This window comes from Malurus melanocephalus, unplaced genomic scaffold, assembly GCF_030028575.1.
Source record: "Malurus melanocephalus ecotype Western Australia unplaced genomic scaffold, MMel_1.1 scaffold_255, whole genome shotgun sequence".
Classification (NCBI taxonomy): Eukaryota; Metazoa; Chordata; class Aves; order Passeriformes; family Maluridae; genus Malurus; species Malurus melanocephalus.
In genome coordinates, this window is record NW_026623487.1 from 90,020 (window position 1) to 162,108 (window position 72,089).

Sequence of the window (72,089 nt, forward strand, 5' to 3'; positions counted from 1 at the left end):
ATAACATTTCCAGTGCAAAAACATGCTGGTGGCTTTTTTTGGAGACTAATGGAGAGAAAGGAAAATAATAGATCAATAAATGTTGTATAGGCCAGCACAGTGAAAACATAGTATATCTGAAAATATTTGGTGCATGCAGAGTAATTATTTCATATTTAGGACCATCCAAAGAAWGCAAAGTGCTTTTGGCCTTTCCTTGAAATCATCTGACTGATYTGCATTGATGTCATGATAATGTGCTGCAAAGGTTGATGCTGTGGAAATTCCAAGGACACACACCTTGTGACTCTACTGAGTGTTGCTGGAGGCCATTTCAGTTGTTCCCATTGTGATGTGGGGAGTCTTCTACTTAATTTAGTTTTAACTGTTGATCTCCAAAGGCTGTTGTTTGCATCTGTTTATTAAATTGCAAACTCAGCTGTGAAAATGGTTTTTATGGTGTCATTTTATTACAGWCCCATTTACAATTGGAGCTGAGCACAAACATGATAAATATTTTTCTTTGTGGAGGCACACATTGTTGGGGGGCCATTGAAATAACATGAAACTGGAATTGTTTGTTTATGAGATCAGATTCATTCATTACTTTGGTGAGGAGCTGTGAAATGTAAATCTCACATTCCACTGGACAATAATAGCACCAGCTTGAACTCATTTAGAGGTGTGATATTGCATTCAAAGGACGGCTGTTAATTTTATTGACCAAATTTTGGAATTGGGGTAGCACTGATATTCAGGAATGCTTCTGAATTGCTTTACTTCTATCTTTCTTATTTTTAGGAAGGAGAAGAGRTTCAAACTTCATGAAAAATTATTTCTAATTTGAAAAAACGTGGTCTTGTTATTCTTTCTGAGAAAATGTGTGTGTGTGCAGGGATATAAAATATTGATATAACCACATTCTTTAGAACTGGTCTGCATTTTTTTATTGTAGGTTTGTTCTTGTGTACATTTTAGGCTGGTGGAATTCAATTACTTTATCAAGGTTCCGATCAATCACAGGCAAAAAGTTTAGTACCAGTGCATAAATTTTCTGAAATAAGAGTTGAAGCCATTTGAAGCCACATTTATACATTTTTTTTTACTTAGTGACTGAAACTTCAGTGTTTTAAGAACTCTTATGGCATTGAGTCAGTTCTTTATACAAGATTATTTAGGCCAAATTTACAATATGAATAAGATGAAAATGAACCAAAAATTGGAGACTGACCTTTTAAATTTTTGCATGAATTTCAACTACGATCACTCAATGCAACTAATGACTCGGTATGAAACATTTTAAGTGTATGGTTTCTTTAACAAGGGTTAGGGTTCAGCACTTTTCTAGAATCACCTGGCTTATTCCTGGTTTTGATTTGGCACCTAAAACACAGGTACCCAAAACCCCTGCCTGGATAAACCAGGATCTGTCTCTGTATGTGTTGCCACTTCCAAGTATTTTGTTTTATGAGGAGACAGAATAAACTTCACTTTATCCCCAGAGCTGRCTTGTTAGATCTCAAATAGGAAACCCATCAGACTAATTTTGCAGCTGCTRAATTTCCTTTCCTCTGTTTTGTTCCTCTTCCTGACATGCTGCTGTTCGGGTGTGATATTGATACAAGCAAAGGAAATCAAAAACTGTCAACTGCTGCTGCCCAAGTAGCAGCTTGAGTTTAWCAGGGGTTTTGGCACAGTGCTAACCTTGATGTATTCCAGATATTAGTAATCTGCATCCTTGATTATTTAGAGAGAAGGACAGAATTATTCAGAGAGAAGGTTGCAGCTGGATCTACCTTGTGTGTGGATCTTTTTTCCCACCCCTTTTTCCTTGAGAAAGAAATATTTACTGAGGTGTTCTTAGGGAAAAGAATGAGAGTTTGAAGTATTGAACAGTGGCATATAAAAATATCAATGATGTCACAAAAGCTCTGTCAAGAAGACATTTTATTGTTGATGAATTGTAAGAACCATCTGGGTACTATTCTAATGATTCAGAGGCCTCTGTATGGATGGTACAGATGCTTCTTTTGTTATTGATGTGATCTTGTAAATRGTTAAAATATTTACCAAGGCACCTCTGAGACGAAGCTATACCATTTTATTATTTATACCTTTTCAGAGGGACAAAAATGGAGGTGTCCACTAAATGTGATGGATTAGGCTTATAAACAGCCATTATTGCCATCAAACCTCACATGTCAGCTCCCCCTTTTGTGTCTGTGCATTTCTAAGCTAACCAGTGATCCATGCATAAGATAGAAGGTTAAGAATGTGCAGAGAGAAAGGGGGTTGACTCCAAGCAAGATGTATCTTCTGCTGATTAGAAATACAGCTGTAGAAAGGGGAGAGAAAAGAGTTTTTGCAACATGACACTCCCCTTTTCATTTCACACAACTCACTGTTTAGAACCTGCAAATCACTAACTAGCACAGTCACTTTGCTGTTTCATGTAACTTAGTGCAGCTGCCTTTTGTTTTCCCAAGATAAAAATCAGGAAATGCAAAAATTAAACAGGTCCAGAGAAGAGGAATAGCAGAGGGAATGAAAGGAAAAAGGTTGAGCAAGTGACTTCACAACTTGTTGACAGAGCAAAGTACCATTTTGTTATAATTGAGTATGCTCTAAAGGCTTCACAGAAGGGAAAGCTAACAGAGCTTATTCAGTGTGATTCCTGTCAGTACCTTCAAGCTGAAAAAGTTATTCCTACTCCTCATGCACATGCAGAAAGAGAAATTACTTCAAAACTACTAATATATCTTTTTTAASTGTTCCTCTTTTCTCTGAAAATGTAGATCTCATCATGGCAGCTTTTCCAAATGTCCGCATCTTGTTGTTTTTCTTAACAAAAAATTATTTTCTGCTAAAAGATTCATKAATATGAAAATACTTTTTGAACTTCAAATAAAAGCTGAATACAGTGGGTTTGTTAACTTTTGATATGATACTGGAATGTAATGTGCTGTAGTCCAATTGTTGGTGATTTATTTTCTATTATGGTTAAAATTGTTTAATATGTCAGTTGTTACTCCTGAAAGAGGACAAYTGACTAAAAATCACATTTGATGTCCTGGATGAACAGTAAAAAGTGCAATGATGATTTATTTAGGCTTGTTTTATGCTATTACACAGCTAATTTCTCTTCTCTTCTAAACAGAAACTGATCGTAACAAACTTAGATAATTCTTATGTACAACTAAGAATCAGAGTAGTATATTCACAGGCTTCAGAGGAAAAAAAAGAGGAGAAAAAGGATAGAGAATATTTGTTTTCTCTATAATAGATTTGAAAACTTCAGTATCACTGATGAAAACTTTAACAGTGATTTTAGGAAACTGTCWCTTAGAAAGAGGTGGTGAGACCAGAAGTTGTGTTCCACTTCTAGAATTACGTGGAATGGTSTGACATTAAACTGTGGTTTTACTTTAATTTATAAAATCCTAACAATGGCCAGTCTGGCAGTCAGCTGCATTAGTATGCTGGTGCACTGACCATCCCGTCTCTATAAGTGCTGTGATCTGAATTGCACAACCAACGTGGCAAAGGTCCAGGTTTCAGTTGCCACTCCCACTGGGAAAAAAAAAAAAAAAAAAAAAAAAAAAAAAACCAAGCTTGTACACAATTTATGTCTGCAGTTGCTTCACTGTATACATTGAAAAAAACCTCGTCAGGAGAATGGCATTCAACCTTATTAGGGTCAAATGTAATCTCTATAACAGCATTCAAAAATGCTTAAAGAGATAGAAAATCTTATTTTTTCTAAAACTTACCATTGCAGCAAAGTGGATGCAGAAATGTGGATGYTTTTGCATGCAGTAATCCAGGGCTACTCTTCACACTTGTTGTTATCTGGCATTTCCCACAAGAGGAAAATAACAGTAAAATGACAAATGCCCAGTAAACTTGCATCTAAAGTAAAGGAATATTCTCATCTCTGACCTCACAGTTTACATAAATTTCTGCAGGCTTTGGTGTAGCTCTCTGGAATTAGCACTTGGGAATGTGCAATGAAATTACTCAAAGCAGTGAGTATGGGAAGAATTTCAAGTCCAGTTAGTCTTAATTAATGTTTTTATTTTTCTGGGAGTTCTGCTTGGTAGCCTGAATGCATTTAACTACTTTGCTTATTTAGCTATGCCCCTTTGAATCAGATTTTAATTTAGGATGCAGTCAGATTGCTRGAGTCACAACTAAGCTGTTTAATAATGTATTGCTAGTAAAGCTTTAACTTYACCCTGTACTCCTTCTGTTTATGTAAAACATGTGAAGCTACTCTTGAATACCCTTCAGAAGGTCTTGTGATGAATACCTGCAGGTAGTTCTGAGACAGAGAAATTCTGCCAGCATGTATTTTTAGGTTATGAGAAACTATTGGATTTTTAGTCATTTTAGTTTCAAGAAACTGAGGTATTCACTTAGGTTCTGTGTGTTATAAGTGTTTTTATTAACGACTCCTAGTGTTGAGACTGTTCAATTATAAATGAAAAGGGTAGGGCAAACCAAAGATCTAGGAATGTGCATTGTCATTGCATTTTCATTTTTGACTGTCTCGTGAATAAAGTAGGGGATTGTTTGGGAGTTTTTTCTTCAGGCAGAAGGCATACATCRCTGCACTGATTTGTAGCTCAGCTCTCTTTGAGAGCTTGAAAAATGTTAAAACAAATCCTTCACCATTGTCTCTTTATGGCCTACAGAGCAAATGTTGGGGTTTTCAGTGTCTTAGACCTCCCATTTGCTGGGCAGAATCTGGAATTCTTCTTGGTTATGATTCAGTGATCATACAGACCAAGTGTAGGTTTAATTGAAAAGAGCATTTTATATACTTCTCAGCCTTTATGCTGTTACTAATGAATTCTGAATATATGAAGGGAAAGAGGAAAGAGGTTTTTAGAAAAAGAAGCCCAAATCCAGACTTTCTTGTAATCTTGTAGGTACCAGTGACTAATATCTCATGCAGACAAAAGCTAGTTAAAACTGACTTGAGATAAGCATTCTTCTGCAATGACTCATCTTCCCTAACAAGAATGGAAATGTAGCCCCTGTTTATGAGATAACTGAAGTGCAAATAGTAGTGTCCATGAGGCTGAGGTTAATTACAGGAAGGACTTTCATGATAATTGCTAATAAACAACACTTGTCCCCCTTTGAGTCTGCATTATTCTCTGCAGAGGAAGTAGGCTTCTGCAATTTGAATAGAATTTTGAACATTTGCTCAGGAGGTGTAGGCAGTAAGGGGCAGGAGTGAATAATAAAAGTCAGCCATAAAAGGGTAGGAGGCTGACCACATCTGACATTTTCTCTCGTATAAAATGTAGAATTCCGAGCGGGTTAGTGAATTCCCACAGATCGTCACTGTCTCAGCATGTAATGTGGTATGACCAAAAAGAAACAAGCCCCTGCATCCATTCCGAGCCTGAGTCTGAAAACTAGGCASTCTGGGAGTGATTGTGCCTGCAAAGGGACAGTAAAATATTCTTTTAAAGGCYTCTGGTTCTCTGGGGTGTCTAGAAAGCTGATTTCTGCTTTAAAGGGTGTGCTCTGTGAGAGATTAAAATGGATTATAAATCCCCATAGAAGTGAAATCATAGTAATTAGGCTTGGAAACATACCATTAGTATTATTTTAAACTGTAAAGAAAGCAATTATGGAATTATTTTGAGAGTTTTAAGTTTGTGATGCTAATTTTATGGAGCAGCTAAAACTGAAACTCTCTCTCCCRTGTGCCATCCTTAAATTCCTGCATGTGTGCTGTGAAGTCGGCTCCTTTCACAAGAAATGCCCACAAAGGCGGTGTGGGGAAGGCGCAGAAGGTGACCAGGTCTTAGTCTGTGCTCTTTACAATGCCACATAAGTATCTTTATCTTATCTATATTTGTTAAATCAATTAAAAGAACATATGGAAGTTAATCCGCGGCTGACTTACTTCTGCAGTGTGACACGGTACGAACACATGGGATTTCTTGTCACTGCACAAACCACAGAGTGGCTGCTTGGTAAACGTCAGCAAGGTCATATTTGTGGTTGTGCAGAAAACTCCATTGTCTTTGATAAAATTATTCAACGTTTATTTTGGGTGGTTAATGATTTAAATTCTTTTTTGCCACGAGTATTGCAACAGTAAAATCATAATGCTGCGCAGCCTTTTGAAAAGATGCAGAGTTCAACTGGCTTAGTGAGAGTTGTTAGAAGTGTTTCCAATGTTATATTAATTGAAAAATATAGATTTGGTCATCCAAAATTAATATTCAATAATTCTTATTACTTATCAGTCTGTGTGTGTTGCATTACCTTAAAAAAAATTGAGCATTCAAATTATTTCTGTTGAACTTGCACTTTTACCTCCAAGGAGTTGTCTTGGGCTAGAAATATGGGACCCTCTTCTATTTAATCAAAATAAACATTTACTGGAGCAGGCACTAAAATCTGCAAGAGGTGGAGCTGTAATTAATGCAGATAATTAGGGCATTTCCAACACCTGGGGATTTAGGCATGTGTTCTCCAAGGAAGAAGGGAAAAAGAAATGAGGAAAGATGACAACTTCCTTTTTGCCATCTTTGTGGATGCAGTTTGTCTTGTTCTTGTTAATCCTAGATATTTTCAAAATGAAATGCTTTGCTAGATTTTGAATATAGAATTTAATAAGAAATATTATCTTCTCCTGTCATTGTGAAAATTTAGTTCAATATTTCTGTGTGAGTTCAGTGAGTTCAGTGTATCTTCTAAATATTTCATGGCTTGATTTTCATAGTGATGGTAAAGTAATAAATGAACTTTTATGAAAATATCAGTYAATGCAGGCTCCTCTCTCAGGAGGCAACAAGATTGAGGTGTACTCTGAGGTGCAGAACCCTCCTAAAATCCATCTGCAGCCAGAGGTTTTGCTGCATGCTGTAGATCTAGCAGCATAAAGATCATGAACATAAATCACAGGTTTGTTTGTGAAGGAGGGTGATAACTGGTAGGGAAAACCAGGGCTGTATATGCAATAAGGTACACAGCACCTGTATTCTTTAGGATCCTCTRTGTGGATGGATGTTCTGCTGATGGAGAAAAAGGAGCCTGACTTTATTATCTACAAAAACTTCAAAAACTGGCTGAAGTTCTGGAATTTGTCCTCTAGGTTTCCACAGAGATGCTTTCCTGGGAGGGCAGATATTGAATGAAAGAGTCAGAGAGGAACACGGTTTCTGCCTGTGCTCTGCCTGTCCCTCCYCTGGCAGTGTCCTGGGGGTGTCACACACCCCACTTTTGTGCACAGGGGACACACACAGGCAGAGAGAATCTCCATGTATTGCATCAGTGTAATTACCTCTGTAATTGTAAATTACCCTCCAACAACCTTCCAATTTTCAGATGGTAGATAAATCTTATAAATTAGTGAAGGTATCACTCATATGCTAAGGATTAACACAGTGTAGCCCTGACTTTCAGATTTTGTAATAATATTTAGGGGTTCAGGAGTGATCACATAATTAGCCTGTAATATGCAACATTTTGGCTTCCGAAGACATCAAGAAGTTTCAGTGTGTTCTGCCTAAATACATATTAAAAGCAATTTGCAAAATCAGAACTATGCAAATTAAAGAAAAACCAAAAAAAACTCTATGCCCAGAAGATCATGAATGATGCATAAATAGTCATTTTTATGGTAGCCTCCTTAAAACTGTCCCATTTCTAATATTTTCTCAAGTTTTTAAAAGGAAAACTGTCTTTTTGTGAAATATCCTTTAAATTGATATTTGAATGAAATTATTCCTATTTCATAGAAATAAAATGAACTGCACACAGTTTTATAAGAGAGACAATTGGAGGCTTCAGCACAAAGTTTGGAAAAGCAGATGTTTGTGAAGCTGCTGCTCACAACTCACTGATTGAACCTGCAGAGTCCTGAGCAGGCAGCTCTAAAGGAGCTTCAAACAATAAATATTTTTATTCCTTTAAAGAGGTGCATAATCATCTTGTTAACATGGTTTTACTTAAGATAAATGGGGAGTGGGCAGGACAGAAGGTAATTAATAGTGACCTTGGAGAAAAAGCTTCAGTGTGTCTTTGCCCAGTCACTCACTGCACTTGTCTCACTCAGCCAGGCCACAGCTCCAGGCAGCAGAACACTGGTTTCATAAAAGTTATGTGCCTGAAACATTCACACACTGTTTTTTTTTTTTTTTTTTCCTAAATCACATTTCTCAGAGCGTAAATCTGGGCAGAACCTGAATGTAAAATTTSGTGGTATGTTTTATGGTGCAAACACAGAATTGTCTGCTCCAATAATACAACCCCCAATTTTTTTTATCTCTTTTGAATGGAGTGAATTGTTTGGTACCTGAATAATGCAGCAGCAGGGCCAAACTTAACTCCTCTCTCACCAGAAAACTCATTGCTAGGAAATTGTCATATTGGATTTGACTGTTAAATTATTTGTTTGGGGAACTCCAACTCCAACTGGGGAGCTCCTTTTATATTGATAAAATACATTAATATATAAAGGAAAAGGTTCTGTTAGACACACAGGCTTGAGAAAGCCCAGTTCTCACCAGTTCCACAGTAACTGGATGCCATTATCACTGCTTTCAATTTCATTTCATTTTATCAGTAGTTTTACTAAAATTGTTATATTGATGAATTCTGTGATATTTTTAGTAATTATAGCAGAGAACAGAATTATCAGGCCAGCTTGCATCTTTGTGTCTGATATTGCTTTGAATCTCTTTTTCGCCTTTTTGTGTCTGAGTTCCTACATTTACCAAGAGTTTGGGCAATACAGAAGAACCCAGTTGGTCCCATCCAGGTTTTGGGCAGAGGGTCTTATTAGGAGAAGTTCTAGTTGGCTATGAATTTATTAGCATATTGTAAGTGCTTAGTAATCCTGTTCCTGCATACAGATGTCCTAAATGAGTTTTATTATTTAACTAATGAATCTATTTATTAGAAAGATTCTGAAACAACTAGAAACCTAAGTACAAAATGGCATGATTAAATAATCCATCTATTTTTTTTCTCAGTGGTGATACAGCCTAGCAATGCTGCTTCTCCCACTGCCACTGTGCTGATAAAATATAACTTTCTGTATRCAATAGCTGAAGCTGAGCAGAAAGYGAATAAAATTTGMAAGTGTTTTCTGCACMTACCTAAGCACAATGTGCTGTGTCCAGTAGAACAAAGCCTTATGCAATGCCTTTAATGCAAGTTTTTACTCTGCTATTTCTTCTGTTTAAATTAACCATTTTTAAATTAGCTGTAAAAACTAGTTCTAATGTCAAGAAAAGCTATTAACTATTAGAAAAGCTATTAACTATTAGTTGGGAGCTTTTCTAAATTTAAAGGTGGACGTGAGATCTGAATAAAGATCTGTGCTTGGGTTTCCCTCCCTGCTGTGTCATCTGTGTGGTCTTCAGGCCAAAGAGCACTTTGTTCAATCCGTGCCTGAAAGTGGTGGGATGTTGCTTATTTACTGAAATGCAAACAACAAAAATAACATAAACCATCAAAAGATCAAAATAGATCTGTTTAGTTCCGCATGTTAATGGAATTTGAGGACAGCAGAACGTGGAATGGGGATTTCCTGAGTTGCAGCCCTGRTCTGTCACTGCTTTGGCTGATGCCCCAAATGCCATCAGGAACCAACCTGAACGAGCCCCCAGGGCAGGAGGGAGCTGGGCAGGAGTTCCACGTGCAGAGCTGTCTGGAACTCACACTTTGGCCTTTTTCCACATATTTGTGACAGACACTAATCAAATACAATTTTTCCCTGTTTTCCCMCAAGGCTTTGCAACCTTTGGCAYTGTTAAAAAGGATTAATGAGAATTTTCCKTAGCAAGTCATGAGATTGTTTTATTTGCATTATAAGATTTTAAAGAATTAATATGTTAAGCCTAAAAAATACAGTTTTCCTTCATAATCTGGGATGTTCATGTCAGACATTTGATGATGCTTTGTAAACAACTGCCTTTGTTTGCTTAGAGGTTAGTGRTAATTCTTGAGAGACGCAAGGGCACATCTAAACTTTCTCATGGGTGGCTGAAAGTTTTTTTAAAGACCAGTCTTTTCTGATCTCTTCAGTGCTATTTCTTTAGCCTTAGACTGACTCAATCTTCAGGTGCAGCTTTTTTGTTCTTCTTTAAAATAAAGCCAATTTTAAAAGAAAATAATTAAAAAGTTTGATCCATATTATTGGTTTTGTTGGYCTCTTTCTGAGCTGTTTAATGGCCAACTGGTTTGTTTTATTTATCTGACAGGGTTTCTTCATATTGTTTCAGGTTATCAGCACTCTTGCAGATCATATTACAGCTTGTGCTCGGATTTGACCCTCACTAGGGTTCACTTTAAATCAGATCCTTATCATTAATGCAGTGATAAATAGAGATGCTTTGGAAGCAGTATACAGATTATTTATTTAGTGCCTCTCTGTATCATGTTTTATACAACCAGGGATCAGTGTCAGGCCTTTATGGATATATCTTAGGTTGCATTCAGTAACTACAAACTAAAACCCTTTAAATAATGTTAACTTAATAGCTGACATTTTTATGAAATAAGTCTGCAAGAGRGGAAATGTAATATTGCTCTACAGCAAGGAAGATTTTGATTTTTAGTTTCATCCCAAACCTAAAGGGATGTTTTTAGTTTAACAACTGCCTCTGRAGACCCCATTAAAAAAATAAATAAATAAGAAAGAAGACAAATGCTTTTAAGGGAATAAAACCCAAAAAACCCGAGTGCTCTACCACAGGTGTGACCTGGGGTTATTGCTTTTGTAATGATAGTTTTTGTGAGGCTCTAAATAATTTTTCCCTTTGTAACTCTTGCTGGTCCTTCTATGTCATAACTGATTTTCTTTTTTGCCTGATAAATTTAGGTTGAATTAAAACATGTTTTCCTACTTTCAGCCATAGTCTTATAACTTTCTRTACTATTTCTTCCTAAGTGTCATTCTCACTTTGGAAAATGGCAGATTTGTAGTCTGTGTTTTTCCTATCTTGGTTGCATTTGTACTGGTTTTAAAGTCTCCTTCTAAAGCAGATAATATGCAAATYCTGAAAGTTTTAGAAAGTTAATAGAAAAAGAAGTTTTTCTATTAGAATTTCTATGTAACAAGCAAATTAAACTGTAGCTAGGTAAACTAAATAATTAATTTAAGCTTTTATATTGTTGCTGGTTTTTTAACAAAAGGCTTTTCTAAGCAATTTAAGAGGCACATAAATAGAAGAGAGGTGCCCAGTGAAAAGGTGTTTTAAGTTTAAAACAAATTTTAAGTTTAGGAAAAATCAGGTGTTTAGATTTGAAGATATATCATGGGTAAAACAGGATTTAAGTTTGTGTTTAAATACAAAAATCTCAGGAGTTATTCTGATAAAATTTAAGCCCAACAGTAAAATTTCCACATATTCAAGTGCATTCTTGAATATTTTCTTCCTGTTCTTGCCATATTTGTTTCTCACTTGGAAATAAAATCTGCACSGGTGGGTTATTGGATTCAGTTAAAAATCACTCCTGAAAGAAAGAACAAATATAAAAATTTTYCAGAACTGTGGAATTGTTTTGAAATCTGCAACTGTTGTATTTCATCCCTCACAAGGTCTGTTACTGTAGAAATGTGCACTATAAAGTATTAAGCATTTGAAGTCCAGCACATTCAGGGAGAGCAGYTACAGGGATTTTGTTACCTTTTCTCTTTCTTGTAATTGTAGTCCAAGCTTGGATGGCCAAGATGGAAAGAAAAACAAAACTGAAACAAAATGCAAATCCTTCAGAGATTTCATTGATCTATAACGCCTTCCATCTTACTTACCTTTATCTTGGAAAGGATAAAACRGTATTTTTCAAATGGATCCGAGTAAGTGTAGGAATATATTACAATATAATTTTTTTTAAWTGCTGAAATACATTTTTTATCAATGAAAAAGTTGTTCTGATAATTTAGAAATTCAGGATTTAGCTGATACACTCTATTCCTCGTGAATGAGAAAAATGGAGGTACATGCTTGATATGAGGTGTTTAAAGAACATTAAATAGAAGGCATTCCTACTAAGCAAAGTATTAACTCATTTAGCCGAAAGTCACAGAAAAGAAGCAGCTGTCATCTCAGTTAAGTTTGTTCCCATACTGGAAACTGTATTGTTGCATGTTTGTGCRTGATCTTAGTGGCTTACTGAGCTGAATTTAAAAATATTATCGATATTATTGCTTTTTTCATTTGCTTGTGATATGAAATTTCCCAGTCTTGTAAAGTGGGGAACTTGGGGGGTAGTTTGCTGATTGGGGGGTGTTTTGTTGTTTGTTGATGGTTTTAGGTCTTTTTTTTTAATAATTTCAGTTTCCAGAGGTACTCTCTTGCTTCTTCCCATCTATACTGACCACTCTAATAAAAGGTGTTAATTAATTCAGTTTCATCTATTTACATCCTYTGATATTATGGTTGAACCAACACCGAAGCACTTATTTCTTGTCATCCAAGGTTTTATATTATGTCGTTTGTCTTCATAAGTATCCACATAAGCTAAGATTTGCTCCAGTGATTGATAATCCAAATTTCAARCAGTGTCTTGTACAAATGTCACTCCCAGGTCAGCAGCAGCAAAGCAGGTATCTGTGTGGAGGAACACATGCCTGTGTCTGCTGCTGCCTTCAGCACATGCTCCAGAACAGTGTATGAAAGGGCTTTAGATGGATATTTAACTGTATTATCTGTACTTGTTGACGTGCTAATTGGCCTTAATGGATCCTGACAAACACTAAGTTAATGATAACTGAGAGCAACAGATGGATAATAATGGAGTCTAAAAACTGAAACCCAGATTTGCTCAGGAAGGCTGAATTTACTGTGCAGTAGCTGTTTCTGTTAYAGCTCATTATCAGATGAAATCTACTGTTTGCAAAACTGCATTGTTCATTTATTTCTTCTATGTTATTTTCCCCATTTGGAGGTGAAAAGGATCATAAGCATTGAATAARGCGAGATATTTCAAAATGAATGGGAGGCATAAAATCCGAAAAGGATTTGTGAACATTTTGGGTTTGGGTATATTTCTTGGAATATTTGTAAAAGACGAGTTTGCACAAAGAGCTTTTTATGCTGTTTTAATTCAATTCTTGCACAGTGAAATCCTTAAACTTCATTGGTGCCAATCACCAGGAGTTGTGAAACTTCTGCAATATGAAGTTGTGGGAGATACAGTGCCACCATGCAGCACAGGCCTGTCTTTAGGATGAAAGATGTATTGATGGGCTTTAAATCTCTCTTTAAAGAGGATGATGTATTTAAATCTGGATGCAAGGGGGAAGGGCAAGAATTTTCCTGAATGACAGTTACTGATATTCTCTCAGYGTTATTAGTGATTACTTTTRCTCACACATCCCTTTGAGAATGTTAATATTGAACTCCTGGCTTGGAGCTGAAATACCCATAAATCCCAATTTAAATGAAAATTTCTAAACAGCAAAATCCRGAAACACAAACATTTTTATTCATATCAAACATGCTATGCAGCAAGTTGTTTACAATGCCATGTTAAGTGCTGAAACACTTTACAAATTCATCTCATGGGCTCCTATTATTTTGGGATTGAAATTAAGTGCCAAAACTTCATGTTTACATAGAATTAGATATTTGACAGTATTGACAACAGCCAGGCAATTCCACATTCCCCTGCATGCTGGCCCATAGCCTTCCCATCAGACTGTATAAGGCTTGAGCACTCAGTAGCTGTTTGAAGAGCTTTCACTTWGTTCTGCAGCTGTCTGTGTAAGGAGAATGTGTCCTGCTAAAGGAATGTGCCACCTTTTCAGATATGCTTGTTGGATTACATTTCGATACATCATTCAGATTCAATCAGCAGGTAGGARGAGAGGCTGGCACTGTGAGCCCTGGAAGGAGTGGAGGATGGACATTAACTGTGCCCTGGAGGCTCTGCTTGGGGCACAAACCAACAGATGTGGTCTGCAACCCATGAGGGGCTCCAGTTTGATTAAAGCCCTTGAAGCTGTTCTCGTTTCTGCTGGCATTGGTACTTGAAGTGTCAATAGAAAAGGTTGGTGCTGATTAAAGATAACAGAGTATAACATCTGTGGAGGGTGTCTGCTGACAAGTCTACAGAAATGTTAGAGCACTTATCCCGTGTGCTAAATTAACCCCGGTGCATTTCTGATCCATTATCTTCTGTCTGACCAGAGGCTTCAGAAGTAGGTGAATGAAATACACAAGCCCTCTTACATCATGACAGTGCCATAATCTCCATATGGAAAAAAAGCAAAATCTTTCCTAAACCCTGAAAGCCAGTTAGATTCTACCTTGATGATTATCTGATGACCCAGATCTTAAATTCTCAGCTTACACCATATGAATTCCAAGCAGGTCTTTCAGCTTTAGGTTACCCTTGGGCATACTAACAGCATTGTGTCTGGGGCTTTTCAGCATCTCTGATACATCTTCTGTTTCTTAGGCTCTAATGTGATCTCTTCTGGAAATGGGATCTGCAATTTCAGCTTCCCAAGGCAGCCAGAATTTGGTCGTGTGTGTGACATTCCTGTACAACTCACACCTGCTCTGTGTGTTTGGCTGTGATCACTCTGATTTACAGCTCCTGCACTGCAAGAGTGGTTGAGAAATAGACTCARCCTTGGCAAATGCATTCCTAAGAGCAGTTACCTGATCACTGGGCCACAAAAAGGATCTTTCAGGTGATTGATTCTGAGGAGAACGTTGTTGAAATTTAGAGATTTTTTAATTGAATGACCTTAAGAAATACTACAGTAATGTTAAGTAAAAATGATGGCAGATAAAGASMMCCCMMMMMMAAAAAAAWWWYASAKAWWWTYTTTTTTWRKWRRWWARSMRRWTTTTTTWWWAAAMCYWWWMMWKGRWTTWKWMMAWKKYMWWAWRSCMRSMAWWWYTYYTTWWKKTWARKTWKRRAAAAAAAAAAWCYKKKGRAAWTTYCYTTYYTTTTTTTTCTGYAGCTGTGACACTTYAAGGAATTTTTTTTCTACACKAWCTGCTGAAAGAAACCAATGAAAATGAATAAATGTCAGTCTGGGTTTTGAGTTTTTCTGGCTTTGTCTTTTTTTTCTGACAAGGATTTCAGAAATATTTTTCTATCCGTTTTCTTTTAAAAAAATATTAAAATTAAAACTTACACTAAAATGGGATTTTTCTGCCTATCTGATGAAATCAAAGTTTAAAAAAAAAGGCTCCTGATTTCATTGGGGTGAAATGAAACTCTTCAGTCTCGTGGATGTGTGCATGTGCATTCTGTGCTCCATCACTCACTGGATTTGCAGGGTAAACACATTTAAGTCTCTGTTCTGAATCGAGCAGGGTGATTATTCAAAGGTGTTCCTCCAAATGTGTGTAATTATCCTGGACAGTCCTCACTGGTTTGGAAGTTGTTTGCCCCTGACTAGACTTCAGGGCACAYTCACAGGTCTTCCTTGATTAAAATTTTGTTTGGTCTGAGAAGGCAAGAATCTTCACATTTTCCCTCGGGGGAAAAAAAAAAATAAAATAAAAAATAAAAAAAAAAAAAGGAGAGATTTATTAAGAATATTATTGACAAAGCTGAAACTAATTTCTCATTTTAAGGAATTAACACTTTCTCTTCCTAAGTGGCTGTTAATGAAAGGATTCATATTCCCGGTTCCATCATGTTCCCATTGTGAAACAAGTTAGGAATGTGATATTTGGGGAGTCATTTCAGTCTTTCTTTCATTAGCATATAAAACTAAGCTGGAAACCAATTAATTGTCTAAATGATTGATTTTACATTGAACCCAGTTTTTGATATGAATACTATGTTGTATCTTGTCTAGATTTTATATTCACATTGCTGTGGCAAGTTAGTGTTATATTTTTTATCTCAAGGAACAGATCAAATGGACTCATAAAAGTTAAATTTCTTGGAATAAAAATACTACATGTATTACTTTAACAGCTTTTTTCTTAATTCATTATCTCCCTTTAAACRTTTCTCAAATACAGCTGTCCTACATATATGTACTCTGTTTTACAAAGTAACCTGGGTTTATATTTTGCATTTGTAATTCTTTTGAACTGTAATTTTTCCTTCATATTATCTTCTTTCATATTCTTTCAGTTTCCCTAAATGAGGCCACCTATGAAACTGCTGGCAGGTAGTGAGAAAATAAGTGTTTAATGAGTGAGGAAACTATTAGAGCAGTCAGGAAAGGGAAATTACAGCATATRTAATAGGACAATCATTACTTTTATAAAATTCAGTATTAAATTGTTAATGTCTCTTGACAGTTCTTTAGTAATTAAGATTTCATCTTGATTGTCTTTCTCTTAACATGAAATGATATGATAGTTAATATTGTTTAAATCACAATGTTAAGTGAATGAAAAATCATAGTGTAGAATCCTCTGGATAGTATTTGTTAGAGGCTTTAATGTTATACTCAATTTAGAAAAATGTTTTTTCATTAAATTGTGAATGTAGGTTTATAAYATTTAAATTATCTCTTGGTAATATTACATTTATAAAATATATATCTGAATGCACATTCACACACTTTTCTAGCTTTTTAAAAATAAGCTGCATAAATAAAGGCTAATTATGAGGTAGGACTAAAAGCTAGACTTTAAGAGAAATTGATAATCCAGTGAAACTCAGTATATGTTTAAAACATTTGTAACAAATGTGATTGCTAAAAACAAATTTATGAGACAAGTAGACAATTATTTTCCATACTGTAGCTGAGGTAGCATTTCACATTAGATATAATCTAGGTAAGAAACATCAAGGTAATAATCAGGCTAAGCAGCTGCTTACTCAGAGGATAAAGTTTGTCATGGAAATCAACCTCCCACAGAGCCAGAGGAGAAGGTTTTACAACTATTGGGTCTTGTCATAATGATGTTTGACAGAAATACACAGCCCCCCTGGCTCGAAAATGAAGCAGAAACCTTCTACCACCCAGAGAATTATGAAGGGCACTTTAACAGAAATACCAGTAAAATATGAAACGTATAAAATCTATCTATCTACAAAATAGATAGAATTGATACACATATTTTAATAGAGAACTCGGGGTCTTTTGACAAGTACGCTATGCTTAGATTAAAGTAATCACAGCTGGGTCCTACTCTGTAACTTTAGGAAAGTCACTTGATGCCAAAATCTGCTACAATTTCCCATTGTGGTCCCAAGATCTAAAATCATTTTCTTCATTTCTGTGGTTCAGTTCCTCAAACACAAAGGAGCAGGAATAGCAATTTTCTGTCTTGAAGGCTCATCAGAAGGATGAAGTTGTTCATGTTTTARCTGGGACAACACTGCAATGACACAAGCACATCCGTCAGAGTATGATTTCAAAAAAATAAATAGCACATCATTTAAGAAATGGAGATTATAAAGTCCTCAGCACAAACTCTAATTCTGATATTTTGCAATTCATTGCATAACTTTTTTCCAAATATTCTGTTACYCAGCAGTGAACACAGTCTCAGATATAAAGTGGAAAGCAGTGAGTGCTTACAATATGGAAGGTACATATGTATGAAAATCAGGGTTACTACCAGGAACATACTGACTTTCACTATCAACCATTTAAAATCAATTTGAAGGCATTTGGAAAGCATTTTAAAGAGCAACTAGGCATCAATAAAATTTAATTAATTGGGTCTATGGATGCACATGTAAATTGAGTGCTAATTGTGCTAGCAATGCTTTTCCATTAAAAATTAAACTCATGATTAGTAACTAAGAAAAAAACAAGCCAATATTGCTCCATAAACAAATCTCATTTTCTTTAATTGTGCCCCTACTTTAGATAACAATCATAATTCTCCATTTGCTCTGTTAAATATGAGCATCTCCTAAGCATGGGAAAGACAGAACCATTGCCAGTTGCTTTAAGATATCAAATAAATACAATTCAAAACTTCTGACACAATGTTTCTGTTTAAATTGCTTTTTCCCTCCTTTGAACAACAATGTAAAGTTCTTTTCTCTTAGTATCTGGCAGACTACTTAATTAAGGAGAAAAATAAGTCTGTCTACCATATTCTCATAAAGAAAGATTTAATAGTAATGTGGGGATTAGTGGCATAATCTACTTTATTTACCTATAGGTCTGAGAATACAGAGACGAGATGTAATGAGGTTCAGTTCAGGATGCAGACATTTGAAGCTTCCGTTCTCTTCCACAAACTCTGTTACTGTAGYTATGCTTTCAGAATAAACACAAATTGAGGGGGGAAGGGGTGTGTGCTCAGTCTTAGTAGAAAATTCCTAGATTTCAGGAATGGAAGATAGGATCTAGTGCTTGTCAAACAGGAACACATCCAAAAAATGTTGAGCTGAGTTTTTTTCTGAAAGCAGATCCTCCCCTGGTACAGGGCTGAAGTACCTCCACGGTTCTGGATTCTGTTCCCAGGCAGAAGCTGCGAGTTAGGAACTAGAGAGCCTAAATTTTATTAGCTAGATCCTCTGAATGATTTAAGCATTCATTCAGTTTCTGCACCAGCAAAATGACTGTGTCACTTCATTATCTCACTGTTGTAAAGATATAAGCACCTTAAAAATAAAATAAAGGATAAAGTGAGCTACTTGAAATCCTGGCCATCAAGACTGCACTGATCATTCATCTGATCCCACAAATGTTTGTCCACTAAAAGATTTTCAGTGCACATAGATGTTCAGCTGGGGCTGGGCTGGGTGTTTGTTTTACCTGCTTGGGTAGAAGGAAAGTAAAAGCTCTTCAGAGTGTGCACTGCCTTGCACCTGAGGCACAGAGCAGATTCTGCTCATTTCCCACTTTTCTGGGACTGTGATTTAAAGCTAAGATCTGCCATTAGGAGGACAGAGAGGTTGGAGAAACTTGGGGTTAGTTTTCCTCTTGCAAACCAAGAAAAGAAAGTGTCTTTTGGAAGGCACTCGTTACGTGGCGTTGTTAGAGCAGGAGGGCAGTAATGAAGGTATTTCAGACCAGGCTGAAGAATACTGGTACCCTCTAAAGAATCCTGCTTCTAACTGCCCCCTCCTCCCATGTCAGATAAAGTTCGCAAGCATGCTTTCAAGCAGCTTAAATCTCGTCCTAATCTTATAAGAGAAATGGAACTATTTGCTGTTCCTATATCTACAGTGGTTTCTATCTCTTCTGTCTGTCAGGTGACCCAGATCCTAAACCTCTTTGTAAACTTCAATTAAATGTTTAGTCACGGATGGGGGATGTGTTTCATACAGCCTTGGTCAGGGTACTAAGATGCCTTGAAGAACAGTAAATTGAGATGATAACGAAAGTTGATGGAGATTTTCTGTTGATCCTTCATCTGATGAATTCCTGTTTTYGCACACCAGTTGTATTTTTACGGGAGCCAACAGTTAAACATTCAGAACTGATGACACAAATTTAAGTCTCCTCTTTAAAGCTTGTATTCGTTAGCATTCAATCAGAATGGATTAAAAGGAGGGAGACACAATTGTGCTGAGTACAAACAGCGAGATAAATACAGTTTCTGCTTTGAGGTTTGAAGTTTTGGAGATTTGGGTAGATTTTTTTGGTGGTTTTGTCATTGTTCCTCCCCCCAATCTGTTCAGTACCTTTGAGTTGCAGAATCATTCCCCTGGACCTGTCTGTCCTCCTGACATTTGTTCATGTGGGGCAGATTTGGAAAAGTTGTTAAGGTAGTTCGGACCAGAGCTAAATATTTAAATATTCAAACTAGATTAAATCTAAAAAATTGTAATCTATTTATTGTCATGTTGTAGCATTTCACAGGCAGTAGAATTATGACAGACTAATATTACATAATGTCACACATTTCRATGTATGTCAAATGACATATTCAGCAATAATGTGCCAATGGAGGTATTTTATCATACACATTATTCCTACCAGATATGTAAGATTAAAGTAATGATAAATACATAGAATGAAAGTATGTGTTAGTGCTCTCTGAAAGAAAACTGGGACCTGATTGATTATAAGCCAGATATTTTTGAAAAATTAATTTAATGGGATTTTTTTAAAATACTATTTTTATTTGGAATACATTTTTTCCCGTGGCATCAATACATTTCAATGAATGCAATGTTCAGTTTAAAAAAGAAATTTGAAGACTGGAAGTGGCTATTCTAGGAACTAGGATAGGAATTTCATATTTCTATTAGATTAAAGAAAGACCAACCATGGCAGAMAGTTGCCACAGTCTCCCTTCAAATCCAGCTGTGTTTGTTCAAGATGTCAAGCAAAATCTCACTTTGATATCAACTGGACATACAGTAACCAGGTGCTGGCTGCTGCTGTCTAAAAATGCATGAAGGAATGACCAGGGAAGAGTTGAAAATGTTGAACAGCTCTCCTAGACAGCAAAGTGGCCAAATGAAAACTCTACTTATTCTCAGGATAATATTCTATGATATGAGGCTGTTTCCAGTTTATTTTTGCCAATATCACTATTTTTATTTACTCTGTAACAGACAAGATAAAAAGCCCCATAATGAGAAATGCATTTTTTCCTCTTATCAACTAATTCACAAGCTGACCAAAYKTCACCACTYCSAATCATTTCCTTGATAACTGCACTRCATTGATGGCTGGTTGATGTTATTCTGTCAGTTGTATCCATGCTGGTGACTCCTCTCYGGTCAGTTGTTTCTGAGTTCTGTATGGAACTGTGAGTTTGGATAGTGTTAAAATAATTTCACATTTTCCTCTGATCTAAAATGCATCTTACCTACAGAAATGAAGTATCAGAGCTTTATGAAATCTACAAAGAGAAAAGCAAGAAGTAGGAAAAGTCTGTTTGTTTTTCTCATGCTGCTTTGCTTGTGTCAGGTTTCAGGCCTTGAATGCCTTTTGGTTTGTCCATGTACTTTTTGTTTGTTAAACTTCGGGTGCTTATCTAACTTCCTAATCTCCTGTGGGGATTTGATAACCTTAGTGGTTTTTTCATGCTGCTTCTAGTGCCATGATTAATGGGATAGACCACTAAACTGGCCACCTCCAAAATTATGGAATGTGTTAATCAGATGGGCAGATGACCTCAGGGAGGGCAGTGACCCTTAGGATCAAAGGTCAGATTTTAACAATATGACAAATACAAGGATGTTGTCATTTCAAACTAAAAAAGGGTAAATAGATAAAGGGTAACTTGAGAGTGACATACTTATTTCTTGCAGGTTTTATGTATACAAATGGACTTTTGCCATTAAATAGCGAGTAATGTATCTTTGATGGCTTGCTATATGAGGTCAAAGTTACAAGGAAAGGTTGCTGGTAAGGTACACGACACAAAGGACACAAGATTTGGTTTCAGTTTTAGTGTTTGATGTAAAACAACCTGGTATTTCTGTGCCTTTGTTTTCCTCTCTATAAATATTACAGAATATGGCCCTTGGTGAAGCTGTTCAAAATCCTGTGCTCATGGTAGTGCAGGAGGGCGATGCAATTGTGCTATCAGTGCTGCTGTGGGGTAACTGCTTCACATATATTATCCCTTTAACTGGAAACATGACACCACGTGGTAGTTTAGTATGGAATTTTATTTTTCTCTCTTAATTTTTAAAGTGATCTCTGTGGAGTCGTATCACAGAAAGAAAAAGGATCAATCTTCAGCCTGCTACAGCTGAGAAAGAGGACTTAATACAAATCTGTGCCTCCACTGCACTGACTGGCCAGACTTTGCAATGATTTGAGCTCTAAGTTACATTGGCTGAGTAAGATGGGAACCTGTCAGAGCACTGTGTGATTTTTCCTGATTATGGCATGAGGACTTCTCAGAACTTCGTAACCCAACCTTCTACTGGCCTTGGAAATAATTAATACAGAAATGCATTTTGTCATGGAAAATCATCTGGTCTCTTTCTGGTAGCTTTACATTCTCAGTTTTACAAACCTGTTCGATGTAGGGCAGGAGTCTGAAGCTTAAGTGTGTTGGGCCAGTGAAACATCAAGCAGACAGTGCAGTATCTTTCATAAAGTTTCTATTCAGCAGGACGTGTAGTGGTCAATATAGTCTACAGTCTCTTGGTTCAGTTATTTAACATATTTTCTTATCTGCAGCCCTGAATATTTCAAAAGTGGCACAAAAAGCAGTATGAAACCCTCTCATCTCTAAATAAACCAAGATTTAGAAGTGTTTTACCAACTTTCATAATGGTGCTGCTGTCCTAGCTGTGATGGCCCAGGACATCACTGAGTCAAGCTTTGTGCTGGATCATAGCACCTTTTGTTATGATGAGCATATCAACTTAGACATTCTCAGCTTTCATGTTCTTTCCAAGCTTGTTGCTTCTGTTTCAAACTCAAGAATTAGTCAAAAGCATCCCTGCTGATTCCTCACCACTTATGTGTTGGCGGGTTCAATAAAAAATTTCTTGTCCCCAGAAGCCCAGAGTYGCCTTAGGAAATTGTGCCATGAACGCCCCAATGCTCTGCTGTGTGTTGGTTGTATTGACAGTAAAGGAGACAAAGCACTGAGGAATAACTCATAAACCATCAATTCACCTTTATTACTGAGACARAGCTCTCACTTGGTTGTGGCAGTGTGAGTGGGTAAAGAATGTAACCCAGCACAGGAACTAAAAAGGATAAGTCAGGCTCTTTGATATTTTCAATATCAGCTTTAAGAGCAACCACCCTACAAAATAAATATTTCCTTAACAGGTCTTCATATTACTTTGGGTTTGTAGTTCATACTGGCAATGAGTTCTACTGAATATGGTCATTTAAGACTTGGAATGAAGTACTCTATTCTATTCTCAGGGCATATGTATTTATGTTCTATGTTCACCAAAAAAAAATGTTTTATAACAATAATAAAAAAGAAAAGAAACCATTTTGCATGAAAACATGTTTTAACTGTATTTGTAACACTCAGTAAATAAATTACAGGTTTTATATCATTCAGAAAGAGCTGCGAGTGATTTATTCAGTTATTAACTTCACACGCTTGGAAGAATGAATTAAATACCAGTCCTTGTTGAAGGCTTTTGGATTATTCTGCCAGAATATACCACTTAAAAGTTTTGGCAGCTCAGTGTGTGTTGTGTGATGAGCAGGAAGGTTTTGTTGGAAGCTGAAGCAGATGAGTCTGTATCTTGACAGTTTACAGCATCTTATAAATTCCATAAAATGAAAATGAATTATGTATTATTGGGTTTACATAAGGTCACCAGATGAACTCTGACCCTTCTTTTTTCTCATTTGGCTCAATTATTAGATGAAATGACAGATCTGATCTCTTTTCAAATTGTATTAGAAGGGGCCTCTTTATTTTGCCCTCTAGCAGCAATTCTCTGACAGAACTAGGCAAGTGCATTAATTATGATTGATTTAGTGGGTCTATAAGGTGATTATTTCTCAAATTCTACTTCTGTGAGAAAACCTTTTGACCTCTCTCAGGCCACACAGCAAATGAAATCCATAAGAAGATTTAAGAGGGGACTGACCAGCGCTGCAGTTTCTTTCTGCTGTTTGAACTCAAAACACTTTGGGACACCCAAGCAAATCCGAAGGATTGAATTACCAGCACATACTGTGGTTAAAATGTTTAACAATTTGATATCTCTGTTTAAAGTAAATGGCATGAAATTGATCACAAGGGAGAAAAGTCCCCTTTTTGTAGGGGGGAGCAGCAAAAAGGATTTTTTGCTTTGTAAATTAGATGTGAGAAAATGACTAAGATGCCTAGTATCAACACTGATGGAGTGCATTACTTTGCAGTGAGAATAGAATCTCAGCCCTGTTCCTCTGATAAAACAGAAAAATAATTTCATAAATCTGTGTAAGTCTCTACTTTTTCTTGGTTTGACGTGTATATTTATGTGTGTGTAYAGATATGTTTATATACACATATGTAAGCACAGTAAAGAATAGAGTTTGAAACCAGATCTGAGTTCAGAGACAGAAACCRCACACTACACATTTATTCCCAAGTCTCACTGATGTTTTGTTTATAGGCTAATAGAAAAGCCAACGCTGTTTCCAGATAAACCACTCTGGTTTTGGCAAGCCTCATTCTCTGGGAGGCCTACAGTGATCCACCATACAACTGTAATAATTCTAGATATGAGCTTTGTGTAACAATGCCTTTTACAACCCTGCTGTTAATAGCCAGTCAGAGGATATGTGCACTGGGATGAGTTTCTCGGGAGCAGAGCTGGCTGGTCCTCAATACCAGCTCAGATCAGCATCCACTCTGCCTTGTCCGTTTTGCCTAATTAAAAATTTGCTGGGGAGTCTTTTTCGTATACTTTGTGGAGACAGAGGCTATTATTCACGTAGAACTTTCAGGAACTCCTGAACAAAATTCTGAAAATCCAGCTAATCCAGATGAGGCTTTGACAGTGGATTTTAACTTTATAAATGTAAAACTAAATGAGCAAAAAAAAAAAAAAAAAAAAAAAAAAAAAAAAAAAAAAAAAAAAAAAAAGAATCCAAATAGAATGAGAATTGCAGACAGATTTCAGTACTCCACAGGTAAGGAAACTTTAACTGCAGCTTAACATTAACTACAGTAAAATTATTTAGTTCTAATTAGTTTCATGAAACAGAGGATGAACAGAAAATGTCTGATACTTTTTTTGTGTGGAATAATTTGGAAATTGGTMTAGGATGCAGAAGGATGTTCCCATCTCTAGTCTGCTGGAGATAGGGTGATCAGAGATGAAAATCTCTGCTTTGAACCCRTCAGATAAAGAACATGACCTGGCTCTTGCGATGCAGGAAGCATCCCTGCTGCTCAGTACATGTGTTTGTGCACAGACAATAAAAATGGGAGCCAGGGAACAATTGTTTTTCTGTGGAGCTGCTCAAAGCAGCATGTGTGATACTTGGACACCGCTCACAAGCARTGCTGCTCGTATTCGAGTCAGACCTGATAGTGACACTATTTCAGGGAAACAAAAAGTTTGGGCAGTTTTCAGTTACCCTGGGCCACGTTACCCCAKGTTGTGGTCTTGCTTCTTCAGTAGCTGCTTTCCCATAAAACTGCTGCTGCTGCTCAGCACTTATTTTTCAAGTCCCTTTATCACTAGGAACTGGCACATGGTGCTTGCCCAGATATTGTGGATATTTCACTTTGCTAGCATAAATGAGAACRCTGTCAACAACTTCATTAGCATCCTTTGCAGTGGGCACAAAATACTGGAACACTGAAGTGCCTGTTGAACAYTTATTGCTCAGTTTTCTGGGGAATTCCTTACTGTCTGAATTAATCTSTTCAGCCATTCAAATTCCGGTGCTGGAGCATGTGCAGAAGCAAGAAAAGCACAGCAGTTGTCTTCGTGTTATGTATCAGCTGTTCTTCCAGATCTCTGCAGGAGATCTCAGCACAAATCCTGTCACATTGAATGGTTTGGCTGCTTTATCACCGTGCTCTGCCAGTAACCTTGGTAAAAGCACAACACCTGCATCAGTCAATGCTGTGCCTCTGCTCCTTTTTAATGATGCTACTTGTATTGAACTTATGGTTAGTACTGCACTTGCTCTCAGAGATTTGCTGGCATACGCACTCCTGCTCTGATATAGTATTTCTGAGGCTAAGATTTTTTTTTCTTGTATTAAAAATTAGCCAAAAGTCTTAATGTCCATTTGTTGATGCTGGAAAAGGAAAGAATGTCCAGTGAAAACAAGCTAACTGAAGTCATGCTAATGAAATAAATTACCTTAATGTGGACTGTTGTTCAAAGTGCTTCCTCAGAGCTGCCTTGTGTGCCCTAGAATTGTGTGGGAAGCTATAGCAGATTCTTAGACCTTAATAAAGCAGTTCATTCTCATAACTGATAACTCAGACATTCAGTGCAACCATGTGAGTCTTTCCAAAGACCCCTTTTTACTGTAGTGGAATACAAATAAACCCTTCCCCAGCTCCCTTGCCTTTCTCTGGATGTGCACACTGAGACATAAAACAAAGAAGATGGGAAAACGGGGAAGTTTTCTCCCATTTTGTAGGCAATATATCTATACCCATAGTGAAATTCAGTGATGTTTCCAGGAGTGCTAGATTGTTTTCTGTAGAATTCTTAGGGATTATTTATGCTGGGCTTGCCACATTTGTGATTTAGTAATTTTTGCTTTTATAATTGGAAAGTTTTAGAAAGCACTCAGACTTTACCAGTGTTTTCCCCAAGGAGGTGATGGAGGACTTTTTCCACACATATTTAGTTAATAATGTGTTTGATTCCCCTCCTGACAGGTGTTGCTGCTGTGTTTGTTATGTATTSTAGGTACTGTATGTTAGGACATTCTAAAATTATTTCACTAGAAATAATSGAGTTTGGATCTCAGGAAAACAGTGGTAGCTTCATATACCCCATCCCACTTGTAACCAGCCGTCTGTGTGATGCTGCTCTGCCTTAGGGTAAAGTCCTGCAGGGAACCTTAAACCTTGAGATGCCCCGTGGTCGCTTCCTACTTGGCAAAATCCTATGTTCTGTCTCGTAGCAAAAGTGACTTTTTCCTGTAGCTTTACACCTGTCCTTCCTCTGTACATAAACAGACACTGATGTTTGATGTATGAATGGAAGGGTACCCATGGGTGCCTCATACAGTATAAAGTTGTCCAGGTCAAAAATCTCAAGAATTATTTATATGGATTCTGCATAGCTCAGTTTTCATTTTGATCTTACCATTCTGATAAGTTAGCATAGATTTCTTTATAAGAAATAGATGTTAATAATTCCAGTGCCTAATGAAGTCAGACCAGGCCCCTAAAAGCCTTGGGTTTACAGTTTATAACTCCCTTGCAAACAGTRATGTTATTTATGATAATGAATATTGTTTGTTTGCGAGCAACTTGATCTCAGACCAGAGCTGAGACCATTGTTCTCCAAGACCTGCAGCAAACTGGAAATTATGTTCAAAGGTTACATTTTCATCTCTGAGTTCCTTGTGTCTTGTTTAGAGACAACTTTCTGCTCAGCAAGCTCTCCTCACTTGGCTTGAATGTGAAATCGTATTACATTTTAATACTGACACAAACAAATGAGTTGGTTTTAGATTCTGTCATCCACAAACTGCTATGTTTATAATACCACGAGTATATTAATGGACAGATTTAATGWTATATATATTATTTCTGTCAGGATCCTCTAAATTACTTTTGCTACCACGAGACACAAAATGATGATGTATTTCAGTGAACAAAAGAAGGTAGGTTACATTTCTAGTGCCCATAAATTCTTTGTTTTAAAAACATCAAGGCCCTTGATACAATACAGAGCTTTTCAAGAGATTTGCTAGTAAAAATTACCCAGTGGGGTGGAAGAAGGTTTCCTGATGYACCTTCCTGTTTCACATTTCCCCAGCCCATGTTTCCCCATTCTGAAGGTGGCATTGACTGAATCCTTCATTACAGCTCCTCTGTTTGGCAGATGCTGGTGCAGCTAAAGTGCTGCAATGAAAACCATGCTGAATTGTGGGATATCAGTATGTTTGGGGCCAGAATCATTTTACCATAATCTTGGGAAGCTTTTCATGCCACTTGGATTTTTTATTWCTTTTGAATGTATTTGCCATCTTAAAATGTTTTTTTTAAAGAAGTTTGTGCTTCGCGGTTTAGTTGATCCCCATATTCAGCTCTGATAGCTGGCTACTACCCTTCTGCTACTGTTTTGGGTTTTGTTTATGTTTGTAAGAGGTTTGAGGAATGGAACATTGTGAGTGGAGGTAAGAAAGAGGTTTGAGTATGTATTTATTGTTCCAGTTTTCTAATAGCTTTGATCACCAGCTTTCACTTTGCAGCTCTGTTACCACCCAAAACTGGGACTATGGTCAGGAACTGACGGTAGTTTCAGAATCATTAAACCAGGGGAAGAGGAGAAATATTTAATTTACTTTTAATAGTTTCAATCTGTACACCTGTGTGAAAGATATATATCACTACCAAAACAAGCTTTCAGAAACTAGAAAAGAGCATTGACTCTTTACTGTGCTGCCTCTATTTAATTGCTAAGGAGAAAAACAGTATGCACACATGAAAGTCATGTAGAAAAGGAGCGCCGGGACTGCAATGGTAGCTTAGTATTGCACAATTATTTACCACTCACTACTCAAAATCAAATATTTGGGATTTTAAAAATCTATTTTACTGTAGTTTTAAAACAGAAGTTGATTTTTAATTGCTTCTCATACCTGCTTCCTTGTTTCTCCCTCTGTTCTTGTCATAAGATTCAAATCTTCTCTCTGTAGTAGAGATCTCTCCTTTGTCAACCAACACTAAATAGATTGAGGTGATATAGGCAGTTCATTTAGATGAAGATAAACCCAAAAGTTTCCTTTAGAGCAATCAATGTAGCAGTTTGCAATCACAGAAAAAGAAAATATCTGATCCTCCTTTTCCTAAATTACCGACAGAAAAAATTAGTGTTGCTGTGGCAATCATGTGCTTACTGCTGCTCTATATTTGTAATTGTTACCTGTGGATGTTTGTTTTGTTTAGTTTAGCTTTTTAAGTCATACATTGGTGCAAAGACATTCAGGTTTTAACAATAAAGTATGTTTCAGTGATACTGCGTTGTATTTACTGTCAGAAATCTCAAAAGGTGATTGGAAACAAGATGAGCTTTCATAAATTATCAGGCGAAATATCATCTGTCTTTTGAGGGAATCCCACAGAAAKCAGATGCTCCACTCAAAACAAACAAAAAAAAAATCATCCTGTATATATGCTTTTTCCATCAGAAGATAAAAGTCTCTCATCTCTGACTTWTTAAAGTTGTTTTTACTCCAGTCTCTTAGCAAGGTTTCAGGGTATTTGAACTTCATAAAAGGCCTTGCTTTCTTTTCTTAGACCTTGCTGCAAGTAAAAGAATTGTGARAAAACTCTTCTGTGAACACATTGAAAATACTCAGAAAATAGAGYTCTTTCTATTTTGAGCTCTACATCAAGTAACCTTACACTCTAGTTTGTCAGTACTTTTTAATTATTCTCATCAGCATTTTCTAATCCAGCCTGAGAGCCTGTTGGAGAAGAAAAGGATATCAGATGGCTGGTGTTTTTCTGGTATTTATTTGGTATTTGTTTTGGTTGAACTTAAATGTTTGGTATAATTATTTACTTTTGATTGCAGGATGAATAAATGTATATTGGGATGATACATTTTCAATTTACAGCAAAGAGAAGTAGAATTTGGTTTAGCATTCTGCTTATAARTTGTTAATCTGAATAAATAAAATTCCAAATAGTAAATAATAGTTARTGAGGCTTATAGACTGTGTGCAAAAGGAATAAATTTATCAAAGTTTTTTTAAAAGTTTTTGAATATTTAGGCACTCAGAGAATGTGTAAAAGCAGCAAAACAAATTACAGGAGGGAAGAGCTGTGTGTACTAAATTATTTCCGGCAACTTGTTTACTTAAATTTGCTATGATAGAACCCAGTATTTCAGACCAGATGCCATTCTTCAGAAAATGAGTAAGATATGAGAAATATTGCTTGGATTTAAGTTGGACAATGAAGTGGCAATTGCAATTGACTAGATGATTAAAAAGAAAATAAGAAATCTTTGAATCTAAACAAGATAATGCAGCWCTTTAACTGCAAGGGTGTGGAACTGCTCCCACAGTGTTGGCTGACTCCAGAGAATAATTTGCCTCACRGGTTCAGTAATTTCAGTGTATCTTCTTTACTCTGTCCTGCAACATTTTTCCTGTTTAAAAGTGGTAGGGATCTTAATAGAAGAGTAGAAACACCATAGTGATATAATGCAAAAGGGGACTTGGTAAAAAAAAGCTGGGCAAGTTTATATTCAGTAAAGAAATACAAATCCAGAGAAAGATTCTGAGAAGGGGGAGGAGGGGAGTAGGAAAAGGAGAAAAAAAAGCCACACCACAGATGCTCAAGTGTTCATTACCCAAATCTTTGCAGGAAGCAATTGAATAGAATTACCTACAAAGAGAATGTGGCATTTTARCATTATACAATCATGTTCCTCATGGCAGGTGACATCTATCTCCTTGACGGAGACTGTATCTCAAAAATACATTCACCGAGCTGTCTATAAATTCAAATAAACCCTGCAATTTAATTTTCAACATATCCATATGTTTGAGAATCAAGCTTTCAGCAGTTGAGTACAGTTTGTGTTGATACTACTGCACCCAGTGAATAAGGAGGAAACAATGCAGTGCCACTGCAGTTATAGCCAGGTTTAGCAGGGGTCTGCGGGGCAGAAAGGATTCGTCCCAGTGTTCTGGGCCTAATTCAACATCCAGTCAATAGAATTTCCAAGAAGTTCATCCTTTCTTGTTTGGTCAAACGCAACCTTTTTCATGGTTTAGAGGAACTGTGTCATTACTTAGTTAGAAACACAAAGAACCAAATGTGTCATTGTGCACCGTGGAAATGCAGCCAAGAATCTTTTAAGATAAAATAAAACCCCTAATTCTGTAAGAAAAATACTACAGTAGAATGCGCATTCATTTAACTTCTTAAGTATAGATTTTTAGAATATCTTATAAATTAAATTGTTTSCAAGAAAGAGAACACCTGAGGCAGCTGCTGAAACAAAAGGAAAAATGTAGTTGGGTTTTTGTTTGGTTTTCAAAAAAGCATTTCCCAAATAAGTCCCATTTCTTTGTGTGAGTCTGATTGTATTTCTGCTAATGAAAAATGTTGTCTTTTGAGCARAGGAAACAGCTTGAAATAATGAACAAATAAATAAGGATTTTAACTGAATATTCATTTTCTCCTCTGGAATGTGATAGATACTGTAGGTTGAGAAATGTATTCCTGCAGTTGTAGGTCTACTCACACAGTAGGATGCAGGTGTAAGTTTGGATCAGCCAGAAAATTCCTAATARCCAAAAACACTCGAAGGTGCTTCTGACAGCAATCACCAGCAGATCTCCAGGATAGTTACTGGGGTTTCAGTGACTTCATTCCAAGTTTTTGGCACAACCCCAGCTCTATAATGTCAATGTGAATTTTGGGTAAGAGCACACCRAAAGAAAAACTCTTGACTTGGCTGTCTCTTAGGTCTAGGATGGCCCTGACACTACAAACCTAAAAGGGGAAGGCAAAAACTGCCCCTTGCCCACTTGCCCTGCCAGGAGCCAGTGCTGTCAGGATATGTGAGCTCAGGGCTGCTCTCCCTCTCCTGTGTGCCCAGGATGGAACCTTTGACAACTGTGAGTGGAACAGCTGAGAACATCCTCCATCTGCTGGGGTGGCCTCACCAGCTCTCAGCCCTGACTCAGATTTGGTAAACTCCACTGTCAGGGGCCTCACTGGGGTGTGTGGTTGCAAAAGGATTTTTTTAAATATCTGGCTTTTGTAGAGCTGGCACTGTCTCATGTTTTGTCACTGGCCTGTAAGATTGCTGTCCCCATTGGCATTCTTCAGCCTTTCAAAGGCCAGTTAGGATGTGTCAGCCTTCCAGAACAATGAACATTTGGATAAYATAGAGTGCATTTGGCTACTAAAGTGAGTAAAGTCAGTACTGGGCTTCTCCAGGGTCAACTCTTTTCATCAGGGAGAACACGATGATCTCCCTTTAGACCATTAATGATCTGGTATGTGAGAGGTAAGAAGACAATAATTTTTCAACTCTTGGATCATATAATACTATTCCTGAACTTAAGAAACAAACTTTCTGAGCTGCCCAAGTTGCCAAAAGTCTGTTACTTGCAGCTATAATAATCAGCATGTTCAATAAATTTTCCCTGCCAGGTGTATATAATCGCTTTATTTTTTTGTGTAGAGGAGAATTTGGTATTGATTTTGGTACWTTAAGAAGTTAAACATATAGCTAGCTAATAAATCATGAAAATATATATTTAGGTGACCTGATGTTAAATACAAGTTTTCATGTCATCTTTATCCTCTCATTGTGAGGCCTTCAGATTTGAACCCTGGCCACTGATATTTTTTAAGATAATAGAACTATGTTGACTTATCCTGCCAAGCATATGGTCCTTGAATTAGTGGAAGTTTCTGCATAATGTTTCAGAAAACATTTCACTGATGTTAGATAGCAGCATTTTGTTGTAGAACAACTAGATGGGATACTTTATTCACATCTAATATAGACCCTTCTTTAAAAAAAAAATAAATAAAAGAGGTGCTAAGTTATTTTAGAAGAAATTAATTAACTGCAGCCCTTGAAAACATTCCTGTAGTTGCAGCTACATTCTAATCAACTGCAGTTTGTTAATAGTTCAATTTTCAACATCCAGGATCATCCATATGTATAGGAATTTTCTGAAGCTTTCTGTTATTGTTGCTTGTTCTTGTCCTTTTTTTWAAAAAATATTTTAACTAAAAAACTTGGGCGCAAACATTTAAAAAAATGCAGTGGTGGAGCTTTGAAAATTTATTGCACAGCTGGGGGCACTTAAAGAACTTAATTAACAAGCTCCAGCCTTAACATTCTCTCTCTTTAAGGGGAAAAAATCAGTTAAGGTTTGTCCAATTAAATTTTAGAAGAGTTTGTTGAAAAAAAAAAAAAAAAAAAGCTGTGATTGTGAGCTTACAGTTTAAAAAGAGAAGCTCCAGAATAATGAAAACTTGCAAGCTGATTAATTCAGTGGAAAGCTGCTCTGTGCATAGTTTCCACAAACTCATAAGCACTTGGGCATTTTTAGCCCAAATTTAATTATAGCCTTTGATAATCAGGCTTCGCTCAAAAGAAATCCCCTTCTTCCCATAATACTTGATGATGTAATGCTCTATTATAACTCAGAACTCTTCCCCCAGCACCAAAAACAAGCCGTCTTCATGTCAATAGGAAAAAAAAAAAAAAGGTGACCTCTCCTCTCAGAGTTTTACATTTCATGTTCTGCAAACTGATATAGATCATCCAAGGCTGTTGGTTTGGAGTTCTTTTTGTTGTGTTGTGGGTTTTTTGGTTTGGGTTTTTTTTTTTAATTCGCTACTGACTGAAAACAGCTAATAAAGGCTCAGTTCAAAGCTGTCTATTTCTTAGTGGGGGGGAAAGATGTTATTCTGACATCATTGCTCTGAATGAGCAGCCTGTGGTTCATACAGTATACGCTCCCCTGGAATGACAAATTTTCTGCCTTTTTCTTGGGGGGAATGTTCAGGCAAAAGGAAAAAAATGCATAAGAGAAGCAAAGAAAATTCATTTGTATAAGCTGGCCCCCCTACTGTGGAATTTTCAATTATATATATCTAATTATGGCTGTCAGTTGATGAATTGAGAAAAGACATTTTTTGTCCCCCCTCCTTTTTTTGTCTCTTCGTCATCTCTTCTGTTAGAATGATTATAGCACACTTACACAACTAATTGCCTTACTGCTTATTAGTGATACAATTATGCAGGCCAGACTCCTTGTGTGAACAACCATCTGCAGAGAAAAAAAAAGTGACACTATTCAAAACTATCCATAATTTAACCAATGTTATTCCAATGCACTGAGCTCAGACAATTGTTGGGCCTTCATATTTCATACCCACCCTGGAAAAAGAGGGTTGTGGGGTTTTTTTTTTCTTTTTTCCTCTCTTTCTCTCTTTTTCTCTGTGCACTGATTCACCTCTTTAGACTCACTGTGAATTGGAAAGAAAGAAAGAGAAAAAAAGTGCTTCATATGTCAACAAAAAGGAGGGAAGTGAAGCATGGCTAATGCCCATTCCTCCTGTGGGCAATTTTTCTTCAAATTTTAAACTAATAGGCATTTTTTTTCTGCTTTAGAAACAGTTGAGAAAGTGCAGATGTCCTGACCACAGAAATCTGTGTATGTACATTTGTTGGCTTTTAAATGGTGTTAAAGCAACTGATGTACAACACAGAGCAGAGCAGAAAGTTTGCAGTGCCTGTAATTGGCTCTTAGGAGAATGTGCAAGGAACATCTCTGTCGCAGCTCCCGGACTGGAAGGTGCTGGAAACCAAACAGGTGAAGATGCAGGAGTCAAAACAAAGCTTTGTGTGTTGCTGATTAAGCTAATGTGGAATATTTAAATGTCTAAGATAGCTGCTTTTAAGTTGCAGCTGAGAGATGATGTCAAAATGGCTTCCCCAGCAGCGAGGCAGAAAACAGCTTTATTTCTGTCATTTACCCKAGTTTCTCTGTACAATTGTATTTGTCAAGTCTCTGAAATGTCAGTCTACCATTACTGTGGGCTCGGAATAAATAGGTAGAAAGCAAGTTGTGGAAACCAGGATTTTTATTTTTTTTTTTAATTTTTTTTTTTTTTTTTGGTCACTATGGGACTACAGAAACATACATAGGAAAAAAGAGGAAAACTTTGGTGTCAGAGCCTCTCCACATCTGTTGCAGAAGGCTTGTAATTCTTTTGGCTTACTAGGATGTATCCAACTGCAAAATAATAGAGAATACAGACATTTACGCCCTGTCTTGGGGGTACAGTTACAATTGTCTTACAGATACAGTTCAAAATGCACAGTTTTTATATTTTCCAGGCTTTCAAAAATATCAATGGCCATGTCAAAGAAAAGCCATCAGATGTGTTGGGACAGGAAATTGCTGTTCCCTCCTCCTTCTTCTCACTCTGTCTAGTGCTGTTTRTATCTGCACTGCAAATACTGACTGAAGTGTGTACATATTCCTGCTTTTACTCGTCTTTCTAGAACTTCTTGGCCCTAAAAGTGAGTGTTCTGATATAAGCCTGAATTTGGACCACTGGATCTTGAAGACTTAGGGTTTAGCAATTTAGCTGTTCATCCTGATTCATTCAAAGTCTAGTGTCATTTATCTGTAACAATTTTAATGCAGTGCCCTGTTATTGTGAGCATGCTTATTAGAACAAGAATGARCTCTATTTGTCTTCAAATAGGAATCCTGCTGGTTTGTTCATGGAGTCTCTGAGGGGTCTCCTTTAATCCCAGTGATTTAAATGCACGTTCAAAATTGAGAACTCCAAATTCCTTTAAAATGGTGGATTTCTAATGTCCAATTTATATGAGAGGGGACTTASAAACACAAATCTCGTGATTCTAGGCCTGAACTTCTCAACCTTGAGGCCTGTCAGCTATGACAGGAATGAAGAGAAGCACTGCCTTGCAAATCTGTGCTTTTCTTGTGCCCCAGTGTCATGGAATGGACCCTTTCTACTTTCAAATATATTTTTTTTTCCAGGGGATGCATCTAAGCAGTTTAGCAGTGCAAGTCTGCAGTTGATTTGGCAGGTTTGGTATCAGTTGTGGGATGGATTCACCTTCAGTGAATCAGCACAAGCATTCCTAATAGCACCAGTAAGAATCTTTCATGAGAGAGGCCTGCAGGCTGAGTAACATCATTTTCTTCTGTTCTGGAAAGCAAACCTTGTTTTCCTGTATTCTGAAACCCCAGCCTAAGTCAGAAGAACAATAATGGACAAGGTTAATTGTCCAGCACAAGGTGTACACCAAAACACCTTGTGGTTCTGACTGTAAAATGTACTATTAATACTTCAGGCAACCTGACCTTCTAAGAAGCTTTGCAGATTTCCTTCTTCACTTAAGTATGGATGACAAAACATCTTTGAGCTGTCTCAGCTCTGGAATAACTGGTGCACTGATCCCAGCAGTTATGAGTCGTGCCTTGGGAGTCGAATAAGGTATCAGGTATTTTTGGTGCTCTGTAGAGAGAAAAACTGACAATCTAATTATGCAGAGTTAAAAAAAGAAAATAGACTTCCCATCAGCATGGTAGGATGAAATGTCTGGAAATAATCTGGAACAATCWCATACCTGAACCCTGGAGATGCCGAAAGAGAGATTAAGACTTTCTGATGTTACAGCCTATTTCATAGTTCCTGGAACCTTCCCCGAGATGTTACAGAGGTTGTGGMAATAAAAACTGCATTGCACAACAAGGAGAACAAAAACTGTGGTGGTATTTAAAATTGTATCTGCATGCATGCATGCAAGGCAGCTGAAGTATGCGGAGACAGCCTTAATGCGGGTGTATCCCACACTGCGTGCCCTACTTAGCAGGCTTCAGGGTTTTTTGGGTAATTTCTTGTGTGCCTGTCTAGACTGTCTTGGAGCAACCTAAGTGGTCCATAGAAGATGTAACTTAAGCTTATTTATCTGCCAAAAGCACACTATGCAAGTAGATTCTTTTCTCTTTACTGGTTTTATCTGTCTCCTTTACCCACTCCTAAAAAAACATGCCAAGCAGGCACAGGCTTAAAAACTAGAAAAGGGGTTCCACAAAACTGGAAAGGGTTCCATAAAGGGACTGGAGATGTGACAGTGGCTGAAGGATGGTTATTTAAACACTATTCTTTACCACTTTTAAACCTATTTGGTATCTAAAATATTTATTGAATGCAATTGTTAGAGACTTAGTCGGGAAAAATTATCTGTAGGAACTTTTCCATTTGCAAAACTACTAATAGCAGGCAAACAAAAATCCAAGAGCGAGAAGAAAGAGGCATAGGATTGCATAAATGCCAAGTACCATTTCAGATAGCTCAAGTTTTTCCAGAGGTTTTCTTTATGTATTTTAGGAASTGTCTAGAAAAGTGGATAGGGCACACTGATGGCATGGGAAATCATCATGGCCATGATTAGGGTTTTTTGGTTCGGTTTTTTACTTAGGATGTGATGTTTCTAAAATTTTGATTAATACCCCTGATCACCAAGCTGTTGAGTCGGCCAGGTGTCGTACTTTCTGACAGTTTTTTCACTATAAATGACAGCAGGTATTAGGTTTTTTTGTCATTGAAAAGCAGCATAATTCAAGGTCTTCATTTTTTCATGAAACAGATGCCTTGATCCCCATGAAATTCTGCTGTTAAGGTGTGGGGGTTTTTTTATTGTCTTCCAAATGCCTCTTTTTGGTTCTCACTGATTTCTGAAATATCCTGATGGCTTTGTGTTTTGAAGAAATCCAGTGGATATGCACAAAAATAGTAAACTCCCTTAGCTGTTACTGCAAATCACAAAATTCTAACATGTTTTAGAAGCTGCTGGGGTATTCCCTTTTTAATCCACTTCAATGTGCAGAAACTTTCACGGGAAGCATTGCATTGTAAGGGATGTCCATTCTCTTCAGCTTCAGCAGGACCGTTGAGAACACACAGGAATAATCACAAGCTGGAGTTTTGCTTTCCAATTTCTCCACCTCTATAGATAAAAAAGCAATTATCTAAAAAACATATTTCACAGTCCTTCTAGCTTTTGGGATAAGACAGGGAACCAGCCTCCCAAATGCACAGAAATTTGCTGTCTCCTGTTTYAGCTTTTGTGGGTGGGAACTCAGCTGCACCCATGGCAAACACGGATGGTTCTGCTGAAGGGTTTTCTGGGTGATATTTGTGGGGATGGATACTCAGATTGGGAGCAGGGAAGTCTGTTTTGCCACTTTGAATAAGAAAAGCTACTGCCAGGGTTTGTGATCTGGTGCCACATAATATACTAAAATAATTCAGAAGCAGAATAAAAATGTACTTGGCATTGTACAAGAGAACAAAAAAAAAAGGGTTTTGAGGTAAAATAAACTGCTGAGCCAAACAAAAACTSCATCCCCTTTTACTGAAAAATCATTAAGATTACAGAAAATGTGACAGGCTTCTTTCCTCTTGTGTGAGAACTTTCAGATGTTTACTTAGCTCTGTGGAAATCATCTACTGCAATGCTAAATATGCACTTATATTCTAAGGTGAAATTTTGTATTTCCCTGCATTACATCTTAAGGACATTTTTATGAGTACTTTTGGATTTTTTTTTCCTCTCTCTGCTTTAAAGAGGATAAAGCAAATACATAAAACAAACGGATTAAACATTTTCTTTTTTATCAGAGATGAGAACTTTTCTGCAGAATTCTTATGCAAGAATTGTTGAGGAATGATTTTGATAAATAATGTCAGTGGCTTGCGGTAGATATAAAGTAGCTGACAATAGACTGTATATTAGAATTTGGCCAAGAAAATTCCAGGCATGAATCTACTAACTGAGAAATTGAGGCTTTCACTTCAGCAATCTCTTTTTTGAGAGTTTTCTGTTTGGTTTTTTTTTTGTTTTGTTTTGTTTTTCTTTCATTTTTGTTTTCTTTTTTAAAAAAGTTAAAAAGAAAACTAAAAAATAGTTACCACTGCCAAGAATCTCACCCTCTGTGTTTAAGCAGGAGTCTGAATCTTAGAGCAGAGACTCAAAAAGTTGATAATTTTAATTTTTTCCAAGAAAACAAACTTGTTAACTACAATTTTAAAAAATATTTTAATATCTATTGACTCTTTTACTATAAGTTTAAAACAACTCTTACAGAAGCTTTATTATAGTATAATTTATAAATATTTTTCTTGTTAAARCAGCTTAATCTAGGACTGGAAGAARTCAAATGTCACAAATTTACACAMAGTAWCCAGTGTCAAGAGACTTAAATGAGGATGCATTTGGCCCGTAATTTTTTGCACTGCTGTGGTTATTCTGCAAAAGTCTCTGGAGCATGACATAAAAAACTAAATTATATTAAAATTATTATATTTGCCATAAGAGTTACCACAATTTAACCCTTTGAAACAAATTATATAAGAGTATGAGACTAAACTTATTCCAGGACTGTTTTAGTGATACATTTCTCATGTCTCATTTTTTAAGACCTTACAAAAATGYAGCAATATCCACTGGTTGGATATTCATGTGAACTGAAGTTAAATGAAGATTACTTGTAAAATTTGTATTTTTTTAATCTTAAAGGTGAACTGCTGAAGCAATTTTAGCTGTTGACGTGGCAGGTTTGTCATCACCTCCTCAAAGATGTCACACACTTTTGATAAGTCAGGCATTGCATTTCTTTCTCTTGTTTCTTATTTTCATATTGACCAGATCTTATCTGGGYGCTGGCATGATTACACCAACACAGAGACTTTAAAGAAGCCATGCACCATCACCAATATTAAAGTGGGAGGAAAAGAATTTTTAAATCACAGCAAAGTGAAATAACTTGCTTTGGTTGAGAAATCACTTTGCCTGTCATTATTTTACACAACCAAAAACAGTGCCGGCCATAATCTKCTGCCTTTCAAGTAGAAAAAAATACATTACTTATGCAGAGAATGTTTCTAATGTAACAAAGAGAAGGAATAAAAATGCCTTACAACAGTTTTATTAAAAACAAATTCCCACAGTAAATACATATACACTCTAGTACCATGGTGAAACAGCCAAAGACATCACTGTTAAGTGCTATGGGAAGTACTTATAAATTACTTGAAATAAAAAACATTGTTGCCTGGACATCAGGGTTGAAATGCTGCAGTTTGTAATAAATTAACACAGAACTTCACTTCCCCTCCTCTAACAAAGCAGCCATTTGTCTGAATAACCCACATTCAGCTGTGAGTTATATTTTCACAACTGCAACTGCATTCATTTGCAAATCATTCTCCAGTTTTAATGCYGAAGTTTTAAATACCTTAAGAACTAATAAATAAAGCAAAGTAGAGCAAACAGTTGGCTTGTAGCCTAAAAACTGGCCTAATTTCTGGGGGGTTTTCTTTCTTCTTTTTCCTCTTTCACAGTAATTTTGTACATGTCTGACATTTCTTTAAGCTGTGTTTTGTTTTTAGTCTGAATGTTTTTTCACAATATTTAAATTTAGTGAGAACATTTCATATTAGCAGCAAAAATAAAGATTATATTTATTCAGTAATTCAGGTTTGAATATTAAAAAGATTGTAAGGATTTCACTCCTTGACTTCAAATGATCTGTGAGTTACCTTGAGATTTTTCGGTTGTAAATCACTTTTATCTCTTGAAAAGAGTTTTCTATTTGTATTGATTCTAAGCTTTRTGCAGAAGTTTTACTCTAGAGCATGAGCCTCTCATTTTCCCAGATTAATTTTAAATGTAAATCAGAGAGCTATTCTACTATAAGGGAATCTGCTTTCAGTACTTATTGGGTAAAAATAAAATGCAATACTTTATGGATATTTAAGTAAACTCTTCAAAGTAGAATGATAGAATCCTTTATTTACAAAAGTTGAGTTCTGAGGGTATTTTCCTGGCATTATTGAAGGCTGGTTTCTATAGATAGAATCTTGGGCTTTGTTCCACTTACTCGTTTTGTTTTGAATAAATTCCTGTGGGTATGCCTGAAAGGGTTGGTAGTCATTTTCAGGAAGTGAAATTTAGGGAACAAAGTTCCTCGCAGAGACTACTTGGGTTTAGAATTGATCAAGTTTTCATAAAAGAGGATTTGAACCACTTYTGAAATCTCTTTTCTCCTTTTGTGAGGGTAGCCCATCTGCATGGTGAAGTGTTCATCGGTGTAAACTGTGTCCCATGAAAAGAAAGATACAACTTGAATGCAAAACCTCTATTTACAAAAATATCTTGTGTTCATATTAGTTAACATTGTACCCCCTACTTCAGAGCTAAGAGTATCAAGGTCAATTATTTGAAACTATTTCTTTCAAGTGCAACAGCTTATTTTTAAAAGATTCCAACAGTTTTTGAAGAAAAAGCTTTTAGGTCTAAGTTCTTTTCTGCACATCCTGTCCCCAGTTCCCCACTCCCCCAGTTAAATTCATGTAAATAAACTGTACACAAACCAAACATCTCTGTGCTCAAAACTTTGAAATCATCTCATCTCTCAAAAGTTTGAAATCATCTCATCTCTCTGCAGAGTTAAGCAGACAAGTTTCGTGTTTTTCTTCACAAAACATCTATGCTAATGTGGGTGAAGGAGGCAGTCCCACAGAGCTCTTCCCTCCTGCCCTCCATTTAATTTAAACATGTCTTCTTGCTGATCCAATTTAAAGCTATTCTATTTTTCCCATCAGCAACAGAAAATTTTCTCCATTCTGATGAACCAAATGGAGAAAGCAAAAGAYGAAAATACCAATCTGACAAGAGGGGAAGAGTGTCAATTTTGAGATTGGATTTCACAGATTGCTTCTGCTGTGGCATGAAACTGCTCCCTGTGAGATACATTGGGGAAGTGAAGATGGGGTGGGAAAGGGATTCATCTTTGAAATTGGGTTTGTAGSTGCAATGCTGCAACTTCTCAGGCATTTCTGTAGCCCCTCCTTTGAAGAAACTCTCTGCAAGTCTTCAACTAATGGATTATTTATTTATTTATCTATTTGTTTGCTTGTTTATTTGGGAAATGGAATCTGTTTAGCCATCCATCAGAGGCCTTGTCTCTGATATGCTCCAGTTATTTTCAAGGTTCTCTTAAGCAGGCAGCACTTTTTCCTAAAGAAAGTGAAGGATATTCAGGTACTCTCCTACCTCCACCTGCCCCTCTGTGGAGTGGGACATCCTGCCATGTGTAATGAGCAGCACTGTAATGTGTGGTACAATTTTTAGGGATATCATACMGAGCCAGGCCTTGCTTACCTCATAAAACCAAGTAATTCCATCAATTTGAACAATATTTTGAAAATAATAAAAAGGCTTGTTGATGAAATTTGGAAGAAGTTTTTCTGTTGTCTACTRACAGTTAACTGGGWGGAATATAGCCTTTGATGTSCATCTTTCRTAAATTCTTAAAATCAATAATGTASCATTACTAAATAGCAAGTACATTTTCCTTACACACATGAATGTTCATAACAACCAAAAATTGRGTTCCTTTTATTTGTGAAAGATTTGTATGAGGATAAAAAAGATTGGGGTTAAGATTAAGAGGTAATGACGTGACAGGCTTTAGCTAAGACAAAATCACTTCTCTAGTTAGCAGAGTAATTTCAGCAATACATCTTCCGTAATTTTTTTAATCACTTMGTGATTACTTGTGTGGTGCTATTTGATTCATTGGCCATCAGTACCTGATTAAGATTCTGTGCTTAGGCCATCATTACTTTTCAGCAGGCCACCCATATGGTGTTAGTGTTGAGCCAGTGCAAATCCCTCAGCTTAGCACTGTATATTCTGTTAAAGAAGACTACGTGAAATGCTGACATTAGCATATGTTCTCCTCTTATTCTGCTGACCTTTATCCATGGCATTACACTAACACTGGATCTTTGGAGTTGGTCCAGTAAGAAATTGGGTTGAAATGATAAAATTAGCCATCTGTCTATTAAAAACTTTACTGAGCCAGCAAATTGGAACAAATGAGCACAATGATGCAATGAAATGCAACTATCAGATATAAGGTTTGCTTTGGGTTTGATTTTTCAGTGTGTTTTTTTCTCTCACCTATAAATGGACTTTCTTTCCATAAGCCTTTCGTTGTGATTTCATTGTGATAAGAGTACTCAGATGGTTGATATGAGTCTCTGTGTTTCTTAAGTATTAATTTTTCTTTCTCTATATTATTCCCACCTGATATTCTGCAACTCTCTCTCTGATCATCAATAACAGAAGTATTTTAAAACATGAAATTAGTTATAAGAACTTGATATTGCTGATATTTTCCTTGTTTTCCTTTCAGTCTGGTTTCCTTTTCAGTCTAGTTACTGTGATTTTGATTTTAGAAGTACCGATAAAATATTTAGCTTAAAACATGGTTGGAATAGTGATTATTAGTTGTTCAGGAGCTGCAGTTTCCACGAACTTGAGCATTTCCCTTCCTTGATTGCAAAGTGTCTGTTAAAAATAGGAACTGCAGTAGCTTGGGCTATAAAAGAGCATTTTTGAAAAATAGTTCATTTACTAATTAACAAAATGGTGTTTGTTTATTTACAGTRCATAAAATGTTTCTATCAGGAAAGAGCCAGCTAATACTCTGCCTCTACCCTGCTGTGCTGACAGCAGAACATCTGCAGTTTAATTTAATACATTTACTAAATGAAGTGGGTAAATAAGGGGATGCTAAACAGCTACTTCCCAGCCTCTGATATTTTTGCTTTCCTCTGGAGGTCAGAAGCACTGATGAATGATTCCTCATCTTCCCCTTTGATGCTGCTCCAAGAGGCTCCCACGTGCCAACGCTGTTCCAGTGGGTGCTGTGTTCAATTGTGATTGATGAAATTACATTGGCCCATAATCCCTCGGTTTATCTGCTCATCTGTCTCTTTWAATGCTCTGCACCTTACTGTCAGGGATTATTTTATTCAGAATATGACTTTTTGCCTTCCCAAATGTATTTTTTTTCAGTCACTCTTTGTTCCTGTTCCAGGCTTCATATAGGTAGATGACAAACCCAAAGTAAGAAGAATTGGGTTAATACCATACCCAAACCTGGATATTTTATCAAATAAGGCACTTGAAAACAAGGTGTCTTTAAAATGTTCACTTTTCCTCAYTATTTTTAACCCAAATCCAATTTGYCAGGTGAGTATCAGAAACAGCTGTAACAGAAGCCTGAACTGAGTGGTTAARAAGTGCTTAAGCCACTGYTTTTTGCTAGAAAAGCTCATGAATTTATGACTTGAATCACAGATTTATAGAACATTATTCATCAGCTCTAGGACAAAACATAGAGGAGAGTGCAGTTTTTCTCCTTTTAAGTCAGGTGTCTTAACCAAAATTCCACTCCTATTAAGTGTTCAGATATTTTTCACGGAACAGTTGAAGTGTCTGTTTATCTAGGGCTGGGCTCTTTCTGTTACGCCTTGTAATAAGCCTGTAATTCATTCTAAAGATGTTTGCTTGTAAACTTTGCCTTTTTCTTATATGAAATTCAATTCTATGTGCCCAGGTTTTAAAGGGAAAATCCCAGTACAACCCTTAAGGCTGGAAATGGAGTGGTGAGCATCAGAATCACACTCATTGAGATGAGTCCCCTGTAACTGATCCTTTCCATGGCTCTCCTGTGTGCATTGCAGGGTTAGGATTTTGTTAGAAGGGTCCTCACCTTCCATTCTGCTTTCAGCATCATGGGGCTGAATCGTGGTATCCTGATGCTAATTCCATATTTTAATGGCTTAAATGGAYGATGAGAATATTGTTCCATAGATACCAAGTGGATTAAGCCGATATTAYACAGGTGTGCAATAACAGTGATTAAAAAAATAGATCTACCTTGAATACACAAAATCTCATTCTGAAAGAGTGAGTTAGAGGTTAACACCTCCTTCCCCTCCCTTCCATTAAACAAGAAATTCAGAAGTCTTGAAAAAGGGGCCTCAGTTCTTCATAGATGGTGAGCAGGATGAAAGGAAGTACTTTTTAATGAACTAATGCTAATCTATTTAGATTTCATGAATAATACTGGAATAAAAAAAAGAGTATATATGATATCAAAAATACACTGGCTGTAAGCAACAGCTGGTGATTAATCCTCGTGTGCCTCCAGAGGTGTGGGGGTTTGASTGTCAAGGAGAAGAGACAACAGCAACATTTTCACTGCTGCTTCTTTGAGACTGCTACAAGAACTCACCTTTGCATTTCATATCTAAGGACCTCATGAACAGTTATTTTCTAAAGAGGCCCAGTGAATCAGGACTCCCACAAGCACAGCCCCAGGCAGTTTGGTCTCTTGGGGCAGAGTCCTTGGTTCCATCCAGTTTGCTACCAGGGCAGTGCCCTTTATTGTTTTGTTACATATGGAAATTCCCAGGAAATGAACAGCACCATGAATTAAGTAGAGAATAAGGATATCCATTCTGTTGCTGGAGCATCTGTTTGTCAGAGCAAAAMTAAAAGTTATTTATTTAGCAAAAACTGATGTTTACATATTCATACCAAGGAAACTATTCAATTCAGACTCTGTTGTGTGCACACACATACCTATATCAATGATTCTCCAAACATGCATATGCATTCTTTTTTATTTTAAGGGAGTGCATAAAAGTTTTCAAACCATGCTTTGAACTTATTCATAAGATTTTATGTGTCTACCTGGAGCAGATTTGAAATTGCTTTTTATAAAATATGCTGCATTTATAAAATGCTTTTTTGGATGCCTTTTTATTTTTCAGTGTTTTTATCAGCCCCAACTCTAGATTTCATAGAGCCTGGGGAATTTAAAAAGGAGCCAACTTGGAGTAAATTTAAGTCACAGATATTGTACATACAATAGTCTGTCTGCTGACGCCAAGCCTCACTTTCCTCCTCCACTAATAAAAGCCAGTAAGAGTTGTCTGATCTTTTGCATCAAAGACAGTGTTTATGAAGTGGCCTGTATCGTTATCTTAAAATATACATATAATCCCTGCATTAAAAGCTTGAGAAGAATTATGAATCAAYATTTCATAGTAAATTGTGCACAGATTTTAGGACTGAAATAATGTTTCATTCATGAATCCCCCTTCAAAATAGGGGCACCCGTGAAGCAGGCTTCCCTCTGGCTAATGGTATTTACTCGCCTGGTTGACCTTTTGTGTGTGTGTGTGTCCAGTATTTTAAAATTTTAAATAATAATATTCCTTAGTTTTCCTGTTCACTGATTTTGGGATACTGGATTTTGATGTGAGTGGGGTCCAGCTCTTTGCACAAACAGCTAACAGCTCAGAGTCCTGTGATTATCACATAGAAATACAGAGCAGAATGCAGGAGAGTTATTCAATGCAAGAGAGTTATTCCGGCAGTGTTCTGCAAGGCTTAGGGGTCACTCGACTCCACCTCGATGCAGAGCTCTCCTGGCCAGGTGGGAATGTTCAGCTGGCTGGAAATTTACTTTATCCTGAAGTTCTTGGGTGTGGACTGTGGCCCAGGCAAACTGTGCCATGGCTGGAGTCAACTCCCAGCRTAAAGCAGAGTCCTGCTGTCCCTTRTYTGTGTGGACAAGTGCACAGTCTGAGCTTGCCATGRGAGGGAAYTTTGGGAAGAGAAGGTCAGGGAGCACTCAGCTGCAGCTGCAGGGTCCTGAGGAAAAGGGATCTGAGGGTGTTTCACACATTTGTYGGGCACTCCTTGTGTTGGAGCAGCCCAGGATCAGGACCAGAAGGGAAACAGCAGCTGAAATTGTACTTTGAATTGGAGATGGAATAGAATTAATGYTTTGGAAAGCTTGATATTTATCTACTTTGGTATTCACAATGTGGAAATAAGTTATTTTGAAAAGGGTTCAAAGTAGACCCATTTTGAAATTATATACTCACTTATAGTCACAGATATGGTAACTGTGGAACAAGTTTGGCAGTGATGTCAGAAAAACCTTCTGGAAACACTCATAATTTTTTGCCAAAGTTCTGCATGATCTCCAAGCACTTGCCTTAGCCAGAAGGGTGCATCCAGCAGCACAGGGCAAATCAAACTAARAGAAACTAATGTTCATGAGAAACAAATCTGTCCTTTGCTTTTCTGTTTCAAAAATGTTGAATTGAGASTATTTTATGGACAAGGGATGATTGGGAGCAGGGGGTTAAATCTAGGAAATGTACGTTGCTCCCTGAAGTACAGCAAAATAGCTTTCCTTGAGAGTATTTCCAAGCTAATTTCTAGGCTGCAGAGTTTTGGGGCTAACAGCATWTACTGAAATGATCCAGTATGTAATTAACTGTTTCAGTTATGAACTATCTTAGTTCTTTCATTTTAATAATGGTAAATGCAGATTTTTTTTTTCCTTAGAAAAGAAGATTTTAAAAATATACCTACYGATAGAGAGGTTTGATCACTTACTGGTATGTATTTAATACGAAAATTCACAAAGTACTTAAATTTGCATGCATCTGGTATTCCTGTTTCATAGCTCATGTTATAGTTTACTTATGTCTTAGTCATTTGCATCAATTAAATTGAATTGGAATATTCTTCTCCTCCTACTTTAGCCCTTCATGTTCAGCTGTCAACATGCATATGCCAGTCAGCAGTGTAGCTGTCAAAGCTGACATCAACATCTGTACTTGTATTTTTCTGGTGTCTGTATCTGTCTTCTTTCTGAGTATTTCTTAATGTTTTTCTTGCTGTTACTAAAAGGATTTGGAGAGAATTAAGTTTCTACTRTCCCCATCTTTAGGGGCCAGTGGAAATTTCACTGTAGGAACCTGAATTCAGCAGAGTTACTGTATTTCCATAATTAGGGTCAGATTCTGGAGGGTTATAAGCTTTCAGCTGATTTCTCCTTGCCATCAAGAAATCCCACCTTCACTGAGGCTAAAAAAAATGCATATTTCAATTTAAGTAATTATTCCATAGTTTCATATTCTTCACAATTCAGCTAATACAAAACCTGTGATATTTCTTCTGGAAAGTGAAATTGGAGAGCATGAGGATTGGCAAAGTTGTTTACAGCAATCTTCATAGTAGTTCTGAAACCAAGTTCTGAGAACATAATCCAAGTGATATTTTGTCACTGAAATTAAAAACTTCCTCATTTGCTTCCATGGGTGTCGTATTTGTGTGTGTTCCTGGATTAAAAACCAAACAATTCAAACTTATAATTCTCAATGCAGAGACCAGGAGAATGTAAAAATTAGGAGAAAACAGTGGAAGCAGCTCAGCAATAAAGCTTTTATAAATAAATAAAAAGCACTGAATTTTCAGAGTAAATGAGAGTGTACGATGAGTGATGTGCTCCTAATGAGTACTGAAAAGCTTCCAGTGTAAATAAACAGATGGTAAAAATACTTCAGCTACAAATTTTTCAAACCCCAAATACTTAAGTCACAGGTCTGTGCTAGATACTTCAAAGAAAATCTTTGCATCCAGCTTTTCCACGGTGTAAACATTTTCTTCCTCTTCAGATGAAGATGATAAATTGGTGCTCACTTCACACAGGAAGGTTGTGAAGTTTACTGAACACCTCAGCTTTTGAAACCTGACAARTGCTCGGGTACAGCAGGTGTTAGTGATGCAGGAAGAGAGGAAATTTGATGTGAGGATTTGCCACAGTAAAGCAACTTCAAATTAAATAACTGCAAAAGCTCCATGAGCTCTGGASCCAGRRAGTATCTTACTGTCCTCCAGAGACRTTTGGTTGGTGTASAAATGTGTTGGGAGACAGATATTTGTGTGAAACGTGTCTCACTGTGTGTCTGAGTTACTGCAGGGTTTCATTTTCAGGTAGTTCATGGAAAAGTCACACACTCTTCAGAAAATAATGGAAATATCTGGGAGACAGGGATACATTTTGTTGGGTAGTTAGATCTATATCGAGCCTCAATGCAAAGAGAAAATTGAAAGGACTTTTTGTTATTTTAATTTAGGAAACATAGAATTATCACTAAATGTCAGAGTAGTTCAGATACTGCTCAAATCAATACTCCCTTGCCTCTTTCAGCATCAAGCTGATAAATTCTTGTATGCTACATGACATCCATGTGGTCCATGTGTGCCTTTCATGTTTACATATTAATATCACATGTTCTGAGATGCTGTTTCTGGAGTTTAGCATGCTTCAAATTTTSACATAAAATAGAAATAAATATGGGAAGTCAAATAGGATTTTGTTTCTATTTCCAGGACTGAGGYCTCAGTCTTATGCCCTGGTGGATCAGCAAACACTGGATTAYTCMTTTTCYYAGTAGAAACTGAGCCTCTCTCAATTATGGGAAAGGACTGAGTTTTTAATTTGGRTTTGRCCAAAGATGRTTTCTCAAGAAATCYTTCTCTCATGCTTTTTGCAAGGTCTTGTATTTTACATTTCCACCAGAAAAAAAAAGGAGAGCAGGAAGTAATTTCAGACACTCAGTAGTTGTTTATTTTGCTCTTTTCACTCAGTTCTATACACCAGATTAATGCTTTTCCTAGTGCTTTAGCCAAAATCAGAAATTTGTGATGTGCATCTAATAAACTTGCTGTTTGTCTTGATTTGCTGAGCAAATCTTGATGATGYTTGATTTCAAATGCTCCAAATAACTCCCAGGGCATAAAAGCAAATTCCTTCATGGTGAGTAGGACACGAATATGCTTTTTCTCAGGAAGCTGGTGGGTGAATATGAGACTTTTCTTAGGTTCATGAAAATGGCAGAGTTTAGCTACTTTGAGTTTACATGTTGGATACCCTGAATGGGTCAGATCCTGTCTGCTTCTAAATCCCATTCCAGATTTTCAGATCTGCTCTGGGTGCTGATGAATTCCCTCCAGTGCACTTCCGAAACGTTTGTGCTTCACTTGTGTCACAACCAGCTACTCCACTCAGCCTGYTGTAAATGATTCTGCAGCATCTTGGGCTCCCAGCAGGAAAACTCTGAATTGCTCTTGGTAATAGCTTCAAATCTGCAGCCCTGACAGGTTTTTTTAGGTCTGTCTTGAAGAGATATCAGCTTCCATACCCTTCAGCTTCTTTGGAGTCACTGCAGCTCCAACATGTCATTGGAAGGGGTATAATTGTGGTCTCGTGCCTTCTCAACCCACCCACCAATCTCAGCTGCCGTGAAGGAGCCTCCTGCTGCGCTGCAGGGAGCATTTAGAGCCTTTCTGAGCAAAGCAAACTCCAACTGGGGGTTGTGCCTGGATTTAAAGACTACCTTGGAAGGAGGAGGAGTGAAAATGCATTGTGAGATCCCTTCTTTAGAAGGATATGACTTCATGAATTTCATTGGTAGTGTATGATTTATCCTGCTCATCGTTCTGGAATGTTGAATTATCAGTGTTTTCTGTCGTATCAAAAGTGGTAAGATGTTATAGGGCTGATTAATCGTATAACAGAGGTCTAAACCATACTGTTATAAAAGTGAGAATTTGGTGAGAAATAGGGAAATAATCCGCAACAGTAAATGAACAGAGAGATTTTACCAAAAAGGGCAAAAGAGAGGAGGAGAAAAGCCCCTTTCACTGCTCCATTTAGGTTCAGGTTGTGTCCATGCTAGAACACCAGAACATTTATTCCCAGAAATAACCCCTTTGAACTCAGCAGAGCCAGTAATTGAACAGAAATTGTACAGGCTGCATGCAGCTCCTCTGCAGCTGCTGGTTAGCTCATGCAGCTTCATTTTTTTCCTTTCAACAACTTCTAGATGCTTTATAGATGATTCCCAATAAAATGGGACAGAAGGAGGAAGGAAGAGCTAATAAGGGGGTTGGGGAGTCTAGAAAGGAGACCAAGGTCAGACGTTTTGTGCAACCYAAAGGATAAAATTAGCGAGACTGGAAACTTTTTCAACTAGTGCTGTATTCTCATATTTAAAATATGGCTTTTTATCTTCTATAGCTGCTGAAAGATGTGGCTCTGGCTGGCTTCTTGCTTCYAATCAATGGATAAAGTACAAATACCACCAAGTCTGTCTTTCATCATGCAAGTGAGAAATCTGTATGGTCACTCTAACACATCTCACCAGAGAGCAGCTGGGATGTGCTCCGTGCTTTGGCAAACTGAAGATTTTTTAACTGCTGGAATAGAGCTGATTGAATTGTTGGCTTTGTGCAATACAAGTTTTTATGACTACTGCTAATATAAAACAGAAGATAAAGGGGAAACAATACAAAATAATGTATCAATGGCAGATAACGTTAYCCTGATAGTGTATTCTATTGCAGAGTTTCAAGAAATATTTCAGACTAGTGGAAAGGGCTTTCCATCAGTTTATATTATATTTGAAGAAAGCAAYATTAAAGTCAGGAGAATATCAACTATAAATCAGTGCACTTAATATAGACAGCAAATGGACAATAATGTGGATACATTTTTCCAAAGAATGTGATGTATAGGAATCCATCCCATAATTTATATGAGCTCTGTGTCAATCCAATAAGGATGATCACTTGTTGAAACAGTGTCTTAAGAGAGTGAAAACACACAAACACGAAGTCAAGCCAGTAAACTAAAGTGGTAAAAGGATGATGATATGTATTTTTCCAGTATGGAAAATGTAATAAATGTATCTCTTTAGATATTTTTAGAATTACAGCCACCAAAAAAAGCAAACAATGGCAGCAGCAACTGCAACCCCGTCTTACAGAGACTGGAAGTAGTCTTTACAACTAAAGCTGAACTATTTTTCTTAGGAAGTATTCTGTAGAAACRAAAACATACAAAAACAATTGAAAGGAAATATTTGCTCTGGTAAATGAGTTCATACTCATTGTATGAACAATTGAGTTATTTTGCTTAATTGACACAAGAGCACGTAGAAAAATACAATTATGTCTATCAAMATTTTCTGCAGAAATAGTAGCACATGAGCAAAACTGGGAAGAAAAAATCAATTAAGTGTCAAAGATTAATTTCAGCAATAGAWGTATCTAAACAGAAAAATTAATTCCTTATCTGAGAATAAGGAATTTACCTCTTATTGAGGTAAATTGCCACATGCAGAAGCCCACTGTGCTCAATGTTAATCTTTCCAAGCACTTCTATGGGTTTYAATCAGGCCATAATTTTCAATTTGTCTGTCTGTCAGCAACCAGTCCTTTGTAGCTCCTTCTGGGCTCACTCTATAAAGGTTTTGCAAATTTAAATGGGAAAGAAAGCATTTGTTTAGATCCCCCATTAATGCCAKTTCAGCTCAAAACACAGATTCAGCTTTCATTCCTCACTTCCCACTCTTTGCAGGCTCTTTGCTGGGTCAGGGGAGCCAAGACTCCCAGCTTTGATCTGCTGTGGCTTTAGCTGGAGCAGTCCCAGCTTCAGCCAGGACATAAATGGGAAGGAACCCTCTCAGGGGAGCTGCATTTAGGGCTAACAAAAATGTCACCATCACGTCASTGAGAATATGTCTTGTTCTTCCTGGTTTGTCCCTTTAATATCTCTGCTTTGTGTGGTCTCCCAGGCAGTGATTGCTTCTGTGTTTGGGTGTATGTGAGATTAGAGAGRACAGTCACCACAGCAATGCAAATAAAATTAATGCAAAAGTAGAAAACTGTGCTGTGATATGGATTCGGGGAATTTAAAAACAACAATGCCAAAAAAATAGCCTGAAATTACTCCTCTAATAATACATCAGCGGTTAAATGCAATATAGACTGTGTAAATGCRCATTCAGTTCTCCCTTGCATGAATTTAAGTCTAATGCAAAACTGACAGATCCATTCATGCCTATGAAATTAAATCCAAAAAGGTTAGTATAAGCACTAGGTTTAATGATCGCTGCACAAGATAATTAAAAGATGATGTTACTTGAATATCAGATTTTCTGTATGTATGTTTATTTGGAGTTTTTAATTGAAAATAAACAAAATCAGAAGTGCAAAAAAAAAGTAGAAAAGATGTGTGAAATGTAATGATAATGGTTGACTTCTAAACAGCTGAGGAAATTATAGTCATCTTATGTGTGGGACAGGAACAAACACCTCTTAATTGCACTTCATTATAACGTACCTTTCTCTTCTCAGTTGTATATATTAATTATAAAAATCATGTTTCAGAGACGAAAAGCTGTACAATAGGGTTTTTTTTCTTTTCCCTCCCTCCCTTGTGCTGTCTGCAGCAGGATGGAAGAACAATATCAACTGTCATCCACAGGAAGAGCTTAAGAGCTTTCAAAGACAAATCATAAAAAGAATGAAAGGCTATTATAAAAAAAGGAGGAAAATGCTTTGATTTCACAGATTTGCTACTTATTAATGTTTAAGGTTCTCTCTWCTTCTTAAAAATATCTTCTCATATTGTTTTGTATGTGTTATGTGCAGGTACATCACTTTTTGATGACTATATCACATGGCACATGGATTACATAGATCATTATTAACCGATGGAGGTTGAGGGGATAAGACAGGAGGAAAGACACTGCAGCAGCCCTCCAGGACTTGTATCACTTCTTCAGRTAAATTGTAGAGAACTTGGACATGAATTTCATGACCTAGAGTGGCACTGCCTTTTGAGGTTTTGTTTTTTTTTTCCATTGCAGTTCATTCATGTATTTCATTGGAGCAATACTTGGAGACCCTTGAAAGTAAAGGCATTTTAACTGTTTAACTCTTTTGGTCCCGTGGGAGCAGACCTCTCTGTGGATGCAATTGCTGTCTTGGTTTGGATTTTCAGTTGTGCTGTTTCCCATATGATTAGCCAGAGTGTTTCCTTGAAATTATAAAGCTGAATAGTCTCACTGGTTTTGTGGAATCTCAGATCCACCTTACTGAGGAAAGTTTTGTGACTGCTGGRTGTAACTCACCACTGCATGGAGCTTGGTGTGGAACACCTGGGAGATAAAACAGTGAGCAATTATCTGGTTGTACTGGGTTTTATCATCCATCCTCTTGAAAGTTTCCCATTTATTCCATTTTTTTCTATTTCCCTCCACACTTTCCTGAAATAGGAATCTCTGATTCTGGGTGTCTYGGGTGCTTCCTCAGGCTGATGTTTYATTTCTCCTGAGCCTGACAGCATCTCCTGCAGCCTCTGAGGATCTCACAGGGGCAGAGTCTCTGTCACAGTGGGACACAAGCCATGGCTCTTTTTGCAGGYATGGCCTTTGATAGCAGGTGATGACCTTCTGTTGTATGTGTGGTGTGTAAAAAATACATAAATTCTGCAGGGGAAAGAAAATCCATTAACTATATTTCATTAGGAACTATGACTGTCAGGGTTTCCTGAAAGGACAGGAGATAGAGGTGCTGAGATTATGCTGTGTGGTTTTYTCTTTGTGCCTTCCAAATGTTTAAACTGCAGCTCCTCCAGAAAATAAAGGAAAAGCATTCCTATCCAAATGGCAAGTTTGTTACTTCAGTGAATTCCTGGAGGTGGGTGCTGGCTCTGACAGTGGAAGCTCTGCTGGTAATGTGTTCACATTTCAGCTGTTGCTTTTTCAGGTGGATGAGGTAACTCCTCCCAAAGCTGCAATAGCCTTTACTAGACCTTATGCTTGTTCTGCTGGGAGGGAAATCCTCCAAGTGCAAGAACTTGAGGCTTATTAAAAGTGGATGGAAGTAGGTATGAAAGAAATAGGTGCTATTTATAGGTACTCTTCTCAGAATACAAACTTTTACTTTACTGTTGAATTCCTTTATTTTTTTTCCTGCCTCTGAAAAAAAAAAAAAAATAGTGAAACTATCAGAGGTAGGACTCCTTTTCCTTTCTCAAGAATAGTTGCATCTTAAATATTGTTTCAATGGATTGGTCAATTTATTTTTGAAAAATTGTAAAAAACAATGATTTATTTACAGAATGGCTCTAAATTACAAGCAATCACCAAACTGGCCAACAGATCATCCTGAGAGAACAGCAAATTCATTCTCTCTTTTTCTTCTCTATCATGGGCCATTCCATAAAGCAACATATGCTTTCTGAATGTGTTTTCTTCATTCTTCCTATATGCAGTTTGATCTGTATTGTACATCAGAGTAATTCAAAGGCACAACAGAATCAGTGGAAACTCTCTGCACTCCTTTCTGGTTTAATGTCATTTCTGAAGAAGTTTAACCATTAACATGTATAAAGCCACCTAACTGCATGAAGAATAATCACATGATACAGTTTTTTTCTAAGGAAATATTAACTTTAAGCTGGGATAACCAACTTCCAAGAATTCGCATAAAAACATAATGAAGTTAATATTAAATGAAAGGCTTGTGCAAGCTTTTATTTTTACAATATGTGCTGATGTGTCCCTGATTTAATCATGTTTTGTTTATGATTAATGAATGATTCACCTTGAAGATCAAAGTTTGATTCATATCTCATTAAGCATTGGAAGAAATCATCTGTTTGGAAAATAAAAGAAGCTGCTTTGTGTGTTACTCAGTATTACAAATTTAGCCAAATACTGAGAACTGAAGCTGAGAGGACATGGGAAAGCTTCAGTTATGACACAAGTGTTATCTGACCTCATACTGCTCAGGAAACTTTCATGAATAAATTGTGATAATTCAAAGCATAAAAAGTTATCTTTTTTTTCATTCTCCACTATGTTTTATCATAAATGTTGACTTATGCAGCTGAATCAAAAATTTAAATGTGTGGAATATTTTGATTTATATTCAATGTATTTATAAGGCAAAATTCCATACATTCATAAAGAAAAGCAGCTGGAAACGTGACCAAGTTGCTTTTGTCAAAAGAAAATGCACAGTTGTGAAAGTTTCAGGGTTTATATTTCACTAGGGGTATAGCCATTTCTGTGACACTTCACCTACATAAAATATTATTAGGTAACAGAATTTAGGAAAGATCTGAAGTAAACTGCAACAGCAATGAAAGTATCTAAGTTTAAAATCAAAGCACTGAGTTATTTGTCTCTAAGTTTATCAGYCTTGATGTGTTGGGTTTTTTTCTGATTACACAGTAAGGATTATTTCATAAATATCCATATTGGAATATGAGCAGGTAAAATTGTAGGAAGCATTATTTGTAAAAATCACTGATATAATGGGAAGGTTTTCATGTGCCAGTGACCTGAGATGTACAATTTTGTATCTTTTAATTTTTGAGAGGACAAACGCAGTCTGAAGATTGTCTGGGGTGGATAGATAACGGTTGACAGCCTAGGCATTCATTGTGTGAATATCTWACAACCTTTTCTGACAATATTGTTTCATTACAGTGATAGACGGATGACCATTCTGCTGTTATCACTGGATGACAGAAAATTGTTTATGCCCTAGAATAGTGATGTAAAGAAATAGTGTCCAAATATTAATGCAAAATTCATGGCAAAATTCAACTTTCAACTCATATTTATTTCTAGTTCTCCAGTGAAGACTAAGTGAGCAAGTTTTAGTGCTAGTTCTGGCCTATGCTGAATTTAACTTTCTTAGAATAATTCTTCAGTGATAATGGTGTATGAGCTACAGGATGATCAGTTGAAAAACAGAATGCAAAAGCAGACTGTGTGAGGTGAGTTGCAGTTTATGCAATRGTTCAAAATGTGTCTCTGCAGAGAAAAGTGTTGCTGTTTTCCTGGTGGAAGAAATCCTTCTGTCTCTTGTTTTCTTCATTTACTGATAGAAAAGTGGACAATTAATTACTTGTTTTAGATAAAGCTTTGCAAGCAGAGGATTATAGAATTCAAGTTGATTCTAATGTTATTAATATATGACAGTAGTATAAGAATAACAGAATGTTATAGCTAATTTGCTTTCCTGTGAAATTTTCTTGATTTTTTTTGATGTGTAACTTGGCATTATACTCTCTAACTTAAAGAAGTTTGAGAACTTTTGAAAAAATGTCAATTTGCTGGTTCAGTGATTTCACTGCTGTTCATGCAAACTCCACATGCTTTACTTGGATTTTACATTTCAAAACTCTTTGTGGCATGTTTCATTTGGGCTGGTTCACCTTGGTGTTTGTATCACAGAGTTCAATGACTCCTGTATGGTTTGTTTCCCCACTTAAAAATAATATTGCTCTGAGAATTGAGTGATCTTTGTCCTATGGTTTGCTTAATATTGTGGGTTTATGTTTTTTCTATTTGTTCAGAACTATTTGTACTTGGATTATTAATCTATAACTAAATGTTGCCCTCTGTGTTCATCCTGCTGACGATATCTGGAATCAGACCAAAGCACTTTTCCTTAAAATTGTGCAAAACATGTTTGTCGTCACTTTCTTCTTCACTTGTGGCCTTTTGGAAATCATGTCAGACAGGGGAAATATTGGCACAGAGCAGTATTAGTACCTGTGCTGGTTCCATCTTTGCACAGCCAGAAGCCTTGGATATCCTGCCTAAACCAAGCCTTAATGAATTCTGTGAATTCTGTCYATCTCTCTCAACAGCAGTGTATCAMCCAGAGGATCTGAACTGTCRCTGGAACAATCCTGGTCTGATAGGAGCCACTGAACTCACTGTGAAAACACCAGCAAACATTCCTAAAGAAATACCCTGTCCCACCAGGAACCCGTGAGGAAGGGAACCCAAAGGCTCTGAGCCATGCCCAGGTCTGGATCACAGGTTGGATCCACTCAACTCATGCAAAAGTTCTCAWTCTTAAGAGTTATTTGAAAGTTTATACAACGTTAACCTGGTTTAAACCTGGTTCCTTTCCTAAAAGGAAACAAAGCAAGGRTGAGGCCAGAGGCCATAAGGAAGCTGGTTTTTTTGGGTTAAAACTTCAGATTTAGATGCTGTCTGCTGTTCTGAAAGATTGAACAAATGAATGTGAGAAAATTTCTTATCATAGGTGGATTGAGTTCCCTGTCAGCTTCATGGCATGAGGGCTGTGTGGCTCCTCTGGTGGTATTGTCGTTACAACCTGTGCTATTAAAAGCCCAGTCTTAAATGAGACAATTATAGGATGGATTTTTGTGTAGAGATCTATATGAGGAAAAATATGAGATCTTTAATGATCACATAACAGTTTGATGTTAGCCACGTAGTGTGTTTTCCATCTCTTTTTCACTATGATAGTGTGTGACACGTGGTATAAAACAGAACATCTCAGCTTCCTAAAAAGTTAATCCAGTTTTGAACATCTGGAAGCAGAGAATGCTGAAAAAATAGAGGCTTTGTGCAGAGTTTTCAAACAGTTTGGGGAACACACATTCATTCTTGTAATTCTGCTTCATTGGCTGTGTGTGTGCCATGCTTTTGGCAAGCTTTTTAACTCAGACTAAGTTACACCTGCTATCTAAGGTGAAGACTTTGAGCAATCTGGGTAACCAAATGTTTAAAGACATTACATTGACTTGAAAGGAAGTGAGTAATTTCTGGTGCTAAAGTTCAGATATCCATCTCAGAAATTAAATATAAATAAGCATTAATCTATGCCAATGTAAATGTTGGAGGTTCTCTTTGGGTGGAGATCCTGCATTTTTTGTTTTCAGCTATTGTCATTGTGAAAGAGTATTGACAAATTCTGTTCGGATAAATCTTTCTGTGTATCACAAATTTGAGGGAAAATTAAAAAAAAAAAAATTACTTGCTCACGTAAAGGTTGATGAAATTGGAGACTTCCATCATTCCAAGTTACCAAAAAAATAACTTGAAATGAGGGGGTTGGATAACTATGTCAAAATCTTTCTAATCATAACTGGAATCTTTTTAAAGAGTGAATTCCTGCTAGATGATGCACACAGCACCACTGATATGCAAAACAAGAGATAAAAATGCCAGAGTTTATCTTCCTCTCCTCTTTCACATGTGCATAATGKATAAGTAAGGCTTGGTTCTGAAACCCACTGAAGACAGATGAGTTCAGCAGTTTTTAAGAACCCTGTATTTGATGTCTGACAAAATGTATATTTGTGCTAATATGCACCAGTGTGTACACACCAGGTCAAAATCCCTTAGTCTTACAAAACATGCTATGAATGGTAATTTTTGTTTCAGTAAGAGAATAAGAAATTATTTCAAAAATGTTGCTGGGCAGAGGGGAACAAGTGTGTGAAAAGAGAGGACGTTTTAGTTAGTACTTTTACAATAAAATTTTCAATGCAAATTTAAAAATGGCATCAGAGAGTTTTACAGAATCTCGTGAATAATAGCTCTTTTAGATGAACTTATGACAGATTTATATATTAATGACATGTGTAAATAAGTGGGAGATAGGGCCCAAAAGTAAAATGCCTATGTTTTAATGTGATTATATATTTATGCTGACCAGGACCAAGTAAATTTCAATCTGCTTAAAACTCTAGTAAATATTTGGTTCTGTGTTTAAAGCAAATAAAGCAAAATTGCACTAAAAGAAACACGCCAGATCTGAGCTGCATAAATATAATTCTSAATATGGCTTGCTATGTAATAATATAATAAACAGCAAAAAGATTAATCAATGTGCATCAAAAGTATTACAAAAGCCCTCATTTCTGCAAACAGAAATAATTACCTTAAATTGCACTGAAAATAGGACTGCGCAAACCTTTTGAGTTCATTTAATCTCCCWGAAAGAGTTAAGTTCTAATTATTTTATTAGGAATGCAACAAGGTAATAAAAATGGAAGTTTGTACTGCTTTGTAGCTGAGGCCTTCCTGACGTGCTCAGAGCCCTTCAGTTCTGCTGTTGTTTCTGTGTAAGAGTCAATACCACAGGCAGCAATTATGTGGTGTTGTTTTTTGGCTAAAATTCCCACACATCTGGGATAAACAGATATTCTATTCGAACTTCCTCTGTTAACTCCACCAGTTTCCATGGAATGACTCTCTATATGCTTGTTAAGTAAATGATTGTTATAAGACTATGGAGACATGGTCGATCAAATTAACCCCTTTTGTCCAGCCTCCAAAATGGTTCCCTTCATTTGCCTAAATTCAGCTGCTTTGGGGAATTTTTTCAAGCTTGAAGGACTCTCTGGATTCATCRCATTAGCAAACTGTAACCTGAGAAGAGGGTCTTTGGAGCAGCAGGACTTCTTTGGCCCCCAATTGTTTTGCTAATCAAGATTATTGCCACTATTGAGATGTGGAAAGATAGCCTAGCTGACAAAATTTGTCAGCTTCCCATGAAATAGTTCTGTCAGTTTAGTCAGGGTGCCGGCTAATATTAACATATAAATGAAGTCTCTCCCCCTCACCCCTTAATAGATGCAGAGAAAATATAAACACACACACAAAAAACCCCTCTGTGCTTAAATCAAACAAGCTTCTTTTCTCAGCTCTAGCCCATGTCCCTGGAAATCCTGTGAGTAGTGGAGCTAAAGGGAGGGGGGAGGGAAGCAGAATTTGCACAAAACTACTTTTAAGCCATAAAGCAGCAAAGCCCCACTCCCTGCTGATAGCAACAGGAGATTGATTACGCCTGCAAAAGTACAAATGGCTGCCTGAATGCAAGTGGCAGACCTCCAAAGCAGTGTGCTCTATGTGCTGGTTTTACATTTTATAGCGGAGGACTTGGATACAAAGTGGAAAAGTGGAACAGGGGGTATGAAAGAGTTATCTTTGCCCAGAGGTCAAAGCTGTGAGCGCCGTCCCCGCCAGTCCCWGCGCGGCCCCTGTGCTGCCATCGCGCCCCAAACCCAATCCCTCAGCACCTGTTTGCTGCTTTCACTCTGTTTTCTCATAATCAGAATACATATTGTATTTTCCAGCTGACCTACGAGGTGATATAATCTAATGCTCTTTCACCCACTTAGACAAATTTTGCATTATTTTGTCAAAGGCGAACGCCTTGCATCATTCTGGCGGCAACTCTTTCAAACCCCAGCTGTACCCAGATCATAAAAAAGTAATTCAAACCTTCGCTCATTTTAATTGTAAATGGATCTTCTGAAAGTTCTCTTCGTCTTTTAGCCTGATTTAAATATAAATAAATTAATATCTCGTGATATTTGTAATCTGCAAGTCAGCAATATTGGCCTTTTGGTACTAAATTAGCCCTTGAATGGCAACTGTGCAGCAGCTTTGTGTAGTTAGTGTACRCATCGGAGATGACTCTTCTAGCAAGTTCAATAGGCTTTGCAAAGCATAGCTTTAAATAGAAGAAATCCTTCAATCATGATTTGTTCTTGCTTTATGAGAAACAATCAGATTATTCCTTTGTGCTGAACTGTGACAATGCTCTAAAGCATGAATGAAAACTGGAATATATGTTCCCCCAGTGGATTACATCAGCCTTCGTGATCACTGGGCTAACGCGAAAAATAGATTTAATGTGTAAAATATCTGTCACTGAAGAGAATATTMAGAAAATTACTTGGGAGCAGTTTGTGTGAACTTCAGAAGTAATGAGTTAATGACAAAGCACAGCACTTGTTAAGAAATTCAAGGCAAATCATTCCTGAAGAGTYCCAGGCAAGTAGCTAAGCTCCCTCATTCATGGTTTCAGAAGATGTCATATAGAGCTGATTTTAACTTCTCTAAAGTAAAATATTGTGTAAAATATTGCATTAGTTGCCCAGAATGTGGAGCCAAAGAAGCACAATCTAAACAGTTCCACTGGCACCTCTTTCCCTGAGTTCACACACTGTTTGTGCTCCTACCTTTGATCTGAACTTTCTGAAAAAAACAACTGGGAGGCACAATATTCAGCATTGTTGGCACTAGGAAAGAGTTCATAGTAGTCATACTAAAATAATATATCTTCTGGTTAAAGTMATAGTCTGCTTAAAAGTTCTGATTTCAGAATCTGTGAATTTCCTGGATTTCCCTTAAGATCAGTTAAGTTTGACTTTCTTGAATCCTGCTCCGTCCTGTGACCCGACCTCTCTGCTGAAGAGTATGAGAGGGGKAAAGCTGAGGGGTATTTWAYTGTCCTCCRTACAGTGAGTGGATGTTTTTATACAAATGAAAGATTTTTATACAAATCTTTGCCCCTGGGATTTTACAGTATGGAATAACTTTTAGTTATCTGTTAYGATATCCATTCAGCAAAACATATCCTAAACTTTCAGTTCATCCAGCTCTAGAACCTCTTGCAGTCTGGCTTCTGTTACAAACATCAAGTCTAAAACTTCATAGACACATTTAAATAGTTAAAGGAATAAAATTGGCAGAAAAGTCAGTCCTGCTGAGCAGCTGTCTTTCAGGCCAGTGCTCTCCAGGACTCATGTAAAGTTTCCAGAAGCCAGCAAGACACCCTTGACCATATGCTGTGAAACCTCAGTTTACTGTGCATGACTTTTTCTCACTTCTTTTCCAGGTCACTCTCCTTCATTTTGCACCTGCAGGACTTGTCAGGTGTATAGTTCCTCCAAGAAAAAGTCCTGCCCAAAGGCCAGGGCATGGAGCTTTCCTGCCCAGCAGCAATTTTCCAGTGTGCAAACAGGCCCTGGAAAGGGAGCGGGTGCTGATAATGGAGCCCTTCATACCTCGAGAGAACAGCTGCCTCACACTCCAGTGCACACAAACAAAACACCTGCTTCAACCACAAAAACCAGTCAGCAGCCAGGCTGCATATGGGGTGGATGGTGTTTAGACTTTCTCTTTTACCACTTTTGAAATGTTGTAACTTATTTTTCAGCGTTTTGGTAATTTTGAAAAATTGTGTCATTTTGTTTATGAAGCTATTTTTTTTCTTCTCTTTTTGAAGGGTATTAAAAACTGCTGCTAATATTTTGCTTTTTGTCATTAGCAAAGACAAACCTCCATAATGTTGGCTGGCTGAGTATCCTGCAAGTTTGGCTACCCAGCTTTYAAACTTACTTCAAACTGCATCACTTTATCTTGAATACAAGCAGCCTTATCACTCTTATCTGTCCTTTTCTGAGATATTGGRCAGGTGTTGAATTATGCTTAACTTGGTACTTTTGCATGGGTGTATTTCTTTCACACAGTTACAGAGTTTAATCTATCCTACTGAAGTGTAACTTCAAGGGTGCATCAAGGATCTTTGTAAGGTAAATGGCACTTTGACATTCTAATTTTAGCTATACCTTTCAGTGTATCAGGCTGGGAGACAGAAATGGCTCTCAGGAATGGATAAAAACCACTGGAAATTAGTATAGAACACTAATTAAAAGATGATGAACTTATATCTCAAGATCACCAAGAAAATTCTGTAACTTCTCACTSTCTGTTTCACTCAGATTCATCCTTTTTTTCTGGCAGATTTCCTTTGGTTTCAGCTGAAATGTCCATCAGTGCAAGATAATGGCTGTTGTCATATGGCAGCTGTTATCATTTGCACTTTGTTATACAAATTTATCATCTCCATCAGTTCATAATAAGCCTGACTGATACCATAAAACCCTATAATGCCAGCAACAATAATTGTCATTCTACTTGGATGTTGTAGAAGAGAGATTAAGGACTTAATGTTTAAATTTTAAATGAAATATTCTCTCACCATTATGGGTGGTCTCCTTCTGAAACCTTGGTAGGACAGTATAGTAACACTACCCCACACTATTGCCTGAACTAAGCATTAAAAAAAAAAAAATTGTCCTCAGCGCTTTCAGCCTTTAAATGTTCTAAGTTGAATATGCACACAGTGTATACATTAATCAAAATAAATTTCAACTTCCCTTTTTTATTTTTAGTCTTACCCAAAATTTTATTGGTCTAAGTAATAAGCATAACTGTTTTATTTAACCAAGGGAAATGAGTGGGAACAAGCTCCGACTGACAATGGCTCTCTGCTGGAACCCAGAGAAGCAAATGCAAGCAATGCAGTAAGGAAGATCAAACTTGTTACACTGCTGATATTCTAAGAGTTTGAACTCGGACTCCCTGCTGACCTCAATTTTACAATGATAATCATTTCCTAAAATGTCTTCATTTTGTAAATGAAGCTGTACCTCCCTCTGAAGCAGGGGTTTGCAAAGATTAAATCATTTACATTTCAAAGTGTTCATTTTTTTGCCAGTGTGAGAAATACTCAAGCAGGAAAATGAGTGCTCCTTTTAATTTTTGAAAGCTGGGAGAGCATTCATAGTGAAAATAATCACAGCCTATTACAGCAGCCTTGCTTGCCTATTCCCACTTCAAAAGGATGAGCCTATCTTTTCCCCGCCCAGCAGTGAATGACCACTTAAATGAGTGATGGCTTATTAATACTATGACTCAGCCACTTCTCGATAAGGAGAACAATAAGGGGTCAAAGCCTGAGCATCCCTTACAGGAATTAATGAGAACATGTTGCTGGTAATTTGGTCTTTTGGAGATTACATTTAAATTAAAAGGTTCTTGTGTCAGGCTTAATGGTGAGACCGGTGTCGTCACTATTTGAAATCCAGGGACTGCATTTTTGTCCTTTCTACCTGTATAATTTCATTGATTTTATTAAGTTTGCCTTGGGGATTGGATAACATTTAAAGAAAAAAAAAAATCAGAGAAACTGGCAAAACAAAACCTTCGCTTCTCAAAGACTAACCCCAAAAAACTGCATRCATTTGTTTGGGCATAGTGCTGTTTTCAGAGTTAGGATGTATAATTACAAAAACAATTAAATGCACATATTTKAGATCTTGCATTAAGATTTCTGCATAAGATCTGAAATTGTTTCATTGCCAAAGACCGTTTACCCTGAAGTTGTGTGGAAAACAATTTACCAGGCAAAGTCTGCGCAAATGTGGGGCCTTTTCTTAGGTTCTTCATCCTTCTTTTCATTAAAGACTTAGCACCTGGGATGTCTGGTTTTATTCTTAACTTTTATTTTTACATTTGATTATTGATATTGAAACTTTTGTTGACACTTTGTAACAAAAGCATGAAACACAATGGCGGGATCAAAGTTGTTCAAAGGAGTTAAATTGCTTATATTGTTGTGTGTGTTATTAACTACAGCAGAGAAATCCAACCTAGATCTTTTCTATTATCTGTTTCTTACAGTTATGAAAATAGTGCATTTAGCATCTTTTCTGACCTGAAACTAAAGCAAAGATGTTCAGGGTAGGATTAGAAATATAAACCAGTGTTCATTGTGCTAATTAGTGTGTTGTGTGCTAATTAACACATATTGCATTTTCAAGKTACTTTGAAAAGGTGGGAATCATTTATAAGCATTTCAGACATAATTCTAAGGGAAAGTAGCAATTCGGCTGTTTTCTTATTGTGCAGTGGTATTAGAAATGTAGAAAATATGACATGYTATTATAAAAACAGGTAAATTATAACCATGATAATTTTTATGGTCTTGATATGGATTTTCTTCTGATGTATATAAAAGTCATGCAGCAATTTTCCTTTGGTTTTTTTTTTTTATCTTCTGTCAAGACGATATTATGATATTTGTCAGAAAACTCCTATAAATCTTAAAAGATATAAAACTGATACCATGCTAAAATAAAAGTAAATATGGTTGTTGTGTGATTAGCTGAAAAACGTATGAAGTATTAATGGAAGAATGTTCACATACAAGACCAATCCACAGATAAGATTCTCTGTTCCATGCAAAAAATATTTAGGCTTGCACTGGGCAATAGAACAGATTCCAGTGCAAGTATACAAAATGCTGAATAATGTCTCAATGAATCCTCCTTATTAGGCATTAGTTCAACTAGTATTTGATTTTTGGGGAAATAAAATGTCATTTTTAGGAATAGCATCACCAGATTAGGAACTGAGAAGGTGGAGAAAGGTTAAATCCATATGTTAGTACCATGATGAGAAGTGACACAATGTTTAACTCCTTCCCTTGTCTGTTGAGATGGAAAAAAAAAAAAGGATTAAAAATGAGTACTGTAAATGATCTTTTCTCTAGCTTGTACCTCCATTTTTCATTCAAACAGAGTTTCTGGGTAGCTGAGATTGTTTCTGTTTCACCAACCTACGAGATCCCTTGATTTTGTGATCAGCTTTTGGTGACATCTGTGGGATGCTGAGTGCTTACAAGGACTATGCAACTCACTTTCCATGGGACCTCTACAATTTCTGGGCTCTTAAGGAATTAGAAACYTTCCAGATCCTTTATGGTGATCCTTGCTGGGGCCCCAGTGATAGTTTTTATCTTTTATTTAGCCAGTTAACCATTGATTACTCTGAGCCTACTCATGGTGCAACATGCTCTTGCCAGAGGCAATAAAACTCGTTCCATTTGGAAATATAGAATGTGACTACTCCTTAATCAGGAGAATATTTCGTGACTTGGAGTCTTAAACAGCCTCTCTTTGCTTTGCAATAACTTTTTAAAAGAAGGTGATCAGAGCAATGAGGAAGAGGGGGGATGACTGGGGAGCCCAGTTTAGCTGGTGCCAAGGAGAGGGGCTGGCAGCCCCCAACTCTGGGCTCTGGGAATCTGGAGCTGCCTGGAACTGCTGCCAGCCAGAGCCTCCCTGGGGGTGGCTGGCTTGGTGCAGGGACTCTCGTTTTGTGACTAGTGACTGACTTATTATTCCTGAGGAAAGTGGCAACAAGCCAAGTAAAAGCCCTTTTTGTCCTTTAYTCCCAACAGGGGACTTGGTAGTGGTTTGTCATGTGCCTGGGCATAATCCAGGCAAAGTCCCCATATGCAATTAAAATAGATTTTGCTACTGTATGTGTTTCTTAGGAAGTGGTACTTCAAGTTACGGGTACTGCTCATTCTTTTATTTAATGCTTTTGTCTGATTTCAGTGSTTAATTTTCTTGGAGATTTTTTCTCTTTTAATCAATACTCATTTTTTCAATATCAACATTCAACAATTCTTGTAGCGTATGCATCATATAAAAGAGATATAATTTATGAATAGTAATTTCTATGAATAACCATCTCTCCATAATGTAAATTCCAAAATATGTCATGATCAGAAATCTCCAAAGTATAGGTTTACCCTTTAATAAAAGTATTAGTAGCACATGCTTAAATCTCACAAATAAATTATATCCCTTTTGAACTGTCATCACAGTACTCTGTCATCATTGGTTTTTATGCCCTTGTAGCCTTAGTTGGACTTTTATTTGTAATTTTAAAAWATTATTATGATTATTATTCACTTTTAAGGTACTTGAATGTAATAGATCTAATGGTACAAGAAAATCAATCTTTGTTGTTTTCTGTGGCTGTTGAGCAGTTTTGTGCCATTTTCCACAGTTTGAATATTGTGGGCTGTATCTCTCTGAGATGATCATGATAGATACATGGCAGACAGAGTCCCACAATTATTCACACTGAGTATTAGTTCTCCAGTAGATTATTTCTATGAAATTCAGCAGAACATTACGGGAAACAAGGGGCTGTGAAATGCACTTTAGCTACCTTTTCTCATGACAAATCTATGTTTCGTAAGGCAATATTAAGAATCATTTGAGAAAAAGGTGTCTTTTGACAGAAAATATAATGTCATTTAAAAAAAGAAGGGTTCATACCACACTCTTAGGTTCCTTAAAAATAGAGGTCTTTTAGAAAAAAAAAGGTAATTGSATCCAGATTACAGTGATTGGTCTAAGGAAGCTGCGTCTAAGGAAGCTGCTTTAGAATACAAAATGTAGGGATTATTCCCTCCTATGTGGAAGCACATTTTGAATCTCAGTTCCAATAAATATTTCTAAAATACCATAGACATATTTCTGCAATAAATGTTATCTCTGCATAATTGTAGAAATTCTGTATAAAAAACTCAATAGGACTAGTTGAGAAAATTGATACAGAAGGTGTCTAGGAGCGGTTTGAATATTCACTGAGACTCTGCAAGGAAAGACAATGCTGATACATCTATATGACTGAGTAGGCTGTATAAGTTACCTGGTTTTTCATTAAAACTTTAAACCATTCCTCTTTTTCTTGTGCAGTTATAAGGGTAGAACTGGTTGGATATGAGACTCAGTGGATAATCTGCCTTTTAAAGAGTATCCTAATTGTAAGTATCTTCAATAGCTATTTATTTATTGTCATTTTACCATATCAAGTACCTTGTCTTGCTGTGGGATACCATTACCATGCAGCTGATGCAAACTATTGCAAGAGATATCGCATTTTCTGTGGGGGGAACAGTCTGGGTCTTATCCAGATTGCTTAACAGAGCCCTTTCATTAATGAAACAGTCCTGGTCATCACAAAGCCAACTTTATTCATGTTTTCATTATTGTGGCTCTCAAAATGCTTCATGTTTATTCAGGATTGGTTCTTTCCTAATGATATTGGAAGTAGAATAGCTCCCAAAAGCATGTCTTAGCATTTCTCTTATGAGTGACCCCGAAACATTCAAATATTTTCCATTTGAATTAAATTGAACTATTTTTTGAACTAAATTTGATCTATTTATTTAGATTTTGTATCTCGTTATTCCTGATTACTGAAATATTTAACAGGGAAACATCTGGGAATGGTTCATTAATGGCATGTCTATACTCTGAAGGCAGTGTGATGTTCCCAGATTCAGTGGGAACCCCAGTCTGACCTGGAGCTCTGTAAGAAAAGCTGCCCATGAAGTTCTCTGAGAGCAAGGCCAAGAACAAAGTACAAAAATTTAGGCCTGCTTGCCCACGTAAAATTTCTGCACAACTGATTTTATTTCTCTTGATGYGAAGAGAAATGCAACAAACTATCCGTTGCCACCTGATAGTGAACCATCTTCTGGAACATGCAGCCAGTTTGATTGTGGGACACTTAGTCCAGGTGGAATTTCTCCARCTGTTGGAGTTCAGTTGTTGCCAGGGTTGTGTCCTATATATAAATAGAGGAAAGAGATATCCTGCTGGAGAGTTGATTCTCAATTTTTTTTTTTTTTTTAACAAATGGTTTTTCTGAGAAATTGAGTAAAATGTTTCAAGATAAAAGAATGTTTGAGAAATTGAGTAAAATGTTTCAAGATAAAAGAATGTTAAATATAGCTAGAAATAAGAGAGCCATATGTTGAAAGCATATCAGCTTTGAAACCCTGCACTTAACCCTGGGACTCAACAAGATTTCACATTCTAAATAAAAAAATTAACTTCCTGAAAAGATAAAGTTCATTCATCTTGAGGGTAGCCTAGAAAAAAATAGGGAAATGTGATCTATGGAGAAGCCCTTCACTAAGACTAGTATCTTTGACATTTGAGAAAAAATAATATAATGTGTAAAAATGAGATGGGTCATATCCATTCCTAAAAACTGTTGTTCTACTTGTACACCAAAGTAGGAGTAAGGTTATTTTCTGAGTGGCTTTTTTTGGCTAACAACTACATTATCTTATAAAACCATTGCCAGAAACATAAAATCTTTGTTCAATGGGAAATAAATGTACCATTTTAGCACTCCTATTTGAAACATTATGCAGAACACAGGCTGTTCTAAGTTCAATGCAAGTGTTACACAAATACACTACTACAAGTTTGGTCCACTAGAAGAAATTTATCTGATTGGTTCTAAATTATATTGATAAACGTCAACATTTGTGCTTAAMACAATATACACGTGTTTGTGTAACCATCATCTCTGTTCAATTGAATTGATTTTATTTCTTGCACAAACTGAGCTTTCATCCCGGAAAATGTTTTCCAGTAACACAAGGGCAGATCAGGAAATGTATAAAATGGATCAGTGCCCAAAAGACTAAGTTATACATCTATTCTTGGAAAAACATGAGGACACGTTGTCTTAAARAGAAAGGCATAAATTGCAGAACATTAAGTTCATTTGGACTTGCATATTGAGCTAGGGAATCGATGCAAATTCTCAGTTTGTCACTAACTGCAGCGTGGAGGGTGTATTTTGAGGTGGCTGCCCAAATACACACACGGTGGGGTCATGGAATGGAGTGGAGGGCTCATGGAGGGCTCCCAGGAYAGTCTCAGTGTCAGCACGAGAGGCTGTCCCATCTCTGCTGGAGTTTGCTTTCTTTCAAGAGCTCTTGCCATTGTGCCSTGCCTTTGGAAATGCTTTCCAGGCTGAAATCCTGCAGGTGTCATTGCACCYTTTGGATCAGCTGGAATCCCTGGTGCATTGGCAGCCCCACAGCTCTGCCCAYCCAAAGGCTTTGCTCTCCTTCAAGGGATTCTCCAGATGTGTGTGCAGCCTGCTCACACCCTGAGCAGCACATTTGGTGTCCAACCTTTGAGCTCTTCCCAGAAAAAAATCTGATTTTTGTCTTCACATTCACATTCCTTGTTTTCAAGGAGCTCCACAGCGTGTGGACACGCTGACAGTGCCTGCACACAAACTGGTCTGGTGTCCTTTCAGCAATCAGGTTTAGCTTTCCCCTTTCGTGCTGGGCCCTCCCTAAACCCCAGTAAAAATTGCAATCCCTAAAACCCAGTAAAAATTGCAATCCCTGTAGAGAAACAGCACATGGAGCCCTTGGTGACAGCCTCTGAAAAAGAAGGAAAATTTTGGAATTGAGGGTACAACAATCCTTAGTAAAACCTGTCCATCTACTTAGCATAATAAATGCCTTTTGGAGCAGTGTCATGTTCATTTTATTCCTTAAGAAAATCAGACACACATTTGATTGTCTCATTAAGAGAAAAAGTAATATTTTTCAATAATATCGAAGGCATTTGTTTCAAGTGTTGGAGAATCACTGATTAAATACAAGCAATGTGTTTACATGATGAATGCTTTCTCTAGAGGTTACCCTACCATCTGATGATTGAGTCTAACCCTCTTTAACTACTTTGACAAGATTATTGCCTGAAGTAACTTTTTTAATTAGCATTCTTGTTTGTTTACGTCTAGAGATTGAGGGGGAAAATAACTAAAAGCTTTGGAACAACTATTGAGTCTGCACTTGCTCTAAGCTGGAAGAAAATAAATTTTAGTATATGTTTAAAATTATATAACACATTTCAGATGTTGGTTCAAATTACTGTTAAAATGACATTCAAATCTGGGAGTGTTTCTTGCTGGTTTTATCCTTTCAAAAATTTCCACTGTGCTTTTTTTCATCTTTAATTAAATTTCAATTCATTTTATAATAGTAATTAAAGTATTTACAACAAGAAATTCTATCCATTTGCAAAACAGCRATAAATTTTAACATTTTCACAAACAAACTTTTTAGATGTTTTTCAAGGTCCTGCATTTGTAAGGCATTGAAGGACAGATTATCAGCTGGTATAAGTCACTGTCATTCACTGGAGTCAGAATAGTAATTTTGATTTACAACAGTTTAGAATTTGGCCAATAATGTAATTAATATAATCAAAACCATGTACAGACACCAGAATAAACAATACCAAACTGTAAGGCAAGTAACCTATCTCACAATGAAAATAAAATGAATGTCCCAGGCTTCTTAAATCACTGTTTCACTACAAAGCTTTGCTTTCTATCATCTTTGATCTCCTTCATTTCATTAGAACAAACTTCTTGTTAGAGGCATGACTGTCTTCCTATGAAACTGATCTCACATTCTGCACTGATATCTAGTGACTTTTTCCAGTTTCATCTTTAGTCTTTTTATACAGCACTTACAAAAAAATAAACACAAATTATTACATCATCAGTGGAGGAACATATGGCACATCCAAAACTGAGTACACAATAAATATGTTTCTAATAAATACTTTGGTGCTGATTAAATTACAGAAGAGAGCAGACAATAAACCACCATTCTGCTATTAATGCCTTTTCTGAGCATGGTAGCAGTTACTGCATTAGTTTAATCATAGCCAAGCAGTTGAGGTGCAGTAGCACTGCTTATTACACCAGCCATTATCATCTCACTGGTACCTTGGGCTTTCCTCATCTGTTTTGTATTCTCTGTATCAGATGCGTGGCTTGCAAGCTTTCTTATGTTATATAAAAAATGGGTGTATTTACATGTCACAACTGGGCCCTGATATATGATTATGGCCTTCAAGATTTTTCAAGAATAAATACTGATTACAATAATTTCAGGACAATAGAAAAAAAAATCATTTAGCCTCAGGATAGAACATTCTGTTAAAATTTTACCTTGTTTAGCTTTCATTGATCCACAGCTGCRTAGAGAAACAGAACAGAGAAGGCTTACAAGGGCATGGTCACTACATACCAATTTTAGCAATTGTTGTATCCAAAGAAAATTCTAYAATGTTAGGGCATTTTTTTCATTAAGTGAAGCCAGTTTATTTGCTGTGTTTGTGCATTCTGAATATTGGGACAAATGAGCACATTTTCAGTGGGTTCCCTTATCTGTAATACAGTAATGGAAGGCCTGCATTTTGACAAACTCTGTATTTACACGTGGACTCTGGAAAAGTGAGGCTTCTGCAAATACATGGTCCCATTACAGTTTTCTAATTAAAGATCAGCTGCAGGAAAGAATAAATTTAAAACAGTAATGAAAATATTAAARCTTCCCAGGGAAAAAGGAGAGCATTGGCGATAAGGATGCAAATAYCCTAATAGAAGAAATAACACCAAATGCACTTTGGTGACTCTAAAGCGTTGYGCAAGTATTCACAGTGGGCTATGGATGAGAATATGAAAAAGATGAGGGTTTTAACATCAAGGGGTAAGAATGACAAACAGATGCTAAACAGACAAATGAGCTATGGCTGAAGGAGGCCAGTGCTGTTGTATGCTGAGGGGAGAGAGAGGAGAGGAAGAGGTGGATAAAAAAAATATAGCCCCAGAGAAAGCTGAAAACCATGCTGAGAAGTAGTCTGGAGAAGATCACAGGAAACAGCTTATGGAATTAAAAACATTTGGGAAATTACAGCACTTAGGAGGAATTAAATAYAAGAAAGTAATGGTCATCTATGAAAATAGAAACTTCAAAAAGGAAGGGACTGCAGCACAGAACCTGGAGGAGAAGAGYKAGAAAATCAGTAGATACGATCTCAGCATGAATAAAGAGAGTCATGCTAAGGACCCAGTGCAGCATGTCAGTCTCTAGGAGAYCTTTCATGAATGGTTAACAAGAGACTTTGGCAAGAGAGAGCAAGGAAATRTCTGAGAGACAGGAATATCTGACTGAAGTGATGGTCTTACATCAGTCCCATCAAGACTGCGAAGAATGTGTATCAGATATAAATAGCATCTTAATTTATTTCAAGTGGATATAACTTGCTTTTCAACAGTACTTCCTATTGTTAATTTGCTAAAGATGCTGAGATTATATAGATAAATATAAACATAATTTACAAAGTAATGTAAATTTACATTTACAGTAAAGTAAGAGAAGTACTAAAGGAAGAGAAATTCTAAAATTCTGCAAATGTATTTTTTATTTTTCTGAGGAATTAACCATATTGAAAGTATTATTTTCAGACTCAATTGCCCATRTAAGATAGTGGAAATATTTGTCCTGTATTCAGCTTTAAGAAATGGACTCAAGCATTGATAAGAAAATGAGTTCATAATGAGAACAGATGCTACAGAGACAAAAGATATCTTTAAAAATCGTATATGGCTTAATCCCATGGCCATTTTCTGTGTATTTGGAGTCTAGCTTTTAAA